At 36.3% G+C, this 58,633-nt stretch overlaps 1 protein-coding gene across 2 annotated transcripts; it reads left to right on the top strand.

Moving 5' to 3' along the window:
* Positions 1-10,563: 10,563 nt before the first annotated feature.
* LOC128224410 (interferon-inducible GTPase 1-like) lies at positions 10,564-39,010 on the top strand. 2 transcript variants are annotated; one of them, XM_052934241.1, is made up of 6 exons: positions 10,564-10,642; positions 10,780-10,896; positions 31,522-31,559; positions 32,180-32,291; positions 32,646-32,698; positions 33,779-39,010. In XM_052934241.1, the coding sequence occupies exons 3-6, from the start codon at positions 31,548-31,550 to the stop codon at positions 35,012-35,014; spliced, it is 1,413 nt and encodes a 470-aa protein (XP_052790201.1). In that variant the 5' UTR covers positions 10,564-10,642; positions 10,780-10,896; positions 31,522-31,547; the 3' UTR covers positions 35,015-39,010. The 2 variants fall into 2 exon arrangements, with proteins under 2 accessions (XP_052790201.1, XP_052790200.1); XM_052934240.1 differs by lacking the exon at positions 10,564-10,642 and having other exon boundaries at positions 10,721-10,896.
* Positions 39,011-58,633: the final 19,623 nt, after the last annotated feature.

Below are 58,633 nucleotides of genomic sequence, written 5' to 3'. Positions count from 1 at the left end.
ACTCAAACGCTTTTTTGCAAGCACATTTGATTTTGTACAAACAAATGTTCAGTTTATAACCCTTAACAACCTGCAGTTTTGAATCTACGATTGCCACAATACTTAAGTTTAAACAGATCAAATTTTAAATTGCATCAGTTTAACATGCCTTTTAAGTATGAACATTTAGATAAAGTAAAAAGGTGTAGTTTTTTCAAAGATTTCAATTGACGATGGATAACGTTTTATGTTTAGATGATATTAAATTCGCAACCTCATCTAATAACACACCTGAACATAAAGTGATTACATTGGAATGCAAATGTTTAAAGCAACCGTCGTCATTTAACGGAATATGCGTCCTACAATCGGGACATATCGCACTTACTGAGTGTAAAGACTTCAAGCTTATACTCGCCGAGTCTAACTTTTTTATTGTTGATACTTTCTCCCTCGGAGAAATTCCAGCCTCCTTGTGTTCGTTGGATGACTTAAGAATCGCAGTGAGTCTACCGGAGAAACGACTCGTTCAAATATTCAACGTAAGTGACAAACTGACGTTACAAAGTTCATTACGATTAAACGAAGATTTTACAAAGATAGCCGGGTTCGAGAATGAGTTATACATTTCTCGTAGTGACGCCTTGATTTACGTTTGCCATTTAGCGAGAGATTGTCCCCAGCAAATTACAATACCAAGAAAAGATAGCACGTATATGTGTTCAGATGTATGCGTCAGCAGTGACGGTCGAACGATCTACGCTGGGTATGTACTGGGCGGAGTTATTGCGTATGACAAACAGAAGGGACAGGTTTTATGGCAACGCGACCCTGATAATCTTGGGACAAGATTGATGTGTCTAGGAGCTGCTGGTGAAGTATTTGTATGTGGACAGAAGAAGAATTGTGTGATGAAATTTCGAGGCGAAGAAGATGGACATTCTGTGTTTATTGCGGAAAATGAATTACCGGACCTTGTTTCAGCTATCTGTTACGATAGGAATAATTCACGCTTAATTGTTGCCATTTCTGGCAGTAACAGATTGCACATCTTTGAGGAATAAAATGCTTTTAGTTCTTTGTAACTTTGGACGTTTTATTGTATAAGTAGAATGTGCAAAACATCCCGCAAATCATTCATCTATTTGTATTTTTTTAAATTTTGAAATAAAAAAAAAATGCATATGGGACATAAGATTTGTGCGACTTTACAATGCTTACAATGGCGAAAAATTGTTACAGTAAGCATGATTTGCTTTGTTTAATAAAACGCATCAAACATATTTTAGAATTATTGAATGGTAATATAAAGTGATTGGTATGATTTAAAGGCCTAGTTTAAGGAACGTTTGGCATGATAATCCTCTGCTGTGCATCTCCTGCTAATTGCACTGGTGTCACAGTAGGGGCCAATTTCCTGTATATTTGTTTATTGGCTCAGGGCCATTTAGAATCCATTTCTTTAATAAAACTTCTAAAACTGCACAACAGGATACTCAGATCGGAGATCTGATAAGAGGGATCAATGCAAGTAGAATAAGATCAATAAACATAGGTCTCTTATAGATAGACGGCTTAAACTAGCCTTTATGAAAAAAAAATCTCGCCATTTCGAGCCATATGGTATCTTATGGACTGGCTAGCCATAGCCCGAAGGTAAATGGAGCGCCTTCCATATACAGCTTCGGGTACTGACTGACCGCTCCTTATGAAAACATATGACCCTCAGTGTTGGGTGATATTTCCTTATTCATACACACACATATAAGCAATAGTTTACGAAAGTCCCGCGGTGACATTGCAGCTTCGTGAATTTGTAAACTCTCCATGAAGTTAAACCACAAAATCGTGACATCACGGTTTCATAAAATTTGAAGTCGTTCATTTCTGACATCATGATATTGTTAATTTTAAACCTAACATCATGAATTTGTTATCGTGAAATTTTAAAATTCGAAACAAAAACATGTGAAGATCAATCGACCAATCATACCATTTGTGAAATTTCATCAAATGTTCATCATCTTTATTTGTATGAACTATATTAACTTGATATCAAACACTGTGTGAATAAAGTAAAGTAGAACAATGTTAGATGAAATATTTTTATAACTTGTTTATCATTATGAAGAATAATACAATGGATGTTTGAAATACATGTAATATTTTATGGAAGTAGTGTTTATTTTAAGCAACTGATAAACAAATAGAAATTTTGATATGTTTTTGTTTTGTTTTTGTCTTTCTCTTGTTTTTACAAGTTGATATGTCTTATGATACTTTGCATTATTTGCTCAATCTTGGTAAAAAGGGTGTATAAGGTAAGTCTGACGTGAAAAATACAAGAAAATATCATATGACTTTTCATCTAAATTCAAGTCTTTGTGAATGTTAATATAATCAAATGTGTTCAAAACATTATTTTCGACCAAGTGAGAGCTGTTCTCGTTTAGTGCTATTTCTGTCCGCAATCTCGTTTAGTGCTATTTCTGTCCGCGTTTCACCCCCAAAAGTTGTAGGTTCTATCTCTACGATGGGTATTATCGCCTCGACTCTCAAAATTAAGACCAGTAAAATGCCTCGAGAGTGATTCTATACGCTAACAGCTTTCCCCAACATCGAGCGAACGAAAATAGCTATCAACAAACCATTCTCATTAATAAATGAGATTTGACAATGCTGATTCTTACATCACCGCTCTGTTGTACAGGAATGCGAATACCTTGCACTAGTTGTAGTCTAGTATAATCTTGGTGTATGAAACTCGCATAACAACACAGTGACCCTTAATTAAACATCACCTAATTTGTTGAAACATCGTCACTCCGACCAAATTTGCTAAGCTACATAGTTGAATATACTTTATGTAGCTGTGGCAGCGACATGTTTCCATATTTTACTTCAAACCATTCTTAATCGTGTTATATATTTGTGTAAACATGTTGTTATTTTTTAAAAAAGAAACACATCGGGTATTACTAAGTCTTTCTTTCGTAGGTTTTTTGCAAAGCTCTCAAAACTCTTACACATGTATAAAAGGACACATGTATTATGTTTGCTAAATATTCAAGCCTATAAAATGATGATTTTGTTGCTGGTTTTTTGAGACCCTATTTTGCTCTCTGGAAATTCTCTATATGTGTTTGGATATTCTTGTTCAAACCGTTAAAGGAGCAGTGCATTTTCCCATCAAATATGATTTTTTTGAGCTCTTTTTACATCAACCGTTTATCTACACATATATAATTATAAAAGTGTCAGTTGCAAGGCGTATCAATTATACAAAACTTTTTTTAATCTTTTAACTTCTACAGAACAGTATCGATTTCATAATTCACAAAAGCTTAACTACAGGCAGACTTTTCATCGTTTAGAAATACAGATAAATGGATCTTTAGAGATAAACTTTAACATCAGATTTATCATCGAGACACATCTATTCGCGTATAAAGCATGCTGTTATCAATTTGTTTGTTATGTATTGGATTTTATTGCATTGAGCCGTTCTTTACAAAACCTGATCATGTACACCGTGCCTTTGCATGCATGTTATAATCGGTGAACATTGTAAACCCCAAATCCACGTTATCGCTGATACATTTACCGTTCGTGTTTGTTAACGTAAGTCGTAACTATGATAATGTCAAAGAATGGACTTTTCGAGTTTCTGTGCACAAACATGATGTTATAGATTATATATCTTGTCTATGGTTTTGTACTACTTCATTTCCCCAACGTCTTATATTCAGTAATGTAAATGAAATTAGAGATAAAGGTCCAGTACTTTCACCCTGATATGACACTCTTATTCAAAATCAATACATACATATGCATAACAAACCTAATTTTTGAGCGATGAACCTTTAACTTCTTATTAAATAATGCATTTATGGAAAATATTTATTACTGATAACAAGATTATAACCGTGTATTTAATAGCAGGGAGCGCAAAAATATTAAATGATTGGTGAATGCTAAAAGATTAACTGTGATCTAATATAGTCTCATGTGGTAGAAATACAGTGTTTTCTGCACATTTCTATTAAATTATACTCGGTATCCTTCATAAGAACCATTGTTTTAGACATTTATTCATTCTTTTTCGAATATTAATACAATTTTATTACTTGTGGTAAACCTTTTCCGGGAGTAAGAGTGCATCTTTAAAGGATTAACTTTTCGAGTTTCTGTGCACAAACATGATGTTTCAGATTTTTCATCTTGTTTACGGTTCTATACTTAGGCTACACTTTTGTTCCAACGTCTTATGTACATTAATGCAACGAAAACTGCAGGAAAATGTCCAATACGATGACCCTTGTTGTCTGCTCAAAAGATTGCTAGTTGAGCTCTTCTCAATGATTAATGCGGTAAATCTGGGCTTTAATTTGACTAGCTCTTATGCAATTTGGGCCTTTTGGAATATTAAGTCTGTATAATATCTAAGACCAGTCCAGTGCACATTAGGATAAGTACTATCAGGCGTGAGACCACAGTTATTTTTACTATATGTTTCATATAGACACTATCCTGGTTTCACTTGAAAACAGTCCCCATTGAAAAACAAGTAACTGGCTGCTGTAGAACAATCCAAGACACAAAATTTAATCACAAGAAAACATAGGATTGACCATTGCGTTTTATCACAAAATTGAGTAGTAATACATGACCCTGAGGTCAAGACGGAATAAGGCTACAAACAACTAATTTATATAGTTCCACAGGCAATTATTTTTCCAATTTTTACACTGAAAACTATCAGTTTTTGCAATACACTGTCAAATTATGTTAAGCTCTATGCAAACAGGCCACCTGTTTCTTCTCTTTCATTCAACTTTAATAAAATATTGATACTTGGACACAAGCACTCTTTTTTCTGTATTCACATCCGGATCTTGGTCAACGGGGGGCAGATAACGGTGGTCTTGAGCCATCAAACGCGTCTGTCCTCAGTGGTAACAGGAAGTCGTCTGCCCTGCTCCTTGGTCAGGCAAAACCTACTCACTCACCGTGACTGACAAGACAAAACGTCCCAATTTGTATCGGTCGATACCACAATACAAATATGTTAGAACATTTTCTAAAAGTAATTTATGATGAAATTATTTCAAAATATACAACCGGGTGATATCATTTGAAAAACGATATACAGGGACAAAGCCATCGTAAACAAATATCCTACTTTTTAGAGACCAAGGACAGAGAGGGAGAAACACATTGAAAGTAACCTTTTTTCTTAGGTTATCAAACTATGACATGAAGGAGGTATTAATGTATGATATACTTATATTTAATTTAACATATATCTTGAAACAGTCAGAGATGTCTGCATAATAGTAAGGCTTGTTCCACAGAGCGAGCCTTTTTAGTGATTGGTTTATGAGATCGTACTGGAGACGGAAATAATTGATTTTAGCCTTTCAATTGTAAGTGTATGCACGACTAAAGAGATAAATATTCCTTTAATAGCATATATTGTCAACGAAGCAATTAAAAACTAAAAGGACAGCGATCGACAAACGACTACATAATAAACGCGTTGAAATGATTGAATGGGTGGTTCTGTAAGCCTTCACTTTTCAAACACATTAACTCATCTTGGTTGCGTTGTTTAGCCAATGTTAACTTAAATAAAACATTTATAATTTCAAGATCTGAATATTTGACACAATCAAATGGTATTCTATGGAAATTTTACATGAAAAGTGAAGAAAGACATATGCCAACAAATAATCACGACAAAGAAGAGAATAAGAAGAGTTTATTTAATAAACTTCTTTGGCAATAAAACCTACGTAGATTGTCATAGTAGATTATAAAAATATAAATAATTACGAAATGATATAACAGGACTTTTTGTTACGACAGGAGAGAATGTCGTTCCAACACAGCTTAAGCAGTGTGTGTATACCACGTGATAAATTACGTCATAAATATTAAATTTGGAGGCAACATTTTGCATCGAATAAAGACTTAAATTAAAGATAACTTTTCTTTTACTACACCATTTTAAATAATACAAAGAGCAGACTATGCCGCTTATAGAGCACAGTCTTCGTGTTATTACAGAAATTTACTAAGGTGATTAGTTTCATCAAACTCTTCGACAAACCTGTTTCCCAAATATTGTTTTGACAGTGCTCCGTTAGACATCCGTATTGTGAAAAGGTTTGTCGATAGGTGGGGCTCCGTAAGCGGCGTAGAAATGCGCTATGTTTCATTTAAAATGGTGAAGAAATAGTAAAGTCATCTTTGTTTAAAGTCTTCATCCGAAGCAAAATATTGCCTTCCGACGTAGTATTTATGACGCAATTTATCACGTGGAATACACAAACGGTTAAGTATCTTTAAAAAACATTATCTTGAATGTCTTTAAGATTTTGGTATCAAAATAAATTGAATAAAGTAAAATCGATAAATAATGACACTATTTAATCAACTTAGATTATGAATTAATAAAATGCACATATATTTTACTAATGAATGCTCATTTTCTCTGGCAGGACTTTAATAATTTCCTATTGAACGAGTCTACTTTTGCCTTTTCATACAGATGAGAAGATATATAGGGTATATTTTCTTCAATATGCCAATGCGTACTTAAGCAGTAAAACAGTATGTGATATTTCATAGCGAGTGGTCATACACATATCAAGTTGCATAATTAGAGTTTAAAATTTTAAGTAAATTATATCATACTATTCATCAAAAACAAAAGCGTGAAGGGAGTATAAACATATTGTAATATGTATCCGTAATACTTATTATATTAATTTCTTAAAGATATAGCTTTTAAAACATACATCGCTAGTTCTCTATTGCGTTGATTTGTTAAGAGTTAATAGTTTTTCAATTTTTATAACATTTGGTCGTACATAGTAACTATTACCTCTATGGGTTGTGCTTATAACAGTATAGAGCTTGCGTTCAAAACACAAACTGATACTCATCTTCGAGCACATAACACAAACTACATTTTTTATATATTGGCCTTGATTATGTATGCTATAAAGATAAATACTTTAATAACCTGTAATACAACTTGTAGCCACAGTCAATGTTTCATTATACAGTAACAGTCAAATCAATCAAGTTTAAAAGCAAGCAGACTTGCCCTAAAATGTAATGATACAACTACTGTCCAAGAAGTGTTGGTGTGTTGAACCGGTGTAATGATACAGCTACTGTCCAAGAAGTATTGGTGTGTTGAACCGATGTAATGATACAGCTACTGTCCAAGAAGTATTGGTGTGTTGAACCGGTGTAATGATACAGCTACTGTCCAAGAAGTATTGGTGTGTTGAACCGATGTAATGATACAGCTACTGTCCAAGAAGTGTTGGTGTGTTGAACCGATGTAATGATACAGCTACTGTCCAAGAAGTGTTGGTGTGTTGAACCGGTGTAATGATACAGCTACTGTCCAAGAAGTATTGGTGTGTTGAACCGGTGTAATGATACAGCTACTGTCCAAGAAGTATTGGTGTGTTGAACCGGTGTAATGATACAGCTACTGTCCAAGAAGTGTTGGTGTGTTGAACCGGTGTAATGATACAGCTACTGTCCAAGAAGTGTTGGTGTGTTGAACCGGTGTAATGATACAGCTACTGTCCAAGAAGTATTGGTGTGTTGAACCGGTGTAATGATACAGCTACTGTCCAAGAAGTGATTGTGTGTTGAACCGATGTAATGATACAGCTACTGTCCAAGAAGTGATTGTGTGTTGAACCGATGTAATGATACAGCTACTGTCCAAGAAGTGTTGGTGTGTTGAACCGGTGTAATGATACAGCTACTGTCCAAGAAGTATTGGTGTGTTGAACCGGTGTAATGATACAGCTACTGTCCAAGAAGTATTGGTGTGTTGAACCGGTGTAATGATACAGCTACTGTCCAAGAAGTATTGGTGTGTTGAACCGGTGTAATGATACAGCTACTGTCCAAGAAGTATTGGTGTGTTGAACCGATGTAATGATACAGCTACTGTCCAAGAAGTGATTGTGTGTTGAACCGATGTAATGATACAGCTACTGTCCAAGAAGTGTTGGTGTGTTGAACCGGTGTAATGATACAGCTACTGTCCAAGAAGTATTGGTGTGTTGAACCGGTGTAATGATACAGCTACTGTCCAAGAAGTATTGGTGTGTTGAACCGGTGTAATGATACAGCTACTGTCCAAGAAGTATTGGTGTGTTGAACCGATGTAATGATACAGCTACTGTCCAAGAAGTGATTGTGTGTTGAACCGATGTAATGATACAGCTACTGTCCAAGAAGTGTTGGTGTGTTGAACCGATGTAATGATACAGCTACTGTCCAAGAAGTGATTGTGTGTTGAACCGATGTAATGATACAGCTACTGTCCAAGAAGTGATTGTGTGTTGAACCGATGTAATGATACAGCTACTGTCCAAGAAGTGTTGGTGTGTTGAACCGGTGTAATGATACAGCTACTGTCCAAGAAGTATTGGTGTGTTGAACCGGTGTAATGATACAGCTACTGTCCAAGAAGTGTTGGTGTGTTGAACCGATGTAATGATACAGCTACTGTCCAAGAAGTATTGGTGTGTTGAACCGGTGTAATGATACAGCTACTGTCCAAGAAGTGTTGGTGTGTTGAACCGGTGTAATGATACAGCTACTGTCCAAGAAGTATTGGTGTGTTGAACCGGTGTAATGATACAGCTACTGTCCAAGAAGTGTTGGTGTGTTGAACCGGTGTAATGATACAGCTACTGTCCAAGAAGTGTTGGTGTGTTGAACCGGTGTAATGATACAGCTACTGTCCAAGAAGTATTGGTGTGTTGAACCGATGTAATGATACAGCTACTGTCCAAGAAGTATTGGTGTGTTGAACCGGTGTAATGATACAGCTACTGTCCAAGAAGTGTTGGTGTGTTGAACCGGTGTAATGATACAGCTACTGTCCAAGAAGTATTGGTGTGTTGAACCGGTGTAATGATACAGCTACTGTCCAAGAAGTGTTGGTGTGTTGAACCGATGTAATGATACAGCTACTGTCCAAGAAGTATTGGTGTGTTGAACCGATGTAATGATACAGCTACTGTCCAAGAAGTGTTGGTGTGTTGAACCGATGTAATGATACAGCTACTGTCCAAGAAGTGTTGGTGTGTTGAACCGATGTAATGATACAGCTACTGTCCAAGAAGTATTGGTGTGTTGAACCGATGTAATGATACAGCTACTGTCCAAGAAGTGTTGGTGTGTTGAACCGATGTAATGATACAGCTACTGTCCAAGAAGTGTTGGTGTGTTGAACCGGTGTAATGATACAGCTACTGTCCAAGAAGTATTGGTGTGTTGAACCGGTGTAATGAGAGAAATAATTATACATTATTTTATACAATTGTTGATATATGAATTCCAATCTGCTCCTTCATTGACATTATAACACATTAATTAACCTTTAACAACGGTTGTACTGGTTCCTTTAGGGTTGACTTCTAACCGTGCAAGACATAAACATACCACTAAGAAAAACTACTCAGTTTGAGTTGTAAATCAAAACGAAAGAAAAGTTGTCTTTTCAGTCAAAAAATGTGCTGTCTGCCTCGTGTTAGTATTTTACCAACGTGCAAGATTATTGACTTATAATGCATTGTTATAAGCTTGTACATCACTGACCAAGAAAGGGTTTTGTAAATCCCAGTGTTATGAATTAGTTCAATTTATCAAGATAGGTATTCACTCGTATAATATATGTCGATGTTTTTTTTTGTCTTATGCTCTAATCTCGGATTGGTTGTTGATCAGTTCCAACTTAAATTACCCTTAGCTACATAAAGAATGTAAATGCAAATCTCTTTATATGACATTTGCCTTCGTTAGCATCTAAACGTCTATCTACGTAATACGTCTCTTGGTCAGAAGTAATAGTAGTGATGATAAAGATGAAAATGATGATGATGATGATGATGATGAAGATAATGATGATGATGATGATGATGATGATGATGATTATGCTGCCGCTGCTGCTGCTGCTGCTGCTGCTGCTGATGATGATGATGCAGATGATGATGATGCTCATGATGATCATGATGATCATGTTGATGATAGAAAATACATAGGCATACATTAATTTTGAAATTTAACACAAAATCTCAATAAAAGATCTTAAATTTCTTGAGAGTGAGGCTCTGTTTTTTTAAGATGTCATCAGAATTATTAATTTAATATTTTTTGGATTATCGCGTGCATGTATTTGATGCATTTGTTTTCGCTGATAAAAACATATTTTGCATAAACGGTCTGTCATCCTCGAGGCACTTTCAATATCGATTAAGATAAGAGGCCATTACAATGCAAGAACAAAAGTGTAAGTCTTATCGTTCGTTTTTTTATTTAAAAACGGGTAAGTTTTGATGCAGTAAAGATAGCATACGATCATGCTTGAGCGAGCAAATATATCTGGTGGCAAATACGTTTTATTATAGTTATTAACGCTATGGCATTCCAAAATCATATTATGAAAAAAAAAAACAGAAAGCGAAAGTACAGCCGCCCTACTAATTTTAGTTATATTCAAAAATAGAACTGAAAACGAAAGTACACTGCTTGATTTATTTACCACAAAATTAATGAATTTATCCATGCTTCGTACACTGTATTTTGTTTTGTTTAGATAAGTACATATTTGATAAAGGTAACGTGAACATAAACTTGTATTGATTTACTTTTTTCATATAACTAATTATTATATAAATCTGCCAATCAAGTTAAAGTTGTTTATTAAGTGCAGATTGAAGTGAATAAATTCAAAGCCGCGGCATTTTCTTACAGGAGGCTAAATTTGGTATATTCGAGTTGATCATCAGTTAATGGTGGAAATTATGAAAGAAGGATGTTTAGTTATATAGATACTAAATACTTAAGTTGAAGTGCCCTTTACTTCTAAAGGTAAGTTTTTATGTTTTGAAATATCTCTTTGATTTAAAAAAATACGTGATTTTTTTACAATTGTTAATATTCGCATTTCATTGTTATCATTTGTTTTGTTTTTGCTATTCGTATAAATCTATATATGATTCACATTTCTGTATATTAAATGGTTTAAACTTTGAACCAGTATATTAAAACACAGGACGAGAATGTTTGTATATTTAATTTGAATACTCATGCACTATCACAAACATTGAGATATAGTGTCAATCATTGATGTTCTCACGGATGGTGTGTTATTATTTCCCGTTTAACAAAAAAAAATCATATCATGCTAAGTGGTTATAGAAACACACCAGTAATTCAATTATTTAAAACATGTAAACATCTAAGCGTGTCATCGTAAAGTTAAGGTAAAAGGGAAATATATGAACCATCTCAGATTGATTCTGACGAAATTAAAAAAAAAAATCATAGATTATATGGCAAATAACATAAGATAAACTGCACAACTACTGCTAGATCATGTTAATCTGTGGCTCAATGTAAATAATGTTGAAGGATTCCCAATATTTCTATTTTTATGAACATGTTTTACGGAAAATTCAAGTTGGAATCCTAAGTTATTTATTTATAGAACCAGATCATCGTTCGCATTTCGTGTTTGTATTGAACCCATAAATGTATTCTTTTGTTGAATTTTATTGATTGACATATATAACGATGTGCTTATATTCAATAAAATACTACCACAACCGAAACATTTCCCAAACATTTGTAAAAATGAATGGATGTCACCAGTGTGACTATTAAATTTCCAGAGTATTTAAGATTTGAGAGTTAACAACGATGCCTTAAACATCAATTTACAAAGTTCTGAATATTCAGACTGTATATCTAGATCGAAGGAATAAAATTAAAATTATCTTCAAACTTTTTAGAGATAGCAAAAATTTTAATGTAAATATTTTGAACAACTAACCGCTATTTATTGTTTTGAATCAAAATGATTCCATATAGAAAGACATATTTTCATGTAAGGCCACACATAAAAATTGTTTGTACTTCAAATAACTTACAATGAAACGGACAATTAGAAGGCGCTCAAAGCCATAAAGCATACACTTGCGAAACAAAGTACGCCACGGTCAAATAGACTCCAACATTACGCATAGCATGACAAGAAAACAGACACACAGCGCCACAATAAAACATACACTTACGAGACGCACAGCGCCACAATTAAACATACACTTACGAGACGCACAGCGCCACAATTAAAACAGACACTTACGAGACGCACAGCGCCACAATAAAACAGACACTTACGAGACGCACAGCGCCACAATAAAACAGACAATTACGAGACGCACAGCGCCACAATAAAACATACACTTACGAGACGCACAGCGCCACAATTAAACAGACACTTACGAGACGCACAGCACCACAATAAAACAGACACTTACGAGACGCACAGCGCCACAATAAAAACAGACACTTACGAGACGCACAGCGCCACAATAAAACAGACACTTACGAGACGCACAGCGCCACAATAAAACAGACACTTTCGAGACACACAGCGCCACAATCAAACAGACACTTACGAGACGCACAGCGCCACAATTGAACATACACTTACGAGACGCACAGCGCCACAATAAAACATACACTTACGAGACGCACAGCGCCACAATAGAAACAGACACTTACGAGACGCACAGCGCCACTATAAAACAGACACTTACGAGACGCACAGCGCCACAATAAAACAGACACTTACGAGACGCACAGCGCCACAATAAAACAGACAATTACGAGACGCACAGCGCCACAATAAAACATACACTTACGAGACGCACAGCGCCACAATTAAACAGACACTTACGAGACGCACAGCACCACAATAAAACAGACACTTACGAGACGCACAGCGCCACAATAAAAACAGACACTTACGAGACGCACAGCGCCACAATAAAACAGACACTTACGAGACGCACAGCGCCACAATAAAACAGACACTTTCGAGACACACAGCGCCACAATCAAACAGACACTTACGAGACGCACAGCGCCACAATTGAACATACACTTACGAGACGCACAGCGCCACAATAAAACCGACTCTTACGAGACGCACAGCGCCACAATAAAACATACACTTACGAGACGCACAGCGCCACAATAGAAACAGACACTTACGAGACGCACAGCGCCACTATAAAACAGACACTTACGAGACGCACAGCGCCACAATAAAACAGACACTTACGAGACGCACAGCGCCACAATAAAACAGACAATTACGAGACGCACAGCGCCACAATAAAACAGACAATTACGAGACGCACAGCGCCACAATAAAACAGACAATTACGAGACGCACAGCGCCACAATAAAACAGACAATTACGAGACGCACAGCGCCAAAATAAAACATACACTTACGAGACGCACAGCGCCACAATAAAACATACACTTACGAGACGCACAGCGCAACAATTAAACAGACACTTACGAGACGCACAGCGCCACAATTAAACACACACTTACGAGACGCACAGCGCCACAATTAAACATACACTTACGAGACGCACAGCGCCACAATAAAACAGACTCATACGAGACGCACAGCGCCACAATAAAACAGACTCTTACGAGACGCACAGCGCCACAATTAAACAGACACTAATCAGACGCACAGCGCCACAATTGAACATACACTTAAGCGACGAACAGCGCCACCATTAAACATAAACTTACGAGACGCACAGCGCCACAATAGTGGCTATTTCTGTCCGCTGTTCTCGTTTTGTGCTATTTCTGTCCGCTGTTCTCGTTTAGTGCTATTTCTGTCCGCTGTTCTCGTTTAGTGCTATTTCTGTCCGCTGTTCTCGTTTAGTGCTATTTCTGTCCGCTGTTCTCGTTTAGTGCTATTTCTGTCCGCGTTTCACCCCCAAAAGTTGTAGGTTCTATCTAAACGATGGGTACTATCGCCTCGACTCTCAAAATTAAGACCAGTAAAATGCCTCGAGAGTGATTCTATACGCTAACAGCTTTCCCCCAACATCGAGCGAACGAAAATAGCTATCAACAAACCATTCTCATTAATAAATGAGATTTGACAATGCTGGTTCTAACATCACCGCTCTGGTGTACAGGAATGCGAATACCTTGTACTAGTTGTAGTCTAGTATAATCTTGGTGTATGAAACTCGCATAACAACACAGTGACCTTTAATTAAACATCACCAAATTTGTTGAAACATCGTCACTCCGACCAAATTTGTTAAGCTACATAGTTGCATATACTTTATTTAGTTATGGCAGCGATATTTTACTTTAAACCATTCTTAATCTTGTTATATATTTGTGTAAACATGTTGTTTTTTTAAAAAAGAAACACATCGGGTATTACTTTCTTTCGTAGGTTTTGCAAAGCTCTCAAAACTCGTACACATGTATAAAAGGACACATGTATTATGTTTGCTAAATATTCAAGCCTAAAAAAATGATGATTTTGTTGCTGGTGTTTTGAGACCCTATTTTGCTCTCTGGAAATTCTCTATATGTGTTTGGATATTCTTGTTCAAACCGTTAAAGGAGCAGTGCATTTCCCCATCAAATATGATTTTTTTCGAGCTCTTTTTACATCAACCGTTTATCTACACATATATTATTATAGAAGTGTCAGTTGCAAAGCGTATCAATTATACAAAACTTTTTTTAATCTTTTAACTTCCACAGAACAGTATAGATTTCATAATTCACAAAAGCTTAACTACAGGCAGACTTTTCATCGTTTAGAAATACAGATAAATGGATCTTTAGAGATAAACTTTAATATCAGATTTATCATCGAGACACATCTATTCGCGTATAAAGCATGCTGTTATCAATTTGTTTGTTATGTATTGGATTTTATTGCATTGAGCCGTTCTTTACACAACCTGATCATGTACACCGTGCCTTTGCATGCATGTTATAATCGGTGAACATTGTAAACCCCAAATCCACGTTATCGCTGATACATTTACCGTTCGTGTTTGTTAACGTAAGTCGTAACTATGATATTGTCAAAAGATGGACTTTTCGAGTTTCTGTGCACAAACATGATGTAATAGATTATACATCTTCTCTATGGTTTTGTACTACTTCATTTCCCCAACGTCTTATATTCAATAATGTAATTGAAATTACAGATAAAGGTCCAGTACTTTCACCCTGATATGACACTCTTATTCAAAATCAATACATACATATGCATAACAAACATAATTTTGAGCGATGAACCTTTAACTTCTTATTAAATAATGCATTTATGGAAAATATTTATTACTGATAACAAGATTATAACCGTGTATTTAATAGCAGGGAGCGCAAAAATATTAAATGATTGGTGAATGCTAAAATATTTACTGTGATCTAATATAGTCTCATGTGGTAAAAATACAGTGTTTTCTGCACATTTCTATTAAATTATACTGGGTATCCTTCATAAGAACCATTGTTTTAGACATTTATCCATTCTTTTTCGAATATTTAAACAATATTGTTACTTGTGGTAAACCTTATCTGGGAGTAAGAGTGCATCTTTAAAGGATGGACTTTTCGAGTTTCTCTGCACAAACATGATGTTACAGATTATATATCTTATTTACGGTTCTACATTTAGACTACACTTTTCTTCCAACGTCTTATGTGCATTAATGCAATAAAAACTGCAGGGAAATGTCTAATACGATGACCCTTGTTGTCTGCTTAATGGATTGCTAGTTGAGCTCTTCTCAATGATTAATGCGGTAACTCTGGGCTTTAATTTTACTAGCTCTTATGCAATATGGGCTTTTGGAATATTAAGTCTGTATAATATCTAAGACCAGTTCAGTGCACATCAGGATTAGTACTATCAAACACGTCTGTCCTCAGCGGTAACAGGAAGTCGTCTGCCCTGCTCCTTGTTGTTGTTGTTTAGTTTATAAAGGTCTGCCCGCGCCCTATAATGGCTGCATAATGGCTTGACCCCGTCGCATCCCCAATTGTGACTTGAACAGAATTTTAATCCAAAGGGGGAGTTTTAGCCCTGCTCCTTGGTAAAGCAAAACCTACTCACTCATCGGCCACGTGACTGACCAGACCAAACGTCCCAATTTGTATCGGTCGATACCACAATACAAATATGTTAGAACATTTTCTAAAATTAATTTCTGATGAAATGATTGCAAAATATACCGGACTACATTGTGTTTATCATTTGCAGAACAATATACAGGGACATAGCCATCGTAAAGAAATATCCTACTTTTCAGAGACCAAGGACAGAGAGGTGGAAACACCCTGACAGTAACCTTTTTTTCTTATGTTATCACACTATGACATGAAGAAGGTATAAATGTATGATATACTTGTACTTTATTTAACATAAATCTTGAAACAGCCAGAGAAGTCTGCATTATAGTAGGCTAAAGAGATACGTATTCCTTTAATAGCAGATATTGTCAACGGAGCAATTTAAAACTAAATGGACAGCGATCGACAAACGTCTACATAATAAAAGCTTTGAAATGATTGAATGAGTGGTTCTGTAAGCCTTTACATTTCAAACACATTAACTTATCTTGGTTGCTTTGTTTAGCCAATGTTAATTTAAATAAAACATTTATTATTTTAAGATCTGAATATTTGGAGCATGATCAAACGGTATTCTGTGGAAATTTTACATGAAAAGTGAACAAAGACATATGCCAACAAATAATCACGACAAAATAGAGAATAAGAGGAGTTTATTTAATATTCATACTAAACTTCTTTGGCAATTAAACCTACGTAGATTGTCATAGTAGATTATAAAAATATTAATAATGACTAAATGGTATAACATGACTATTTGTTGCGACAGGAAAGCATGTTGTTTCAACACAGTTTATTCAGTGTGTGTATTCCACGTGACGTATTACGTCATAAATGTTAAATTGGTAGTCAACATTTTGCATCGAATGAAGACTAAAATCAATGATAACATTTGTTTTACTACACCCTTTTAAATAATACAAAGGGCCGTCTATCCCGCTTAAAGAGCACCGCCTTCGTGTTATTACAGAAGTTTAATAAGGTGATACGTTTCATCAAACACTTCGACAAACCTGTTTCCCAAATAATGTTTTGACAGTGCTCCGTCAAACGGCCGTATTGTGAAAAGGTTTGTCGAAGTGTTTTAAGAATCTAAACTCTCAATCAAACTCTGGTAAACGACTGAAGGCGGGGCTATGTTTCCTTTGAAAAGGTGAAGAAATAGTAAAATCATCTTTGTTTAAATTCTTCATCCAAAGCAAGATATTGCCTTTCGACGTAACATTTAAGACGCAATTTTACGTGGTATACACACACACTGTTAAGTTTCTTAAAATAACTTTTACTTGAATGCCTTTAAGATTTTGGGATCAAAACTAATTGAATAAAGTTAAATCGATAAATGATGACACATTTTGGTACATTAATTCCGTTATGCCCATTCTTTGAAATCACAACATATACATTAAACACCGTCGACAACGATGGTACTGGTTCCTTTAGGGTTGACTTCTAACTATGCAAGACATAAACATACCACTAAGAAAAACTACTCTGTTTGAGTTGTTAAACACAACAAAGTAGAGTTGTCTTTTTCTCTATTATCGTCCTAATAAGATATATACTCCATTTCGGTTTAGAGATTGTCTTACTCTAGGACGAAATGCGCTTCCTGTAAAATGTAACAATTCATATCCATCAATGCATCTGACAAAGATATACTCTCCGCTCTTTTTCTCCAATCATATTTTTCCACTGGCTACATAATAGCATTGTCTGCGATTTTGTGGATTAGTGAACTGACATCTCGTCGGAAAAGATGTGATTAATACATACACATGAAGAACAGTCTAGTAGATATTCGATTCGATGGTGATGGGGGGGGGGGGCAACCAGACATGGTTTGATGTTTATTAAGTACCAGTCGGACAAGGCAACGGCATTCATATGGTAAATTGTGGTTCGTTTTGAGCCTGTCGGACAGTTGTCAAAATGTAAATCTAATAAAAACACTTTAGGAAATTTTGAATTTTATTAGAAAATGAAAATAGAGTAAAAAATATAATTGCGCGTATCTTTTGAATAAATAAAATCTTAAGCAATGTTATTTTGCTTGGTTCTTATTTATTTAGCCCTTTAGTGACAGCTGATTATGTATAAAGTATGATTGTTGCATTTGAAATAGTATTAATTGATTTCAACTATGTGCATAACATGTAAGTTTTGTATCAATTTTTACATTTAAATGAATTTCAATTTTGTTTTTTATAATAACGCTGTTGTCCAACCCCTGTCGCTTCTGGAATAATTTGAATGCCATTTGAATTGTTGCGAGAAGAGGTTTTATAACATAATCAGCCAACTTTGAATGCATTTACAGTCGAACCTCGCTATGTCGACGTCGGATAAGTCGACTTTCCGGTTATGTCGACTTTTTTCCGTCCCGAATTTATTCCTTCTTATTCTATATAAAATAAATCTGTTTGTGTCGATTTTTTTATCTCGACTTTTTCGCTATGGCGACCTCGTTTTTCAGTCCCAGTGGTTGAATTTCACACATTTCCTATGTTCTTCATGTCGAACTGTAGATCGAGACGTAGGTGTGAAAATATTCTTGACGGTTTGCGGCATGACGCAAAATGCCGTGCGTGTCAATATAACAAACTGTCATAATTGGGGGATACAAAAAATGTAATTGGTAAGTGCGAATAATTAAAATTGTCTGTGTATGTATTTAATTAAACAGACATTTATTGCTCAAGCTCTTTGGTATTGTATAAAACATAAACATTTTATTGATTAAATATCGTGGCGGATCCGTGGTCTTGAGGTAACACACTTGACTATCAATCCAGGGGTCACAGGTTCGATACGCCGTCGCATCACTAAAAAAAAACTAATCGTCTTCCGGGAGGGACGTTAAATGGGGGTCCCGTGTGACAGTGCTATACACTGGTGTACGTTAAAGAACCAGGGTAGCTCTACCAGGGTTACAATCTGTCTGTGCACATTGCTCCAAAAACCTAAAATTACTAACAATCTTAACGGAGCACTCGCCGAATGGACACGGCCCGAGTGCGAGTATAAATAAGCCTACACACCCGATTAGATATCAATCCCGAATGGGAACAGAAAGAATAACTTCAAAATGTCAAATGATAGTTCCACTGCTCTGGTCGACCAATTCAGAGAAGGACCCGGTATAAAATCTTACAATGTACAAATGTATGAAATTGTGGTTTTATATGTGTTTTGTGTGATCCATAAACGTAAAAGAAATAAATTTGACACAAATCATTCTTCTTTTGTTTCACTTTATTTTTCAATAATAAGTTTGCTGTTTTCACGACGAAAATATTTAACAAGACCGTTCAATTGTGGATGTAAACATCGGACAATCCAACTCAAACGTGTCGGGATTGGTGATATTTTTTGTAATTCGGATGAGTCGACTTTTCGTTATCTCGACTTTTTCCACTAGGTCCCGAAAAAGTCGACATAACGAGGTTCGACTGTAAATGGAAAATACGTATATTACAGAAGGCTTCTTTTCACGATATGGGTGATTGCACAGTACATGTAATTGCATTACTTGATCCCATTTATTTTCTTGGCGTTTATGAGTTTCATTTTGTGAAAAAGATTATGCTTTTATATAGCTCAGCAGAGCAGTTTCGGGTTTCACTTTATTCAGTGTGTGTTTACCACGTGATAAATTACGTCATTTATGCTACGTCTGAAGGCAACATTTTGCTTAAAATGAAGATAACTTTTCTTTTACTACACCATTTTAAATGAAACAAAGGGCGGTTTATGCCGCTTAAAGAGCCCCGCCATTATTTTATAACCGGAGTTTGATAAGGGGATTAGTTTCATCAAACACTTCGACAAACCTGTTTCCAAAAAAATGGTTTGACAGTGATCCGTCAGACGGCAGTATTGTGGAAAGGTTTGTCGAAGTGTTTTGAGAAACTACACATTCAATCAATCTCTGGTAAAAGACCGAAGGAGGGGCTCCGTAAGCGGCGTAGATTACGCTATGTTTCATTTAAAATGGTGAAGAAATAGGAAAGTTATCTTTGTTTAAAGTCTCCATTTGAAGCAAAATATTGCCTTCGGACGTAGCAGTTATTACGCAATTTATCACGTGGTATACACACACTGTTATCATTGAGCAAGATAAATACCACCCCTCGATCATATCATGGTTACATTTGGAATGATCATAGTTAGAAGAATAAAAGCCATGGCATAGTTTCTACAAGATTATCTCAAGTGGCAAATTTTAGCCAAAGCTTAGTTCAGCATTATTATGGTTTAAACTGACATATTTCGTGTATGTACCTGTTAAAACCTCATATCACTGTGACAAACATGTTCATGTAGACTCATGGTTAAAATTGGCGTCTTAAAATACACAAGAAAGATATTGTCCTACCGCAATTTATTTTTCTTGTTGACGAGCGTACGATCAAATATCTTTAAATCAAGAATTTCTTTTAAAATAATTATTCACACAATAATATGTTGACAAAACAGTATTCGGGAATAAATCATACACTTCATATCTATAACCTTAGTCTATGTATCTGCTGGTAACAAACTAATAGTTTGTTCCTAATAGAGGTCCACAACGTGGTTCAATCTACTGATGATACTTGAAGATATTATCCCAAAAAGGAACTGAAAGCGAAAGTCTAGCCGCCCTACTTATATTTGTAGTATCCAAAAATAGAACTGAGAGCGAAAGTCTAGCCGCCCTACTTATATTTGTAGTATCCAAAAATAGAACTGAAAGCGAAAGTCTAGCCGCCCTACTTATATTTGTAGTATCCAAAAATAGAACTGAAAGCGAAAGTCTAGCCGCCCTACTTATATTTGTAGTATCCAAAAATAGAACTGAAAGCGAAAGTCTAGCCGCCCTACTTATATTTGTAGTATCCAAAAATAGAACTGAAAGCGAAAGTCTAGCCGCCCTACTTATATTTGTAGTATCCAAAACTAGAACTGAAAGCGAAAGTCTAGCCGCCCTACTTATATTTGTAGTATCCAAAAATAGAACTGAAAGCGAAAGTCTAGCCGCCCTACTTATATTTGTAGTATCCAAAAATAGAACTGAAAGCGAAAGTCTAGCCGCCCTACTTATATTTGTAGTATCCAAAAATAGAACTGAGAGCGAAAGTCTAGCCGCCCTACTTATATTTGTAGTATCCAAAAATAGAACTGAGAGCGAAAGTCTAGCCGCCCTACTTATATTTGTAGTATCCAAAAATAGAACTGAGAGCGAAAGAAAACTAAGTGATTTATTTTAGATAATAAATGATTTTATGAAGGCATCTTACGCTATCGTTTTTGGTTAAAAAAGTAGATATTTTCCAAGGTCATATAAACATAAACACTATTTTTTATTGATTCATTTTGTTTTTCATTTAAATCCACCAATCAAGTTACAGTGGTTAATTTAGTGCCGACTGTTTTGAGTACAATGCGCGGCATTTGCATTATGGAAATTAATATCTCCACGTCATAAGGTTTCATGAAAAATCTAGACTTAATCGTAAATTAATGATAGTGGGAAGTCATTTGAAAGAAAGATGTTTAGTGATAAGTATTAAAGCTTTCGGTGGAAATGGATTTCATTTCAGAAGGTATGTTCATGTTTTAAAATATTTCTTTGTGAGTATTGATTATTGTTAATAATTTTCGCATTTCGTTTGTCAATGTTTGGATTGTTTTTGCTTTTTTGCATGAATCCAGGTGTTATTCACATTTCCGCATATAGATGGTTCTAAACCCTAATCCATCATATATTATAATCCAAAATGTCTGCATCATACTTTTGTAGATTTAGCCCCCTTCCCCTAAACTTTTTTTATGGAAGAAAACCCTTAAACCCCACCCCCACCAACAAGTTAAAAGAAAACAAAGATGTTCTTACGAAGGTGCGCAAGTCTAAAGCATTCGCCCCTAAGTTACAGTCGCTATAACTTCACTTCTGGATCCGCCCTGCAGATCCTGATAAATAAGGTTTATAGATTCCCAATTTGTCTATTTTTATGAACGTGTCATTGAGTTCCGAATTAGTTAATTATAGAACCCACTAGCCAATTAATCCCATCTCCTTCCCAAAACGAAAAGTATTAAATGATTGGTTAGTAATAAAATATTGGCTGTGAACTATTACCGTCTCATGAGGTAGAAAATAACGTGTTTTATGCATCTTTCTTTCAAATTGGACTCAGAATCCTTCATAAGAACCATTGGTTTTAACATTTATTCATCCTATTTGGAATATTTAAAGAATTAGTACGAGTACATCTTTTAGGACAAATCCTAGGTCTAGAGTTTAACTTTTTAACTTGATGAATGTCTTCTTTTTAAATTCAAATGTGCCTATCATAAAGCTGAAGTGTATAGGAAATTAGCACTATTTTGTAACCGTTAAATGACAAATTAGTTACGAGTTTTCTTGTTCAATTGGTACGGAATGTTTTGAAAGTCCTTTTCTAGAGTTTCAAAACTTACTTTGCGGAATAAGTGTTTTGTAAAATAAATTAAATTGAGACTTTGCTAAATTTTTCCTGTTTATTTTTCTAAATGGAAATACACCTGTATTTTTTATAAAACAACCGACACTTCCATACTGATTTATTTGTAATCAAAATGTTAATTTTGAAAGGGTATGCAAAAATAAAAATTGAAAAAAACATTGATTCAACTGCATTGAAAAAAATATTTATCTTTTCGAACTGTTCAGACAGGTTTTTTTTGGTTTGTTTACAACAGCAGTGTCTGTCGGATAACAAAATATGTCAAAGCTATTGTTAGCAAGATACATATTTTAATAAATTTTCGCACGGACGTTTTGAATAATATATAATACTGGGCCCACGGACTGATCTTTGTTCTGCTGAGTGTAAATAATTGATTTAAATTTCAAAAACTTGGTAGCAACAAAAAGCTTTCAGTCGATTGCAATTACTTTTACAAACTTACACAATAACATTTAAACACTTACGAAACTATTTGCACTCAAGTCAACAGAAGAAAAATACAAAGCCGTTAAATATCATTACCCTGTTTACGATTATTAAGTCTGTAAATAGCTTAAAAATTGCTCCCTGATGAAACTATGTAAAATGAACCGCTTTGATTATATCACCGAGCCTTAGATCTCAGACTTAAATCTTGCAAATTCTCACTCCACAGTAAGGTTATTTGTCTGGTGATTTAAGCTGAATCGAAACATCCGTATTTTAGAGCGTGATAGAAATCCCCGTAACACAGTCCACCCACAAGTACACCTTTGCTTCATTGACTGTGTCTTGGTAGAAACAATAACGTTTTTGTAAATGTGGATTTATGCATTCACGTTATATATCTTACAATGATGAGAAGGCTGTTTTGTGATATGATTTAAAGACTCGGTGTTATGTACAGACGATAAAACAAAATATGTCAGAGGACAATTATGCAAATATGAATATAACTATTCACCTCAGCATCGGTCGACTATTTAATAACCATAAACCTGAGCATTGGTCGACTATTGTATACCTATTCACCTCAGCACTAATAGACCATTGTATAACCATTCACCTAGGCACCAGGCGACTATTGTATAACTATTCACCTCAGCATCGGTCTACAATTGTAAAACCATTCGCCCATTGTATAACCATACACCTCAACACTAGTCGCCCATTGTATAACCATACACCTCAACACTAGTTGCCCATTGTATAACCATACACCTCAACACTAGTCGCCCATTGTATAACCATACACCTCAACACTAGTCGCCCATTGTACAACAATACACCTCAACACTAGTCGCCCATTGTATAACCATACACCTCAACACTAGTCGCCCATTGTACAACAATACACCTCAACACTAGTCGCCCATTGTATAACCATACACCTCAACACTAGTCGCCCATTGTATAACCATACACCTCAACACTAGTCGCCCATTGTATAATCATACACCTCAACACTAGTCGCCCATTGTATAATCATACACCTCAACACTAGTCGCCCATTGTATAACCATACACCTCAACACTTGTCGCCCATTGTATAACCATACACCTCAACACTAGTCGCCCATTGTATAACCATACACCTCAACACTAGTCGCCCATTGTATAATCATACACCTCAACACTAGTCGCCCATTGTACAACAATACACCTCAACACTAGTCGCCCATTGTATAACCATACACCTCAACACTAGTCGCCCATTGTATAACCATACACCTCAACACTAGTCGCCCATTGTACAACCATACTCCTCAACACTAGTCGCAAATAGTACAACAATACACCTCAACACTAGTCGCCCATTGTACAACCATACTCCTCAACACTAGTCGCAAATAGTACAACAATACACCTCAACACTAGTCGCCCATTGTATAACCATACACCTCAACACTAGTCGCCCATTGTATAACCATACACCTCAACACTAGTCGACCATTGTATAACCATACACCTCAAGACTAGTCGCCAATAGTACAACAATACACCTCAACACTAGTCGCCCATTGTATAACCATACACCTCAACACTAGTCGCCCATTGTATAACAATACACCTCAACACTAGTCGCCCATTGTATAACCATACACCTCAACACTAGTCGCCCATTGTACAACCATGCACTGCAAGACTAGTCGCCAATAGTACAACTATACACCTCAACACTAGTCGCCCATTGTATAACCATACACCTCAACACTAGTCGCCCATTGTATAACCATACACCTCAACACTAGTCGACCATTGTATAACCATACACCTCAAGACTAGTCGCCAATAGTACAACAATACACCTCAACACTAGTCGCCCATTGTATAACCATACACCTCAACACTAGTCGCCCATTGTATAACCATACACCTCAACACTAGTCGACCATTGTATAACCATACACCTCAACACTAGTCGCCCATTGTATAACCATGCAACTCAATACTAGTCGACCATTGTACAACCATACACCTCAACACTTGTCGACTTTTGTACAACCATACCCCTCTACACTAGTCGCAAATTGTATAATCATACACCTCAACACTAGTCGCCCATTGTACAACCATACCCCTCAACACTAGTCGACTATTGTACAACCATACACCCCAACACTAGTCGCCCATTGTACAACCATACACCTCTACACTCGTCGACCATAGTACAACAATACACCTCAATACTAGTCGACCATTCTACAACCATACACCTCAACACTAGTCACCCATTGTACAACCATACACCTCAACACTAGTCGCCCACTGTACAACCATACACCGCAACACTAGTCGCCCATTGCACAACCATACACCTCTACACTAGTCGCCCATTGTATAACCATACACCTCAACACTAGAGACTATTGTACAACCATACAACTCAACACTAGTCGCTCATTGTACAACCATACACCTCAACACTAGTCGCCCATTGTACAACCATACACCTCAACACTAGTCGCCCATTGTACAACCATACACCTCTACACTAGTCGCCCATTGTATAACTATACACCTCAACACTTGTCGACTATTGTATAACCATACACCTCAACACTAGTCGCCCATTGTACAACCATACACCTCTACACTAGTCGACTATTGTATAACCATACAACTCAACACTAGTCGACTGTTGTATAACAATACACCTCAACACTAGTCGCCCATTGTACATTAATACACCTCAACACTAGTCGCCTGTTGTATAATCATACACCTCAACTCTACTCACCCATTGTATAACCATACACCTCAACACTTGTCGCCCATTGTATAATTATACACCTCAACACTTGTCGCCCATTGTATAATCATACACCTCAACATTAGTCGCCCATTGCATAATCATACACCTCAACACTAGTCGCCCATTGTATAATCATACACCTCAACACTAGACGCCCGTTTGCAACCATACAATTCAACACTAGTCGCCCATTGTGTAACCATACACATCAACACTAGTCGCCCATTGTATAACCATACACCTCAACACCAGTCGCCCATTGTATAACCATACCCCTGAACACTAGTCGCCCATTGTATAATCATACACCTCAACACTAGTCGCCCACTGTACAACCATACACCTCAACACTAGTCGCCCACTGTACAACCATACACCGCAACAGTAGTCGCCCATTGTATAATCATACACCTCAACACTTGTCGCCCATTGTATAAACATACACCTCAACACTAGTCACCCATTGTATAACCATTCACCTCAACACTAGTCGCCCATTGTATAATCATACACCTCAACACTAGTCGCCCATTGCATAATCATATACCTCAACACTTGTCGCCCTTTTGCAACCATACAAGTCAACACTAGTCGCCCATTGTACAACCATACACCTCAACACTAGTCACCCATTGTATAACCATACACCTCAACACCAGTCGCCCATTGTATAACCATACCCCTGAACACTAGTCGCCCATTGTATAATCATACACCTCAACACTAGTCGCCCACTGTACAACCATACACCTCAACACTAGTCGCCCATTGTATAATCAAACACCTCAACACTAGTCACCCACTGTACAACCATACACCTCAATACTAGTCGCCCATTGTATAATCATACACCTCAACACTAATCGCCCACTGTACAACCATACACCTCAACACTAGTCGCCCATTGTATATTTATACACCTCAACACTAGTCGCCCACTGTACAACCATACACCTCAACACTAGTCGCCTATTGTATAATCATACACATCAACACTGGTCAGCCATTGTATAACCATACAACTCAACACTTGTCGCCCATTGTATAATAATACACCTCAACACTTGTCGCCCATTGTATAATCATACACCTCAACACTAGTCACCCATTGTATAATCATACACCTCAACACTAGTCGCCCATTGTATAATCATACACCTCAACACTAGTCGCCCATTGTACAACCATACACTTCAACACTAGTCACCCATTGTATAACCATACACCTCAACACTGGTCGCCCATTGTATAACCATACCCCTGAACACAAGTCACCCATTGTATAACCATACACATCAACACTAGTCCCCCATTGTATAACCATACCCCTGAACACTAGTCGCCCATTGTATAACCGTACACCTCAACACTAGTCACCCATTGTAGAACCATACACCTCAACACTAGTCGCCCATTGTACAACCATACACCTCAACACTAGTCGCCCACTGTACAACCATACACCGCAACACTAGTCGCCCATTGTATAACCATACACCTCAACACTAGTCGCCCATTGTACAACCATACACCTCAACACTAGTCGCCCATTGTACAACCATACACCTCAACACTAGTCGCCCACTGTACAACCATACACCGCAACACTAGTCGCCCATTGTATAACCATACACCTCAACACTAGTCGCCCATTGTACAACCATACACCTCAACACTAGTCGCCCATTGTACAACCATACACCTCAACACTAGTCGCCCACTGTACAACCATACACCGCAACACTAGTCGCCCATTGTATAACCATACACCTCAACACTAGTCGCCCATTGTACAACCATACACCTCAACACTAGTCGCCCACTGTACAACCATACACCGCAACACTAGTCGCCCATTGTATAACCATACACCTCAACACTAGTCGCCCATTGTATAACCATACACCTCAACACTAGTCGCCCATTGTATAACCATACACCTCAACACTAGTCGCCCATTGTACAACCATACACCTCAACACTAGTCGCCCATTGTTTAATAAATGCAATCAGAGCAAAGCTGTTCTTTTGAAGGAACCCCTAAGTAATCTAATTTCTGACTTAACAACGTTCCACATTATTTAGTACAATAAAACCATTTGATTTAAATAAGAATAAACTAAAGAATGAGTATTTAAGGTAACAAAGATAAAAATATTGAGAAATTCGATAAAAAAAAGTAAAACAGGTGTGAAAAAAACGTTGTTAAATGCAAACGAAGAATCATTTAAGTACATTATTGAATAACTAGATGAAAAAGAAAACTAAGTCATTTAATTAAAAGAATTTGAGTAAACTTATTTAGCAGGTCTAACATTAATGAAAGTTGCATAAATACAAAAAAATAATGACTTATACTCAGGGTTTAGTGCAAACACTGAAGATAATACAAAATGAAATATTTTTTATGTCGAAGAAGGAGAAAAATGGCAGGTTTTATTACTTCAGTTGTCATGTAACTGTAAGTAATTGTCAAACAAATCAGATAGGTAAATGAAGTCAATGTTACCTGTAATTAACTTGACATTAATGATATGAAATCATTAAAATTAAGTAAGTTTATAGTCGTGTAAATAAATGTAGTATTTTGTCAATATATCATTTTATATTATTTTGAGTAAATTGGTGATGGTTTTAAAGTTTTAAAAATCATATAAATAAATCATTGTTTGGATCATAGTAAGGTCTGAGAGAGAAAGCGTGCAAAACGAAAAGTAATTTCTTAGATGTCATTATATAAGTGTATCGCCTGAATACGGCAAGTTATTTTCAATTTCGAAATCACTAATTAAATTGTTTGTTAGGTAGTAAGTAATCTAATTAAATTATTTAAGTAACTCACAGATTAGTTTGGTAAAACTAATGAATCAATTATAAAGTTGTAAGTTATCAGATGATAAGCATGATGGTAACATGTTAAGCTAGAGTTTAGCTTTCTTATAACTATGAAGATGTACAAAGATGTAAAAAAGATAAACAAAGATAGTGGTCAAGAAAGACCAGGTTTCTTAAAAGTGATTGGAGATGATACGTTCAAGATATTGAATTTCAACAAAATTGTTGGACTCCTGTGAAGTCACATTAGGGTGTGAGTTATTTAATAAATTAATTGAATCACTTATGTATTAGTTTTCTTAAAATAATGGAATAATTATGAGATTAAAAGTTGTCAAATGATAAACATACCGAATCTTCAATCTTGTTCGAAATATCTGTTAGATATCTGCTGATAAGCAGGACAGAACGGAAGTAATGCACATGTTGAATAAATGGGTGTTTTAGTGTGGTAAAGCTAACATATAAGCTTTGTAAAATATTGCATAAAAAGGTTTTTAATAAAATAAAATGTCGTTCATGAAAATAAAACGTTCACAGAAAACTTAGGACAAACATTCATTAAATCAAACATACAAAACACTTACACGCAGATACAGTAATTAATTATAAATGGGGCCACTTTCAAAATATAAGCCTGCTTGAAAATATCAACACAAAATTTCATGGTAATAGCAACACCTATGTCAATGAAAGGTAAAAGTACAGGTAATATGTCACGTGATACGAACAGTCAATATCAACATTATTCTTCAGCGGATATCGAGATAATATACCTAGTGGCGATATTGTGTTAAGTGGTCATCGGTGTTTCATAAAGGATCGAACTATATTCTGGTATTGCGTATGTGATGTGCTAACCAATTGGTTACACTTCGGAATATCCAGAGGAGCTAAGCACACATTCTCGTATGACCTGTGCTCGGCTTGACGTCACATGATCAAGTCTTTAGGACCGTGATGATTCCTGTGTGATGGACAACACCAACTTGAGATCGTTAGCATCTTCAATAACATGAACACTTGCACAGATCTATCTAAGTACACTTCCGGAATTAGCAGTCGTATAATGGCAGAACATTTCGAGTCGTTGGGGACATTCTACAATCAAACAACCCCTTGGCTATAAACTCTACATCTACAACAACACGGCAGCAGCAACAACAACAACGATGATTCCCTGTCTTCAGAATGATAACATGAAAAACAGCGCTACATAAAACATTGACTAATTACCAAATTTGACAACAGTACTGTCAGTGTTAATTACTTGTACTCAATCTGCAGTGTTATTTTCTAATTGTTAACTATGTTTATTAATTACCTGAGGGCTAATTACCAATTAGTCTATATTATGTCAGACATTTTGACAAAAAACGTGTCAGTTTACTTTCTATTGCTTACGAAAAGAAAATCTTGCATTAAAAAGGGACGGTATCTATACAATTTGATATCATTGTTTGAGATTTAGGCACAGATTTTCTTTTGCGTATTTTTTTTTTTTTGTCAGAATTACTTTTTTTAATTTACCTGTTTGGGGTTGAGAAACATAGTTTCTTACGATTTTATTTATCTATTCAATTATAACCATTGTTTGGGGTTGACGCAAAAATTTTCTTAAAAATCTTGATAAAAAAGGGACGAATGTCACGCAACAGAGTTTAATACTATAGAATGTGACGTAATACGTTATAATTAAGATATAATTAAGATTTAATTAAATGGATATGTGTCTACATACTGCATGTTTAGTAATGTAGGGCATATTTGATTGTCATTTGAATATGAAGATGGTTGACAGCCGACCTGGTACAAATGTACAAAATCGTCATGTTAATTACAAAAACGTGTATTCCTGTGGTTGTAAAGCTGTCATAGGTAGACAACAAATTAGTACAAATTAGTATAAAAGAGATGATTTGGGATGTGAAAACAGAGTGCGTTTAGGCACGGCAAGGAGACCGGCCTTGGGTCCTTAATGGACGGCAGTTAGGATGCGGGATTACCTTAAATGTCATGCTGTATTATATACTGATTATTATACTTAGAAAGAACGTTGAACAATAAAGACTTAGAACACTTGAACAGTTGTTGGTTGGTTACTGGAGGAACTATCACGAAAGTCAAGTGAGCGTTGGCGTTACGTGACACGTAATCGTGATCATCCCTATTAAATTGCCCTTCAATACAATTTGATACTTTAGAAAAATGTTTTAAAAAGTCATCAGCATTTACAGAATTATTGCTGCTTGAGGTACTTCTGAATTTTTTAATATATTTTCAAAATATGCGTGGAGAAGATGTACTCATTTTAGACAACTTTGATTTTTCCTGGCTATAAAACAATCCTTTAGATTTTCTCTTAGCTGCAGCAAAATTACGTCGTGCAGTAAGAAAAGCAATCTTATTTATATCACTGTTATTTAGAGACAATAATCGCTTGGCTTTTAAAAATAAATCCTTGCTCTTTTTACAATTTTCAACAAACCAAGGACATTTGTATCGGGATTTTGAAGCCTTTGTAACATATGTTTTACCAAAGCATTTAAACGATATATCGTAAACAGTATTTTAAAATGTTTCCATACAATCATCAAGAGACATATAACCAGACAACAAATCAGTATTTATTTCATTAAATAACTAGGAATTTTTATGTAAATTCTCATAAAATATGTCCCTTTGTTCTGTATTCCAAACTACTTTATTTTTGTGCACAGAACTATTATCAATCAACGTATTATGAATATTTATACTAAACGTAATCGGGCAATGATCCGATAACTCGGACAGGTCTAAAACATGCATATTAGTAACCGAGTTATAACACTCATGCTTACAAATTAGATAGTCAACCGTGATAACAATTAGCAGAAGTGCTTGTTATATAACGACTCTTGACTGATCCTATACACATATTTATGTTGTTCATTTAACATTTCAGGTTATCCATGACCATTTGACGAAACAATGTTATCTTTGGTACGTGACGTGTTTGTTTTATTTAAAAAATAATAATTGTAATAAAATGTGAATGCGAATCATATACATATGCATTACTCAAGTTACACTCTCAACATTTTTACATTTTTTTTTATTATTTGTCTTGGAAAGAGCAAAATATTGCATGCAAAGAGATGGTATAAGATTGCAGACAAAAAATCATCTCGTATATTTTCATATTTCCGTTCAAAAAATAATGTTTTATGGCTTAAACCCTACTAACGGCTTAAGAAAAATGCCTAAAACATCAATTTAAAACTTAAATATTAAAATCTGCTATCTCATTTTGTCAGAATTTTGTTATCTGTTTCATATTACATTTATCCTAAAAGGGAACCGGTTTTAAATGAGATAGTCGTTTGAATGATTTAACCTTAAGTTATACGAAAAATGCTTTTTTTTTGGATAATGGTCACTATAACGGCCGTAAAAATAGATCATGCATTACATTTCCTGTGATGGTATCGTTCTTCATTGAACGTATTGCCATCCCGGATGTTAGTCTGTGCTTGCTTCATAAATAATGATGACATTAGCTTGATGACATTAGCTTTCATTAAATAAATTAACAATAAATGGAGGTTGCATTTATATTTCAGTTGTTCGAGTATTTTTTCCAATGTCTTGTGTTGTGCATACTTCTCGCACTGGGTTATCTTTATCTGACGAGAAAAGAAGAGAAACATGGAAATAACAGACAAACACAGTCAGGTATGTTTGGTCAAATTTCAAATGCTATATTAATTCATATGCTATATGTATAAAAGCTTGATAATACGCCATCACCGTTTCTCTCAGGAAATTAGTTGAACACAAGCATTTGACATTGTAGTATTCAGCAAACAATTAGCCTTTTATCTAAAAATATTTTTGCTTGTTTGCTTGACAAGCCTCAAACGTTAACATTATCACAATTATCAAGATAACATTACTAGCCAATTAAGGGCCCAGGTTTGAGATAAAACCATTAACCATGTTTTCTAGAGACCGAAACATTGAAATCTAGGCCATCGCTGCCATTGAAACAATCATCTAAACTAATATTTACTTTCTTTCTACCGATAGGTTTGGCCACAGGTAGCGACTTCGAGGAGGATCAGATTAATGATTTAGAAAAGGTATGTATCAAATGATTTTTCCACGTATAAAAATACATCTCACAAGAAGAAAAATAAGGTATAGAAATACTAGGGATTATTTTTTTGTAGTTACTTATCCTTGATCAAAACACTCCCCTTTTGAACCAGAATATGTTGCCAAAATATTTTATTTGAAATTTAAAAAAAGTTTGCAGACATTTAAAAAAGATATATTTAAAAATAAACACATGACGGGTTATTAGAAAAATGGTAATCTTGTTCTTTAAACGTTTTCTTTAACTTTGAAGCTGCATGTTCGAGCTTTTGCTTTCATACAAAACAAATTACATACGAAAACAAATATTCGAACATAAATACTATGTTATGTCATTGTTCATTTTTTTAACTGTTTGCCGATGTAATACGTAATACGAAAACTATTCCCGGAAAGTTTACACAACTATTAACAATTAACTTACGATTTTTGACCCCACTCAGCCTCAAAATATGTCAACAACCTACCGATATTACCTGGGAAACAGCATTTTTAAAAGTTCATAACTTAATTTTCATAAAAAATGTGGACTAAAACGAATAGATAATTAACTATAAACATTTATTGGAGAACATTTTATCTATGAGCCGGAAAATGGAAAATAGACAGATACGTCACTACCTATAATTTTGTGTGCGGGGCATCCAAAGGGTAGCGGCGTATAAAGCACTCTTTTCAAGGAATGTGAAATTTAAAATACGAAAAAGTAATAACAATACAGAAATAACCATTAAAGAAACATAATTTTATTTCACTCCAGATCAAAGAACAACTGGTTTTTACGCTCTCGACTTCGCCACTCATTTACAAATGATTTAATTGCTATGTCACTCTTGAAATAAAATTCGATCTGACACTGAAATCAACAAATATCATCTATGATATTTGAACTGTGTTGAAAAATATTGGTAAGAGATTGAGCATGAAAGCAGAGACCAAAATGTAAATGTCTGTACTGCAAAGTATATACCATTTATGATAATATTGTTTAATTATTTAACTCAACTAGTTGTATAAATAGCGAAAATATTAAAATAAAACATGTTTTATATCGAAACAACTAGGACAAAAATGCCTTGACCGAAGATCAAATAAAGAGGTGTGAAGCTATAGCCAAAGAGAGTGGTATCCATGCACTTCAAGAGATGATACATTGCAACTTAAACAAATGGCAAAACATAAATGTAATCTTTGCTGTCATCGGAGAAACAGGAGCGGGAAAGTCATCATTCATCAATGCAATGTTACGACAAAAGGCTGGGGACAAAGGCAGTGCACAAGTGGGATGCACACAGACAACCTTGGAGCTCATGGAATACCAACATCCAAAGCATAAATCACTATCGTTTTGGGACCTGCCCGGTGTTGGAACTTCCAAATTTCCGAAGGACACATATCTTGAAGCCATTGATTTTAAAAAGTATGACTTTTTCATAATGGTGACGAGTGGAAGTTTTACTGAAAATGAGTTGTGGCTTATAAAAGAAATAGAGAAACGCGGAAGAAAATTCTATTTCGTAAGAACGAAAATCGATCTTGATATATTGAATGATAGCACAATCAACCCTGACACTCACGATTCGAAAGAATTACAAGCCAAAATTAGAGACTCAATACACACTCAACTGTCGAAGGACGGAGTGTCGAACAAAATTATTTTTCTTATTGACAATAACTGGAATGCTAGACGAAGTATTCCATGTGAATCATACGACTTCGAAATACTGATGGAACGACTGATTGCAGACGTTCCGAAATTAAAAAGGCAGACTCTGATTTTCTCGTTGTCAGCTATCACCTTGAACCTGATGAAAGAAAAAGTAAAGACATTGAAATCGAGGATAAACTACGTGGCACTTGCAGCTTCGATGGGCTCATTAGTACCAATCCCAGGCGCTGGCTTCTCCTGCGAAATCGGGGCGATAATTCTTGAGGTTCAACTATACAAAGAGCAACTTCAAACAGACGAAAGATCAATGAAAACGTTGGCTAAAAAAATGAATATTCCTTTGGAAGAACTGTGTAAGAAAACAAATGTAGAAACACATTTCATTTATGCAGGTGCAAGTGCTTCACGACTTATGATTGCGCTTTGTGCGGAACTTACTTCATCTGAAGCGGCAGAGAGCGTTTTGAAAGGCTTTGTTCCAATTCTTGGAAACGTCATATCCGCAATGGCAAGTGTTCCTATATGCGCCTTTACACTTCACAAGCTTCTCAAAAGCTGCGAGGAAGAGGCGTATAGGGTTCAACATGAATTTGAGAAATGGTCGATTATAGCTACTAACACTTCTAAATAAAGTGTAATGTTTGCATGATAAAAAAACGCCTACAAATAACTAGAGCAGCATTTATAATTGACTTAGAATTCTGTTGAGTAAATTTATGAATTATCACTTTGTATTCAATTTATTAGTCTGATGTTGTACTCCTTAAGCTTTGGAACTTATTGTATTATTTGTGTAAAACAATACGTATAATATTCATACGGTGTATGTGTTCAAGATAAAATGTTTCTACAACATAAGCCAGACACACATACTCAATCCATATTAAGAAGCATAATGTTTATTTAATCAAAATTTATACTACTTTTTAATGTGACCGTAATTAGGGTTTGATTTTACGATTATATATTTTTGGAATATTTGCTTTGATCATTACGTTAAACATGTCGTTTATAAAGAAATTTAAATAAAAATAAACAGAAATGTAAAATTAAAATCAAGGAAACAAAACAATCGTGTCATATAAAAAAGCCCGAAAACGGTTTTGCCAGGAAAAAATGTATATTAATATGACACTTGGCTAAAACGAATGTACATACATGGTGTTCTTTTTCCTGTCCACTATTTATATATTGATTGTATTTACAAAGATGTTAGCTACGATTATGTAAGTTTGGTCTTTGGAACGGACTGCACAAACGTGCATAGTAGAGCAATAAGAAATCGAATCAGCAATCTTCGTTCAACGGACAGACACTCTACCGAGACCCTATAATGGCTAGCTCAATAGCGGACAGTATAAGGCCAGATTTAAAATGTTTTTAGGTTATTCTCATATGAGATAAGTGCTTGTTTGTCAGTCGTCCGATAAATCCCATTTTTTTCCAAAATAAAGATTCAACTTGTATATTTCATTGGACAATGTATATTTATAATTGATTTCGTACATGACTTTTGAATACTGGGAAAGACCAATAAAGATAAAAAATAACTGCTACAAATGCTTACATATAATTGCATCTCTGACTTAATTTTGTTTTAAGAAAAGAATGGTGTATTAGAAGCAAACGATTTACTTTTTAAAACAATATGTTATTGAACAATAAAACACACTGATGTTTCGTACGACCCGAATTTAAACTTTCAAGTCTGTTATGATATATCAGTGTATTCTAAGTTTGAAGTCGTCAAACCGACTGTTTACTATAACACCGATTATGTGTTGCGCTGTGGAAATCACTCATTTGTTCAAAGGCTGTCGTATACTAAATGTAAAAATTATCAATAAATGAATAAATGGAAATGTTTATTTTTTTCAAAGATGCCATATTGCAAAGCAAATTGACAAGAAGGAATTCTATTCAGAGATTCCGATTTTGGATTGATATGGTAGTGTTTATTCATAATTTTATTACTCATTTACATTTTTCACAATTTACTTCTCGTCATTAACTTCTCATAAATATCTTCTCAAATGCCCTGATCAACTACTAACGGTCATGCGTACACAGTGATAAACGGCTAATGACGCCTTATCAAATTGCCTTTCAACTGTCATTGCAATTTTTACAACTTGCGAAATTTAAACACCTTGCAATTGTTTGTTTATTTTAAACACACGTTCGGGAAAAAGTGTGAACTTATGACCTCGAGGGAGCCATTAGGTTTTGTGCATGATTTGTATACTTGGGACTGACTATATTGCTCGACTCCTCGACATATTTAGGTTTCGATGCAGCGTAGGTATATTTTATATGAAACTAGAAGGAAGGACCGCCGGTTCTCCAACGACCGCAGCTTTACTGTAGTTCAAATCCTAGAATATATAAAATTTTCTTCCAGCATTTGGGCCAATAAGTCTCTCAAATTCGTAACATTTTGAATGCAATAATGTTAACTGGAAACAGAAACGTATTCGCCGCTTTTAACATTTACTCGCTCAATAGAAATCAAGTATTATGTTTATTGCGTCATGTTTCGTAAGCGCTTAAATGGATCAATAAACACACGATAGGGTTTCTGACGCATTGTGATATCTTCTTAAAAAAGCTATTGATACCGCCTCGAGGTCGCACCGGGTTTGTGACATGGATTTCAAGATATGATTTAGGGATGATTGCTTGTCAAAAATACAAATGCTAATATATTAACATTTTCACATTCTCATTTATTCATCAGCATGAAATATTAAACAAACCTATTTTTGTTTATTTATTGATTGGCTATACATGTCATGAAAGCTATGAAAGTGAAGTTCAAATATTTTTAAAATGTGTGTTTTTTTTTCGAGGGTTCGAAGATAGGATCTCAAATATGAGAAATGCGTGTGTGCTGAACATTGTGCTTACGATCAAACTGATATATGACTGCATGACTAGTTCTTTAAACCATATTTGACTACATGTCCTCTTACATTAGACGCTTGATTTCAATTTAGATAAATATTATCTTACCTTACAAATTACTGCGTATGGAGATAGGCAATTTTGCAAGTGGATTCTTAATGTCAAGCCCTCCACAAATTAATTGTCACTCTATGGAGAGCTAGTAAGATTTCCGCTATATATTGAGAGACATATTCGCGTTATTAAGTATTTTCTTATATTATACAAAGATAAAAAAGATTATAAGTATCTTCCATGGCCGAGAGTGTAAGATAGGTTCATTCCGACCCGAGCGTAGGGTGTTTTGCGGAAACGAGGTTTACCGAGTTTCCGCAAAACACCCTGCGCGAGGGTCGGGATGAACCTATCTTACACGAGCGGCTATGGTAGATGCTTTTTCTCCCACCTCAGTAAAACAAAAATAGGTAAAAATGTATTTTTTGCTGGAACTCTTTTGTGCTTAGTGAAGATAATTGCGTATGGATATGCAATAATTCGTGGTTGTCATGGTTATGCGCCCAGTGATTCAGATGATGTAAATAGTCAAATCGGTCTTTAAATAGTTCAAAGGAGAGTGAAGCATTATTTCTTGAAAGGTGCGTGAAAACTGTTTTATTGTGACATTTGAAGCGATAAATAATTAATTAGCATTCTAAATATTTCCACAAGACAAGGTTTCATTGATGCTACAAACGACAGTCTTCAACAGGGGAGGTAACTACAATGTGGTGACCATAAAAAAGGAGTTCCATACGGGCATTTTATCTTCGCCCGTGGGCAAGATAAGAATTTCTAGCATGGTTAAATTATTCAATCTACTTATCTGAGGTGGGAGAAAATTGTATCCTCAGGGCAATATTAAAGGATTAATACAGGGATCTTGATGATAACCCACAGACTATAAACTGGGTCTCTAAAGTAAGAAGTATACTTCAGTCAGCCGGTTATGCAGATGTGTGGTTATTCCCTGAGGCGGTTAATATAAATTTATTTGTCCCCATGTTTCGAAATCGATTAAGAGAAGTATACATAACTAACTGGCTAGCTACCATGGAGACGCATTCATCATTGTATTTATATAAGGAAGTTAAATATACGTTCCAATTGTCTAACCGCATGGTATAACTGGATAATATAAAATATAGAAATGTTTTAGCTAAACTCATATTGTCCTCGCATAATTTGTATATTGAACTAGGTAGACATAACAATATCCCTAGACAAGATCGAAAATGCACACTGTGCCATTTAAACGATATAGAAGACGAGTTTCATTTTGTTCTTGTCTGCCCAATGTATAGTGATATCCTACAGACTTATATTCCCAGATACTATGTTAGAAATCCCAGTATGATTAAATTTATATCATTACTAAAGTCTGATAAAAAAACGCTGTAAATAAAATTAGCTATTTTCTGTATTAAGGCTTTTAAGATAAGAGACATAAATATATGATATTTTATAAGACATTCTCACATTATATTGGTGTTAAATGTGTTAGTTTTGTGTATATCATATTTATTGTTGGTGTAGTTACCAAAATATCCATACGCATTACTTATTTGTTACACACATTACTTATTTATCACATGCATGCTATTTTTTCATTTTTGCATTCTGTGTTTATAACGATGAGCTGTATATGCTTAAGTTAAATAAACATTCTGTTCTGTATGTTGCAAAATCAAGATATTTCTTTCGTTTCAGATCATTCACAAAGTCAATAACGTTTGCATGAAATTATACTTCCTCCAAGCATTGTGTATCGGCTGCGTTAATAGATAAGTGTTTGATAAACAAAAGACAGAACGACGATACGTACATGGGTTTGGATTTTGTTTAAAGTGTTATTGTACGAATGACAGGCAATATTTATTGCCAAATGTCTGATTTAAACAATCCGTACTTAGAGCAAGATCTTGATTAAAATTAAGGCCAATTTGTTGTCTGTCTAGTTTCAAATGCTTTGTTAGATAAACCACTAATCTCATGTTTCTTAAAATACCAATGCAACTTAGGATTGAATAATTTGAGAACAAATACAAGTGAGTATATAAGTACGATAGAGTTTCATATTATGTCTGATATATTCCCGAGGTCGATGCTTTATTCAAAAGAAATGTAACAAAAACAACGAAATTCCTGACTGTATCATTGATTCATTATTTATTAACGATGTATATAAATAGGGGAAGCATAGCTCTTTGCGCAAAGTACCTGAGATGCTGCCGGAGACCGGAGAAATAACTAGAGAAATACTCAATGTAATTTCAAGTAAAGAAAATTAAGCTCATGTTTCTTAAGAAAATGTAGTGCAAGTATTATTTTGAATAAAAACGTATCAATTATGTTGTTAAGTGAAACTCGCAGACGCAGGAATTGCTCTGGTGTTTGTAAAATACACTAGTTTGTGTATGACGAAATAAAATAATACAATTTATTGGTTTTTGAAGACCATAGTTTTTATATTAGCGACTACAGCTTTGCTGTTGAGTTATTGGTTTAATTACATTATCACGTGATGTTTTAAATATACGCTGAGCATGTCCAAATATCGACCAAACTTATGAAAGTCCTCGTGGTCTAGTCGTTTAGGTGTTGTTCAACTACGTTTCTCTGGACTTTACCGGCGTGGGTTCGCATCCCATTAAAGTAAACCATACTATACCTGTATTTGTCCACATTTTCGATATCATAAAAACAAATAAAGATACAATGAGTGTGTCCAGATGCACTAAACGGAAAACTATTTAAACCAATTACTTCTTAGTTAAAAAATGCAAATCATAAGTATACATTGAGGTATTCAGAAAGTCACGTGATATACAAATTTCAAAATGACGTTGTGCGTGCTTAATTCATACCTTCGGTTTTGTGGTGTATTATATAATTGCAAACATAATTATTTATTACCGTTGCGGGGGTTAAAAAGGATCACACAGTTTAAGAGAAGTCATTTGGATATTCATACAAAAAATAGTTAGCACCACTCAAACATAAAAGGACTTTAAATGTATTTTGATTGAATAACGATCAAAGGCTCAATTAATCATATCGATACACAGAAGTCGGTTTTGATAGCAATATCTAAACTGGAATTATTGCCTCAGGCCTTGATTTCCATTTTATAATCTTAATTAAATTTGAAAAAAAAGTTGTTTAACTCTTCTTCATAGACACTGGTGTTGGGTATTTCATCCTCAATAAAGATATAATACCAACAGTTGGTTCTTCAGAGGCAGTTAAAAAAATGAACAACAAACTGCAAATGTAGAACAGTTAGGATAGTCAATTCTACAATGACAAAGTTTGATCAATTTTATTTCGAAACGTACAAGCTTCTCTCTATAACCAGTACCAGACTACTACTACTGCTATTGCTACTGCTACTGCTACTGCTACTGCTACTGCTACTGCTACTGCTACTACTACTACTACTACTACTACTTCACTACTGTGAGTAATATACCAGCGACCTCTATATGAGTGCTCTTTGTAGGTGTTCAGTAAACATATGTACTCTATACATGTGAGATCACCATATGTTAACACTATATATGTGTCTTCCATTTTTGTGTTCTCTTTATATGTGTACGACACAGATAAACACATAGCAAGTCCAGTTATATAAATAATTCGATAAAATGTTGTAACTTAGGACAACTTTTATTCATGACATAACATGACTATAGCTCACGAATAAAGACGACCTCACTTGCTTTTTCTTTTCAATTAATTCGTATGCCATTGTTTTATTGTAAATGTGTTAATTGCTATGGACGTACATGTTTAGCTTTCCGAGAATTAACTGAACATAATAGTGTTCATTCCTAGCCAGTAGCGGCGGAAAACCATAAGCAAAATCAGATTTTTGAAACAATTACTTTAAGTTGTAAAACGTTTCCTACGATCAGTTCTCATTTTGATACCGATTTAGTAGAGCCCTACACTACCAATTACAGTGATATCAGCATATTAATCGTAAGAACAAAACACAACCTTTTATCTGATCAAAGAACAAAGGATACATTTGTGCGGTACTTATTGTAATAGCTTATTACTTAGTTTAGTCGATATTAATACGACAGGAGGTCATACCGAGCATGCTTTATAGATTTTAAGAGATATTATTAAGCGATTATGGTTTGTTATGAAAAACAAATGCATAATTATAATACTCACACAATGTCAGCACGATGAATAATAGCAGAAACGCCTGAAAATCTTATTTGTAACATGTTCAGTAAATCACAATAACAACCAAGCCTTGTTAAAACCATCCAACATATTAAATACATCAGAATTCACATATTTAACAGGGGTCATGCAATGGAATATATTCCAAAAAACAGGACTCTGCTAACGATATAACTATCAAGCTTAGTATCGTATATGTTATATATATAACAAGATTAGTAAAGTTTAAACTATAGAAATACCCTATCAATTAACTAACATTCCATGCAATATCGGATTCATTATGTCATGCACGAGGCTCTAACACTAGAAAAAATGCCTTCATATACAGGCAGTTCTTTTGTCGCGGCTTGTATTTCTTACAAATTAATATTATGTTCATTCTACAAATAAGCTTAAATCATGCATACTCCTAAAGATAAGATAGGAAATGAATGCATTAGACTTAGAAACAAAACCTTTTGTTGTCACCAAAATGGCCATCACCATCATAATTTCTCATCTCGTATTGTCAAAGTTTGAAACACATTTAACGTACAAAAGGATATCAACATTTTCCAATATACAATAATTTCGTAGATATATTTACGTTATAATTAAAATAATATAAAATACACGTTGAAAACAAATCACTCTGTAGAAAGAAGATCTCTAAACAAATTGAAACGAAAGTATCTTCATTCGACTGAGTATTGAATTTAATTCAGGGATTAATTTAGGACTCAATTAATGGCAATATACCTGTATTCAATAAAAAAAAACATGAGCATTCGATAAACTAGTGTTTGTTAGTAAGTGGACTAGCTCGTCATACAACTGTTTGACGTGCGGTTGAGTCGGAGCCTATTGAAAAGAACAAACATGAGATACACAAAGTTTCAACATATATTGAGTTGGATCCCCATGACAGGGATCAACGTTAAACCGTAGTCCTAACGGGACATGGCAACATTGACTGAGTTTGAAAAAAAACATGACAATGTCTAACAGAAAACCGACGACAGAAAGACAAGTCACAGGGCAACAGTGACTGGGCAAGAACTCTGTAATGAGTACGAAGGTCGTACCGACAGGCCGACGACAGACACACAAGTCACAGGTTAACAGTGACTGGGTTATAACCCTTTGACGAGGACCAGGGTCGTACCGACAGGCTAACGACATACACACAAGTCACAGGGCATCAGTGACTGGGCTAGAACCCTGCGACAAGGACCAAGGTCGTACCGAGAGGCCAACGAGAGACACACAAGGCACAGGGCATCAGTGACTGGGTTAGAATCCTTGACAAGGACCAAGGTTGTACAGACAGGCCAACGACAGACACACAAGGCACATGGCATCAGTGTCTGGGTCAGCACCCTGTGACAAGGACCAATGTCGAACCGACAGGCCAACGACAGACACACAAGTCACATGGCATCAGTGACTGGGTTAGAACCCTTTAAAAAGGACAAAGGTCGTACCGACAAGCCAACGACAGACCCACAAGGCACAGGGCAGCAGTGACTGGGTTAGAACCCTGTGACAAGGACCAAGGTCGTACCGACTGGCCAACGACAGAAACACAAGTCACATGGCATCAATGACTGGGTCAGAACCCTTTAAAAAGGACCAAGGTCGTACCGACAGGCCAACCACAGACACACAAGGCACAGGGCATCAGTGACTGGGTCAGAACCCTGTGACAAGGACCTAGGTCTTACCGACAGGCCAACGAAGACACACAAGTCACATCGCATCAGTGACTTGGTTAATACCATGTGACGAGGACCAAGGTCGTACCGACAGACCAACGACAGACACACAAGTCACAGGGCATCAGTGACTGGGTTAGAACCCTACGACAAGGACAAAGGTCGTAACGACAGACACAATTAGTTCGGTATACCCTTGACACAATTAAGAAATACGAGTAGTCTGTGTAACTAACAGGCATGCTTTGAAAGCTAATAATTCTATTGAAGACCTTTCGAAAACAGTGACGGATATTACACGAGTGAAAAGTCATCCTAAAGCATTTAAACTATATCAAAACAATACGGGTTATTAGATAACTAGTGTATGAAAGCTTATAATTATATATATTAGGTCAGTATGTTTTCATGTTCAAATATAGCAATACTGTACATTCATCCAGCAATTGTATTGACTAAAGAAAGACAACTATACCTTCGCTTCCTCTTTAAATTATTTTTTTAGAGTAATTTTGCTTTATTGTGAGGAACAAATAAGTTTACCATGAAAAAAAATCGATAATCTAGATGTTATGAAATGAACGTCTGTTGGCCGAGTTATTTTAAGGACATTATTATAGGTTTAATGTGAAATATATTTAATTGCCCGATGAATTAAATATAAGACAATGCATTTATGATGCATAGGGACCTCCAGTTGAAATCCTATGCTAGACTATTAGATAAAGTGTAGTTACTGTATGCGAGTGAAATTTCACCCTAAAGCAATTAAACTAATTCATAACAATCGGATCAATCATCTTCAGCTAGGATGTTAAACGAAAGGTGCACGTTTATGCAATGAAAAGAAAGGTGCATACGATGCAATTGTATTACCTGAAATAATTGTCAAATAATTGTCTACCTTCATTCTTGAAAAAATATTCGCGTAATGCACGGTAAGAAGTGGACACCTAAGAATCTATGACTTAAATTGTTAAAGATAAACTCTTATTCCAACGTAAGATTTACCGCAATTAATTGTTTTGTTTTGATATACAAAACGGATTTAGGACCTTCATTGTCAACGGTGCAGGTTGAATATTGTCAGGTTAGGAGTCTACACTTAATAACAAGGACATTTACTGCCAATGGCAAAATGTGTGTATTACAAAGTACGAAGATCCAGGACGTGCATTGAATACGATGCATAATGTATTGTGCGAGGTAAGATGTCTACACTAAAGGAAAAAGGACTGTGCAGGTTGTATATTGCCAGGTAAGGAGTTACACTAAATAACAAGGACCTTCATTTTCAACGATACAGAGGGTATATTACTGGGTTAGGAAGCTACAACAAAGGAACTGGAATATTCATGTCAACGGTGCAGAGGGTATATTATAAGGTAAGGAGTCTACACTAAAAGCTTCAGGACTTTCATTGTCAACGATGCAGAGTCTATATTGCACGGTTATGAGTCTGCATAAAAGGATTCAAGACCCTTATTGTCAACGGTTCAGAGTCTATATTGCACGGTTATGAGTCTGCATAAAAGGATTCAGGACCCTTATTGTCAACGGTTCAGAGTCTATATTGCACGGTTAAGAGTCTACATAAAATGATTCAGGACCTTCATTGTCAACGGTACAGAGTGTATATTACAAGGTAATGAATATACACTAAGGAACCATGACTCTCAGTGTCAACGGTTCAGAGTCTACATATAAAAGTGATGAGTATACACTTAGTAACCATGACTCTCAGTGCCAAGTGTACATTACAAGGTAATGAGTAAATACTTAGTAACCATGACTCTCAGTGTCAACGGTTCAGAGTGTACATTACAAGGTAATGAGTATATACTAAAGAACCATAACTCTCAGTGTCAACGGTGTAGAGTGTACATTACAAGGTAATGAGTAAATACTTAGTAACCATGACTCTCAGTGTCAACGGTTTAGAGTGAACATTACAAGGTAATGAGTATACACTAAGGAACCATAACTCTCAGTGACCGCGGTTCAGAGTGTACATTACAAGGTAATGAGTAAATACTTAGTAACCATGACTCTCAGTGTCAACGGTTCAGAGTGAACATAACAAGGTAATGATTATACACTAAGGAACCATAACTCTTAGTGTCAACGTTTCAGAGTGAACATTACAAGGTAATGAGTATACACTAAGGAACCATGACTCTCAGTGCCAACGGTTCAGAGTACACATAACAAGGTAATGAGTATATACTTAGTAACCATGACTCTCAGTGTCAACGGTTCAGAGTGTACATTACAAGGTAAGGAGTTTACCCTAAAGTGACCAAGATGATTATTGTCAACGGAGCAGAGTCAATTTTGCAAGGGTATATACTCTTCACTTAAAACAAAGAACTTCATTGTCTTCGGTACAGAGTGTATATAGTAAGAGGTCTACACTTAGAGAACCAGGACCTTCGTTGCCAACGGTGCAGATGGTTAAGGTGTCTTTTCTTTACTTAAGGTACAAGGACCTTCAACGGTGAAGTGTGTATATTAAAAGGAAAACTGTCTACAAATAATGAACAGGTATCTTAATTGTTAATGATGCAGAGTGTATACTATAAGGTAATGAGTCTACACTAAAGGAACCTGGACTTCATTGTCAACTGTACAGAGTGCATATGACAGGGTAAGGAAACTACAATAGATGAACCGGGACTCTCATTGTCAACGGTGTAGAGTGTATATTACAACGTTAGAAATATGCACTTAAGTAACCAGGGCCTTCACTGTCAACGGTGGTGTGTGTATATTACATGGTACAGCGTCTTTATTGCACGGTAAGGAGTCTACACATAAGGTGCAGAGGGTATATTACAAACAATCTGTACATATACGAGTGACACGTCATTCTTCGTCATCCGCTTGGGTATTACATGAAAGATGTACGTTTACAATACGAAAATAAAGAAGGATGCATCTGATGCATACATTTCTTTCTTTAGTATTTAAAAAATCGAAAGGAGTAAACCAACATTGACTGGGTTTAAGTCTTACACAGTACGAATTCTACACTTAAGGAACCAGGAATTTCAATATCAACGGTGCAGATGGTATATTGCTTTGTATAAAGTATACACTATATGAGCAAGGACTTTTGTTAAAGGTAGAAGGCATATAGCAAGGTCAGAAGTTAACACTCAAGGAACCAGTGCCTTCATTTTGAACAGTGAAGCGTGTAAATTGCTATAACGCATTTACTTGTATATTCAGGACCTGAATCATCAACTGTGTATATTGCATTACCAAGTTAAGAGTCTGCACAAAAAGGCACAGGTCTTTTATTATCAAAGGTGCAGCGTGCATCGCCCAGTTAAGAGCCTACACAAAAAGGCACAGGACTTTTAATATCAAAGGTGTAGCGTGCATCGCCAAGTTAAGAGTCTACACAAAAAGGCACAGGACTTTTAATATCAAAGATGCAGCGTGCATCGCCAAGTTAAGAGTCTACACAAAAAGGCACAGGACTTTTATTATCAAAGGTGCAGCGTGCATCGCCATATTAAGAATCAATACGTAAAGACACAGGGCATTGTGGTGTTTGGGGGAAAAGTAAGCAAACACATATGAAACGAATAACCATGCTTCAAAACAGCTGCGCAAATTAATATTATTAATAAGCCTATTAGAACGCCATCGCATGAATTATTTAAAGAATACGAATGACTTTAATTTCAATACCGTTGCAAATATCAAACGAATATTATAGTATATAAATCTATTAACGATCTAACACCGAGTTATACAATATACATTATTAAGATATCTAACAATTAGGGATGCAAACGAATATTCGAATATTCGATCGAACGTTTAGTATTCGAATGTTAAAATCGGTATTCGAATATTCGATTATTTTTTCAAAAAATAATGATATAAACCTTGAGTCTTTAGGGCAGTTGTTGTGTTTAAAATTATATTGTCTTGTTTTTACAACAATACGCATCTTGTGCCTGAGGCGTTAACGAGATGACAATCGAGTGTGCGTCATGTGTCAATTAGTGATCGATCGTAGGGTACTATAAACAGTGTCCATAATTGTAAAATAACTGGCTATTAGGAAGTGACATCAAACAAGTTTAATTGATTTTCAGTTCTTTTAAATGACCATGCCAATTAAGAATTTAAGGAAGCGGCCTTCACACCCTCTTGTCAGTTTGCCTGCCAATTAAGCTGAGCAATATTGCTCAAATCGGTGATTGATATTATACGCTGAAAGTAGATACCACTTCATTCCTTTAGAATATATGTTCGCAAAACATTATAAGTTAAACTTATTATTATTATTATTATTATTATTATTATTATATATTAGATTTGTATTTCTTAACAACGTAAAAGATGCCAGCCACATCTGAAGTATGGACTTTTTTCACCCGCTCTGTTGACAAGAAATCTGTCACGTGCAAACTATGCAGTGTGAGGTTGTCGTACATGGGCACGACGACTAATCTCTGGAATCACGTGAAGGCTAAGCATCCGAGTTCTCAAAGTGAAAGCAGTAAACAGCAATCAATGAAAAAGTTTACCGTTTCTGGTCTTAAACATGATTTGTGTTCTGGGTGCTTTGGGCAAACACTGCAGCTGGCCATCAAGCCGGCATTTGCTCTCCCGGATGTCAACAGGGTCGTCTCCAGATGTCGTAAGCTGGTCGGGCACATCAAACACTCGACTACATTGACGGCCGAAATGCGCAAGCGCCAAGCTACTCTAAAGGTGCCCAAACACGAGCTGGTGCAGGATGTTACAACCCGATGGAATATCACGCATGCTATACTGGCCCGGCTGAACGAGCAACGCCGCGTCCTGTCCGACCTCATGCTGGACACTCGGGTTACCCGGAAGGCCGACCAGCAGCTGTCGTTGAAGGACGGCGAGTGGACCGTCGTCTCCGAGCTGAGCGACGTACTCAGTCATTTGACTGAGACGACTTCGTATATGTCAACGGAGAAGAACGTGTTATGCAGTGAAGTTTATCTCATCGTGACAAGTCTTTTGGACAACACACTCCGTGCATGCGAGGCTGATTCCCATGTCGTCAAGGAAGTGAAGGGTGTTATTGCTGCTGAGCTTCGTCGCCGCTTCCGACCTTCGAACGATGCCACCGCCACATCCACCCTAGTCCTTGCGGCTCTATTGGACCCCCGCTACAAAGACCTGGACTTCCTGTCTGTCGGAACAGCGGCGCTACACGGAAGACGCGCTCGAGAGTAGATTGGAAGATGTTCCATTTCGGTTGCCAACCCCGACGGGAGTGCGTCAACACCCTCCAAACGACCCCGTCTTAGCTTCATGGTTCCAAAGACGACCAAGACGGTTAACGACGAGCTGCGTCGGTACCGGCACGAACCTTCCGACGAGGAGGCCACTCCACTTGCATGATGGAAAAAGAACGAGGGACGCTTTCCTCGCGTTGCACATGTTGCTCGCCAACTGCTTGGGATACCTGCGACGTCTGTGCCATCAGAAAGAATTTTCTCCTGCGCCGGACTCATTGTTAACAAACTTAGAAACAGACTGTCATGTGATCTTGTTGATAAGATAATATTTCTGAATAAGAACAAGGCCATCATATGTGATGATTTTATTGATGAGTGATTTCAGTGAATTGTATGTGCTTGTTATGTGCTTGTTATGTGCTAGATATGTATTTCATATGTCGATGTAATAATATTCGACACGCTGCTATGTATTGTATTGTATTACGATAACACTGGAAACATTCGACAGATAAAGAAAAGGGTATCGTGGTTTATAACTGAAATTAATAGATAACTATAACTTTTTAAAGATTCAATTTTTATCGAATATTCGAATATTCGATCGAAAGAATTACCGAATATTCGAATATTGATTTTGCCATTCGTTTGCATCCCTACTAACAATACAATATATGGATTACGATCTTCTACGCGACAAGATAATGCTCACATTCGACATAAAACACAATACAGGAATCACTCGTTTGCATGCTTTTGTGGGAAAGTTTGGAACTTTTTTCCAGAATGAATACGTAAGTCTAACACGGAAAAGACATTTAAAGCCTACTAAAATAAGTCTACACCCAGGACCTTTATTATAAACGGTGTAAAAAGTGTTTATTGCCTTGTTCAGAATCTATACTCAATGAACCAGGACCTTTATAATCAACGGTGTAGAGTGTATATTGCCTAGTTAAGAGTCTACACTATAGGACCGATGACTCTTATTATCAACGGTGTAGAGTGTATATTGCCTGGTTAAGTGTCTACACTATAGGACCGATGACTCTTATTATCAACGGTGTAGAGTGGATATAGTCTGGTTAAGAATCTACACCATAGGACCGATGAACCTTATTATCAACGGTGTAGAGTGGATATAGTCTGGTAAAAAAATCTACACTAAAGGACCGATGACTCTTATTATCAACGGTGCAGAGTGTATATTGCCTGGTAAAAAAATCTACACTAAAGGACCGATGACTCTTATTATCAACGGTGCAGAGTGTATATTGCCTGGTAAAAAAATCTACACTAAAGGACCGATGACTCTTATTATCAACGGTGTAGAGTGTATATTGCCTGGTAAAAACATCTACACTAAAGGACCGATGACTCTTATTATCGACGGTGCAGAGTGTATATTGCCTGGTTAAGAATCTACACTATAGGACCGATGACTCTTATTATCAACGGTGTAGAGTGTATATTGCCTGGTTAAGTGTCTACACTATAGGACCGATGACTCTTATTATCAACGGTGTAGAGTGGATATAGTCTGGTTAAGAATCTACACCATAGGACCGATGAACCTTATTATCAACGGTGTAGAGTGTATATTGCCTGGTAAAAAAATCTACACTAAAGGACCGATGACTCTTATTATCAACGGTGCAGAGTGTATATTGCCTAGTTAAGAGTCTACACTATAGGACCGATGACTCTTATTATCAACGGTGTAGAGTGTATATTGCCTGGTTAAGTGTCTACACTATAGGACCGATGACTCTTATTATCAACGGTGTAGAGTGGATATAGTCTGGTTAAGAATCTACACCATAGGACCGATGAACCTTATTATCAACGGTGCAGAGTGTATATTGCCTGGTAAAAAAATCTACACTAAAGGACCGATGACTCTTATTATCAACGGTGCAGAGTGTATATTGCCTGGTTAAGAATCTACACTAAAGGACCGATGACTCTTATTATCAACGGTGTAGAGTGTATATTGCCTGGTTAAGAATCTACACTAAAGAACCGATGACTCTTATTATCAACGGTGTAGAACGGACCGAGGACTCTTATTATCAACGGTGCAGAGTGTATATTGCCTGGTTAAGAATCTACACTAAAGGACCGATGACTCTTATTATCAACGGTGTAGAGTGTATATTGCCTGGTTAAGAATCTACACTAAAGAACCGATGACTCTTATTATCAACGGTGTAGAGTGGATATAGTCTGGTTAAGAATCTACACTAAAGGACCGATGACTCTTATTATCAACGGTGTAGAGTTTATATTGCCTGGTTAAGAGTCTACACTAAAGGACCGATGACTCTTATTATCAACGGTGTAGAGTGTATATTGCCTGGTTAAGAGTCTACACTAAAGGACCGAGGACTCTTATTATCAACGGTGCAGAGTGTATATTGCCTGGTTAAGAATCTACACTAAAAGACCGATGACCTTTATTATCAACGGTGTAGAGTGTATATTGCCTGGTTAAGAGTCTACACTAAAGGACCGATGACCCTTATTATCAACGGTGTAGAGTGTATATTGCCTGGTTAAGAGTCTACACTAAAGGACCGAGGACTCTTATTATCAACGGTGTAGAGTGTATATTGCATGGTTAAGAGTCTACACTAAAGGACCGATGACTCTTATTATCAACGGTGTAGAGTGTATATTGCCTGGTTAAGAGTCTACACTAAAGGACCGATGACTCTTATTATCAACGGTGTAGAGTGTATATTGCCTGGTTAAGAGTCTACACTAAAGGAGCGATGACTCTTATTATCAACGGTGTAGAGTTTATATTGCCTGGTTAAGAATCTACACTAAAGGACCGATGACCTTTATTATCAACGGTGTAGAGGGTATATTGCCTGGTTAAGAATCTACACTAAAGGACCGATGACCTTTATTATCAACGGTGTAGAGTTTATATTGCCTGGTTAAGAGTCTACACTAAAGGACCGATGACTCTTATTATCAACGGTGTAGAGTGTATATTGCCTGGTTAAGAATCTACACTAAAGGACCGATGACTCTTATTATCAACAGCGTAGAACGAACCAAGGACTCTTATTATCAACGGAGTAGAGTGTATATTGCCTGGTTAAGAATCTACACTAAAGGAACGATGATTCTTATTGTCAACGGTGTAGAGTGTATATTGCCTGGTTAAGAGTCTACACTAAAGGACCGATGACCCTTATTATCAACGGTGTAGAACGGACCGAGGACTCTTAATATCAACGGTGCAGAGTGTATATTGCCTGGTTAAGAATCTACACTAAAGTACCAATGACTCTTATTATCAACGGTGTAGAGTGAATATTGCCTGGTTAAGAATCTACACTAAAGGACCGATGACCCTGATTATCAATGGTTTAGAACGGACAGAGGACTCTTATTATCAACGGTGTAGAGTGTATATTGCCTGGTTAAGAATCTACACTAAAGGACCGATGACTCTTATTATCAACGGTGTAGAGTGTATATTGCCTGGTTAAGAATCTACACTAAAGGACCGATGACTCTTATTATCAACGGTGTAGAGTGTATATTGCCTGGTTAAGAATCTACACTAAAGGACCGATGACTCTTATTATCAACGGTGTAGAGTGTATATTGCCTGGTTATGAATCTACACTAAAGGACCGATGACCCTTATTATCAACGGTATAGAACGGACCGAGGACTCTTATTATCAACGGTGTAGAGTGTATATTGCCAGGTTAAGAGTCTAAACTAAAGGACCGATGACTCTTATTATCAACGGTGTAGAGTGTATATTGCCTGGTTAAGAATCTACACTTAAGGACCGATGACTCTTATTATCAACGGTGTAGAGTGTATATATCCTGGTTAAGAATCTACACTAAAGGACCGATGACTCTTATTATCAACGGTGTAGAGTGTATATTGCCTGGTTAAGTGTCTACACTATAGGACCGATGACTCTTATTATTAACGGTGTAGAGTGTATATAGTCTGGTTAAGAATCTACACCATAGGACAGATGAACCTTATTATCAACGGTGTAGAGTGTATATTGCCTGGTAAAAAAACTACACTAAAGGACCGATGACTCTTATTATCAACGGTGTAGAGTGTATATGGCCTGGTTAAGAATCTACACTAAAGGACCGATGACTCTTATTATCAACAGTGTAGAACGGACCGAGGACTCTTATTATCAACGGTGTAGAGTGTATATTGCCTGGTTAAGAATCTACACTAAAGGACCGATGACTCTTATTATCAACAGTAAAGAACTGACCGAGGACTCTTATTATCAACGGTGTAGAGTGTATATTGCCTGGTTAAGAATCTACACTAAAGGACCGATGACTCTTATTATCAACGGTGTAGAGTGTATATTGCCTGGTTAAGAATCTACACTAAAGAACCGATGACTCTTATTATCAACGGTGTAGAGTGTATATTGCCTGGTTAAGAATCTACACTAAAGGACCGATGACTCTTATTATCAACGGTGTAGAGTTTATATTGCCTGGTTAAGAGTCTACACTAAAGGACCGATGACTCTTATTATCAACGGTGTAGAGTGTATATTGCCTGGTTAAGAGTCTACACTAAAGGACCGATGACTCTTATCATCAACGGTGCAGAGTGTATATTGCCTGGTTAAGAATCTACACTTAAGAACCGATGACCTTTATTATCAACGGTGTAGAGTGTATATTGCCTGGTTAAGAGTCTACATTAAAGGACCGAGGACTCTTATTATCAACGGTGTAGAGTGTATATTGCCTGGTTAAGAGTCTACACTAAAGGACCGATGACTATTATTATCAACGGTGTAGAGTGTATATTGCCTGGTTAAGAGTCTACACTAAAGGACCGATGACTCTTATTATCAATGGTGTAGAGTGTATATTGCCTGGTTAAGAGTCTACACTAAAGGACCGATGACTCTTATTATCAACGGTGTAGAATTTATATTGCCTGGTTAAGAATCTACACTAAAGGACCGATGACCTTTATTATCAACGGTGTAGAGTTTATATTGCCTGGTTAAGAGTCTACACTAAAGGACCGATGACTCTTATTATCAACGGTGTAGAGTGTATATTGCCTGGTTAAGAGTCTACACTAAAGGACCGATGACTCTTATTATCAACAGTGTAAAACGGACCAAGGACTCTTATTATCAACGGTGTAGAGTGTATATTGCCTGGTTAAGAATCTACACTAAAGGAACGATGACTCTTATTATCACCGGTGTAGAGTGTATATTGCCTGGTTAAGAGTCTACACTAAAGGACCGATGACCATTATTATCAACGGTGTAGAGTGTATATTGCCTGTTTAAGAATCTACACTAAAGGACCGATGACCTTTATTATCAACGGTTTAGAGTTTATATTGCCTGGTTAAGAATCTACACTAAAGGACCGATGACCCTTAATATTAACGGTGTAGAGTGTATATTGCCTGGTTAAGAGTCTACACTAAAGGACCGATGACCTTTATTATCAACGGTGTAGAGTGTATATTACCTGGTTAAGAGTCTACACTAAAGGACCGATGACCTTTATTATCAACGGTGTAGTGTTTATATTGCCTGGTTAAGAATCTACACTAAAGGACCGATGACCCTTATTATCAACGGTGTAGAGTGTATATTGCCTGTTTAAGAATCTACACTAGAGGACCGATGACCTTTATTATCAACGGTTTAGAGTTTATATTGCCTGGTTAAAAATCTACACTAAAGGACCGATGACCCTTAATATCAACGGTGTAGAGTGTATATTGCCTGGTTAAGAGTCTACACTAAAGGACCGATGACCTTTATTATCAACGGTGTAGAGTGTATATTGCCTGGTGAAGAGTCTACACTAAAGGACCGATGACCTTTATTATCAACGGTGTAGTGTTGATATTGCCTGGTTAAGAATCTACACTAAAGGACCGATGACCGTTTTTATCAACGGTGTAGAGTGTATATTGCCTGGTTAAGAGTCTACACTAAAGGACCGATGACTCTTATTATCAACGGTGTAGAGTGTATATTGCCTGGTTAAGAGTCTACACTAAAGGACCGATGACTCTTGTTATCAACGGTGTAGAATGTATATTGCCTGGTTAAGAGTCTACACTAAAGGACCGATGACTCTTATTATCAACGGTGTAGAGTGTATATTGCCTGGTTAAGAGTCTACACTAAAGGACCGATGACTCTTATTATCAACGGTGTAGAGTGTATATTGCCTGGTTAAGAGTCTACACTAAAGGACCGATGACCTTTATTATCAACGGTGTAGAGTGTATATTGCCTGGTTAAGAGTCTATACTAAAGGACCGATGACTCTTATTATCAACGGTATAGAGTTTATACTGCCTGGTTAAGAGTCTAAACTAAAGGACCGATGACCTTTATTATCAACGGTGTAGAGTGTATATTGCCTGGTTAAGAGTCTACACTAAAGGACCGATGACCTTTATTATCAACGGTGTAGAGTGTATATTGCCTGGTTAAGAGTCTAAACTAAAGGACCGATGACCCTTATTATCAACGGTGTAGAGTGTATATTTCCTGGTTAAGAGTCTACACTAAAGGACCGATGACTCTTATTATCAACGGTGTAGAGTGTATATTGCCTGGTTAAGAGTCTACACTAAAGGACCGATGACTCTTATTATCAACGGTGTAGAGTGTATATTGCCTGGTTAAGAGTCTACACTAAAGGACCGATGACTCTTATTATCAACGGTGTAGAGTGTATATAGCCTGGTTAAGAGTCTACACTAAAGGACCGATGACTCTTATTATCAACGGTGTAGAGTGTATATTGCCTGGTTAAGAGTCTACACTAAAGGACCGATGACCTTTATTATCAACGGTGTAAAGTGTATATTGCCTGGTTAAGAGTCTAAACTAAAGGACCGATGACTCTTATCATCAACGGTATAGAGTTTATATTGCCTGGTTAAGAGTCTAATCTAAAGGACCGATGACCTTTATTATCAACGGTGTAGAGTGTATATTGCCTGGTTAAGAGTCTACACTAAAGGACCGATGACCTTTATTATCAACGGTGTAGAGTGTATATTGCCTGGTTAAGAGTCTAAACTAAAGGACCGATGACCTTTATTATCAACGGTGTAGAGTGTATATTGCCTGGTTAAGAGTCTACACTAAAGGACCGATGACTCTTATTATCAACGGTGTAGAGTGTATATTGCCTGGTTAAGAGTCTACACTAAAGGACCGATGACTCTTATTATCAACGGTGAAGAGTGTATATTGCCTGGTTAAGAGTCTACACTAAAGGACCGATGACCCTTATTAGCAACGGTGTAGAGTGTATATTGCCTGTTTAAGAATCTACACTAAAGGACCGATGACCTTTATTATCAACGGTGTAGAGTGTATATTGCCTGGTTAAGAATCTACACTAAAGGACCGATGACCTTTATTATCAACGGTTTAGAGTTTATATTGCCTGGTTAAGAATCTACACTAAAGGACCGATGACCCTTATCATCAACGGTGTAGAGTGTATATTGCCTGGTTAAGAGTCTACACTAAAGGACCGATGATCTTTATTATCAACGGTGTAGAGTGTATATTGCCTGGTTTAGAGTCTACACTAAAGGACCGATGACCTTTATAATCAACGGTGTAGTGTTTATATTGCCTGGTTAAGAATCTACACTAAAGGACCGATGACCCTTATTATCAACGGTGTAGAGTGTATATTGCCTGGTTAAGAGTCTACACTAAAGGACCGATGACTCTTATTATCAACGGTGTAGAGTGTATATTGCCTGGTTAAGAGTCTACACTAAAGGACCGAGGACTCTTATTATCAACGGTGTAGAGTGTATATTGCCTGGTTAAGAGTCTACACTAAAGGACCGATGACTCTTATTATCAACGGTGTAGAGTGTATATAGCCTGGTTAAGAGTCTACACTAAAGGACCGATGACTCTCATTATCAACGGTGTAGAGTGTATATTGCCTGGTTAAGAGTCTACACTAAAGGACCGATGACCTTTATTATCAACGGTGTAGAGTGTATATTGCCTGGTTAAGAGTCTAAACTAAAGGACCGATGACCCTTATTATCAACGGTGTAGAGTGTATATTGCCTGGTTAAGAGTCTACACTAAAGGACCGATGAACTTTATTATCAACGGTGTAGAGTGTATATTGCCTGGTTAAGGGTCTAAACTAAAGGACCGATGACTCTTATTATCAACGGTGTAGAGTGTATATTGCCTGGTTAAGAGTCTAAACTAAAGGACCGATGACCTTTATTATCAACGGTGTAGAGTGTCTATTGTCTGGTAAAGAGTCTAAACTAAAGGACCGATGACTCTTATTATCAACGGTGTAGAGTTTATATTGCCTGGTTAAGAATCTACACTAAAGGACCGATGACTCTTATTATCAACGGTGTAGAGTGTATATTGCCTGGTTAAGAATCTACACTAAAGGACCGATGACTCTTATTATCAACGGTGTAGAGTGTATATTGCCTGGTTAAGAGTCTACACTAAAGGACCGATGACCTTTATTATCAACGGTGTAGAGTGTATATTGCCTGGTTAAGAGTCTACACTAAAGTACCGATGACTCTTATTATCAACGGTGTAGAGTGTATATTGCCTGGTTAAGAATCTACACTAAAGGACCGATGACTCTTATTATCAACGGTGTAGAGTGTATATTGCCTGGTTAAGAGTCTACACTAAAGGACCGATGACCCTTATTATCAACGGTGTACAGTGTATATTGCCTGGTTAAGAATCTACACTAAAGGACCGATGACCCTTATTATCAACGGTGTAGAGTGTATATTGCCTGGTTAAGAATCTACACTAAAGGACCGATGACTCTTATTATCAACGGTGTAGAGTGTATATTGCCTGGTTAAGAGTCTACACTAAAGGACCGATGACTCTTATTATCAACGGTGTAGAGTGTATATTGCCTGGTTAAGAGTCTAAACTAAAGGACCGAGGACTCTTATTATCAACGGTGTAGAATGTATATTGCCTGGTTAAGAGTCTACACTAAAGGACCGATGACTCTTATTATCAACGGTGTAGAGTGTATATTGCCTGGTTTCGCAATGAAATATATTTTGAGTGGAAATTTTTCAAGTCCCTTAGCTGCAGTTATATCAGTATATTTTCGAAACGATTCTTAGAGTGACGACATAATACAATTATTATTTGAATTTGAAAATAACACCTTCAATTGTAAATGTTATACATAACATTTAACCGAAACACCTGGTCTTTTGATAGTTTGTCAAACGTTCGTTTAAACGATGGTCATATACTACATATTCAAAATGGGAAATCCATCTGCATTTCCCATTTCTTTTTTCGACACTCGTAGTTACATGTTGTCACATGGTACCATTCTAGTGACTTCGAATGATTGGCGAGACGCCACTGGAAACATTGTAAGAGTCGTTTTAAGGGCGTGGAAAGGGATTGTTCCCTTGTATTATCAATTTGCAATCGAAACAATATAGTTTTCATTAATAAAAACCCCGGAACGGTGGTTATTTCTACGCCATTAACATTACTCAAATTGGGCAAATATTGAATACTGCCGATTGTGATATATGATTTGAAAGCCTCTTATTTCCATCGGCATTGATATTGTTTGTAGGGTTTTCTACCAGATGTGGCTGCGCCTATCCTAAAGGAGTGTTTATTATATTAAATGTTCAAGACAGGTTATGGGCAGCTTTGTTTTAGAAAGTTGATAACATTTGTGAATGTCATTAAGTATGCAATGTATGATATAATATTTACACCTCAACTTCCATTCCATCAATGAACAGCCTTTTGGCATGCACATATTTTCCGATGATTGCTACATCTCCGAATATGTTGGAAACGCAAATCATCGCGTATTAACATAAAAAAGGCACTTTTGTTGTAATATGTCCGCAGACTACGATCTATTTCAAACAACGTGTTGAAAAGTTTTAATTATGTATTATTGTCATTTGCGCTACAATGTTACGTTACAAAATCGGTGGGATATATTTGTATTGTTGTACCTTTTTTATTCTCAATACCTAGACGGATAAATGTGCTATATGTTGTGCAAGAATGTTAGTATTTGTATATTGATCTTTAACATAGCCGGAAGTAATAATCGAAACATTTCCCAGGGGTCTATT

This window comes from Mya arenaria, chromosome 17 (assembly GCF_026914265.1).
Source record: "Mya arenaria isolate MELC-2E11 chromosome 17, ASM2691426v1".
NCBI lineage: Eukaryota > Metazoa > Mollusca > Bivalvia > Myida > Myidae > Mya > Mya arenaria.
Note: the sequence above shows the minus strand (reverse complement) of the source record. Positions and strands in the feature narration are given on the sequence as shown.

Bases quoted from the DNA above. Each gene is read 5' to 3' on its own strand.
- LOC128224410 (XM_052934241.1), top strand. The intron at 32,292-32,645 runs GTATGTTTGGTC...TTCTACCGATAG, and splicing joins TAACAGACAAACACAGTCAG to GTTTGGCCACAGGTAGCGAC. The intron at 32,699-33,778 runs GTATGTATCAAA...CGAAACAACTAG, and splicing joins AGATTAATGATTTAGAAAAG to GACAAAAATGCCTTGACCGA.